This window comes from Chamaea fasciata, unplaced genomic scaffold (genome assembly GCF_029207755.1).
Source record: "Chamaea fasciata isolate MVZ Bird 193981 ecotype frontalis unplaced genomic scaffold, bChaFas1.0.hap1 SCAF_8, whole genome shotgun sequence".
In the NCBI taxonomy this organism is placed as follows: Eukaryota; Metazoa; Chordata; class Aves; order Passeriformes; family Sylviidae; genus Chamaea; species Chamaea fasciata.
This window is the reverse complement of record NW_027094093.1, coordinates 16,750,423-16,822,511: the sequence shown is the minus strand read 5'-3', so window position 1 is coordinate 16,822,511 and position 72,089 is coordinate 16,750,423. Positions and strand designations below refer to the sequence as shown.

Genomic DNA, 72,089 nt, shown 5'->3' with positions numbered 1-72,089 from the left:
ATAATACTTTTGAAAGCCACAGCAAATTGCACATTGCAATTAGTACAGGACTTAAATTCTTAGGGTTTTCCCTTCATTGCTAATAAAAGCTGCTACCATTATTTTAGTGGGGGATGCTTGGGGTAATTAATATATCTGAACCATGCCAAAAATATATATATATAATGTAGGTAATGTTGTTTTGTTGTTGCTGTTGTTGTTTTTAAATCAAGAAAACTAGGTATGGATGGGAAAAAAATTATACCATCACTTAATTTACCTGGTGCCTGCTTTGCCTCATGTGTTTCTCATGGTCCTTCACATTTTTTCTCAGCAGCAGATATGAGGCAAAACATATATGATGCTCAAAGACCAAATCAGATGTGTTTCAGCCACTAAAGCTCCTGAATGAATGAGTCAACACATGAAATAGAAAACAAATGCCAAATAGCATTAAAAGGCACACAAGGAAAACGCCATCTGCACCTGAAGCAGCTGGTGCACTCATCACACTACATCACTCAAATACTACCGGAAAAAAGCCACTAGGAATGATCATGTCACAAACAGATGTAAGCACAAGGGACTGAATGGAGCTGGATCATCAATGTATCAAGGGGAGTTCTGAATATGAGGGAGTAATCTTTTCTTGGTTTCATCAAAGCCACGGGGTGGGGTGGGTACAACAGCAACTAGTCATTGGGCAAGTCTATTCACAAATTCTCTAAGAGGAAGGTTTCTGTGCCAGTGCTAGTGTTTGCATAACAGCACATAGCATAAGACTATGGGGCTGTGTAACCCTGACTCTAATTAAGCAAAATACGAATAAATAATAACTGGCATTTTTTAACCTCCTTAAAAATGTAAGAAATACTTTCTTTTAAAATGTGCTCTTTGAAGCTCAGATTCTAAACGACATTCATGCCAAGAAAATAAAATTGCCTTAGTAAGGTGACTATGATAAACTGGAGAACATGGACACCAGACTAAATTTCCAATAGAGCAAAGACAAAAATTATTATAAACAACAAATACTTATGGTTAGATGAGAATCACATCATTAAGCTTGGCAGTTTCAGAACCCCACAATAGGATTTTTTTTTTCAGAATTAGAATTCTGAGTAATTACAGATTCAAATAATTTAAATAATCTTGAACACCACTTGCAATTTTTTAATGCATTGTTTGTAAAAATTATTTAAATCAAATTCTCGCTATATAACACAGATAGAGGTAGTAGGTTAGGTGGTCCTCATTGTAAAGGTTTTTCTTTTCTGTTTGGCAGCTTGGAACCAACAGTGGTTTCAGTACTTATTGCAAATATGATTACGCTTTTTTCCCAGATTTTTATTGTTTCATTTGTTTTATGTTTATTCTTCAACCACAAAAAAAATGGGCTATTTCTAATAAAAATATTAACTTCTCTAAAAGAAAAGGCTTTTCTTCCAACATTTTGTGCTGAAAATAAAATCAAATGATCTTTTATTATGAATAAAACAAGACTAAAAAGGTACATCTCCTCAAAATATGAGGAAAAAACCTGAGAGAAGACATTAAGTTTTTATTCTCTCTTGACAATAGTATATTATGAAATGGTAGTCATTAAGAGTGGTCAACGATAACTTGCTGGATCAACTCTGCTATGTATTGTTAACTTATTTCCCTGGAAATCTATTTCATTAAAACTGCTGTATTTCTTAAAACCTGTGACTATTATTTACTGAAGCATTATAGATTCCATAAGTATCTCACAATAATTACACATAAAAAATGTATTTTTAAAATAAAAGGTTGGGATTTTCTTTAGAAGTCCAAGTCACATCATATTTCCACACTTAAAACAAGGTCATTAACAGCAAATAGAAAATACTGAGGACATGGTGATTCCACAGATATTTTTTTAAATATCTCAACCTTAAGTAATAGATAAAATAGATAAAAAATTTTTTTACATGCTTGATATTTGAGCTCAAACTCAGAACTCCTACGGTTGATAAGAATTTCTATGTCTCTCACAGATTAAGAACTCACAGCACTTTAATTAAATTTTGCTAGATCCCTTCAAGGCAAAGTATTATTACTTCGGCCTTCACTGATGACATGGAAAATACATACACATCGATGGGGCACCTAAAATAATTCATACATACAAACTCACTCTTCCAGCTGGAGTCTCTTGGCTGGACCAGAGCTGGTTGCAGGCCCATTCACACCAAAAGAAGGGCAGCGATTTACTCTACCAAAGTGTTTGGCCATCTTGCCCTAAAACAATGACATTAGGACATTCATTAAAATATGTGAGCAGGATAAATCTCCCATTCAGGCATCAAATTTGGCTGACTGTTTCGTGGAACATCCCAATTAGCCATGCTTGTGATTTTATTAACAATTTGTTTAGAAGCGAATGTAAGCTGACACATCCAATTTGAACATAGATGAAAGCTAGGCTGGATACAGATCGACTGCAAAAGTACTGTAAAATACACTACCGCATTTGTTTTGAGCTATTTTTCTGACTCTATTTTTACTCACTGTGATTTACCACCAGTATCCTCTGGGTGATAGTTAAGGAAACAGATGCTGGGAATCTCTGTCCCTTCAGTTCCTGAGAGGAGAGGTCTGACTCAGACTTGTTCCTAGTCTCTCCTTTGTACTCACACATGCAAAGGGTGGTTGTGTGAAACTTAAATTACTGCTTGATTTCCAGTTTCTCATTGCCAGTTTCCTCAAAGTTTCCACTTACGTATTTTACAGCTTCACCAATTTCATTTGAGCAGCATTTTATTACACATTTCCCTTTCCAAAACCTAAACTGCATGTTCCCAGGATAAAGTTAAATTCTTTTATTTTGAAGTGTTCTACTTATTTGGGATTTTCCAATGAAACTGGATAGAAAGAAAATGTACAAATCCAAGACAAAATTGAAATTAATTTTTAACAGATGTTTTCATCTGAATTTTTCCTCCACCACTTTGAACAAATGCATATATAGAACATAGATAGAACTACTGAACAGAAATAAATGCATCCCATGCCTGTTTATGAAGCAATCATGGAACTTTCCATTGTCTGTGTGCAGGTATGAAAAAGCTTGCTGGCTTTCACTGATAGACTGCAGCGCTCAGAAGAGTGCAGGAAGAACTGGATCGAAGGTATGGGCAAGACAGCAGCAGTGTCCTCCCTGGCTGAGAAAAGGCACATTTCATGACATAAAATGCAGTTTTATTATTTTGGAATTTTTTATTATTATTTTGAAAATGTTGCTCTAAACACACCTTAATAGTAATGAAAGAGTTAAAAGACACACTTGATTTCATTTATATTTGACTAGAATTAAAATCATAGAACAGTCCAGAGAAGAGGTCCAGTGTCATTTAGCAATAAGTTGCCCTGGCTGTTTCTAGGAGAAACAGTCACAATATAATTAATCTGGTGGAACAGCTGGATACACAGAGTGCAATTAATTTTGCTCTGAATATTAAGAGTTCTTCAGTATTTGAAAAGAAATTGTATCGGTCAATAGATTTTTGAATTATGTAGGTTGTGGGCAATAAAGCAAATAATTTTTGCTATTGTAAAACTTGTTTAAATCAACTGAATTATTACAGTCAATCCATATACTTAATAAATCTGTACTAGTATTCATTTATATGAAAAAAAAAACAGATTCATGTTTCAACTTCTAACTAAAGAGGCAAGAAAAGTTTTAAATAAACCATCAGACCACTCTCAACAAACTGAACAAATGCGAAGCATTTACTGTTTCCTTGTTCAGCATGTTAAAAGCATATGGGAACAGCCCATTACTAATACCCATACATCAGAAACTTGTTTCTTGACTATGCAGAGATATAGGTAGTATCTCTTTAATGGTTTCTTTCAGGGAATATTTCTCCAGTAAGAGCTGGACTTTTAAGCAGATGGTCACTGCTCAAGAAACAGTTGAACAGTGGCACCCAGAGGTGAAAAGTGTACTGTTCCTGAAGAGATTCCATTTACTGTAACCTGTTTCTCATCTTTTCCTTATGTCATTCCCATCTTTTCTATACCAAGTAACAAATGCCAAAAAATAAATGCTGCAAACATCCTCCACAGTTAAAAAAAAATGCCTTGTTTTGTAACAACTAGCATAGCTGGCAACACATTTGAGAAACACATTTTTCCTACACATTTTCTCTAACAAAGAATGGGATAAAAATAACCATGGAAAAACCCATATTCTCAGATGCATCTCCTTAGATGGAATACTGAAGCCATAAAGTCCTGCATTCTCCCTAAACTGACTAGCTGAAATTAATGTGCAGGATTATAACAGGAATCCAAGCATAAAGTTTGCTGAATTTTAGGAAAAAATCTGGGCATTATAGTACAGATAGAGTAATGGCTTATACAAACTGTCCAAACAATCTCAGGTGCCTTGACTTCAGATGTTTAGTAAAACCTATTGCATCATTTTCATAAAAGCACCAGGTTGAGGGCACCACCCCTTGGTGAAAGCCGCCCTGTGCTCCTTTGCCAATATCGAGTTTTAGATAAATAAATATATTCGTTATAACCATGCCAGTTATTAATTTCATAAAAATTTAAAATAAATATAAAGGTGCCCAGCATCAGTCTTAGGAAGGCCCAACAAAATGAAGCCCACTGATTTTTAACTAGTAAGGCCATACTTCAGCAATTTGCAATGTATGCCTGCACCTTTCAGTTAGAGCAGGACTCTGTACCTAGGCTGAGCTGCAGAAAACCACATCCACACTCTCTAAGGATCCTCAAAACAACATTCCGCTTAACAGACCATAATAGGCAAGCATCTGCTCAAATGAGAAGATAGAAAGTGCACAGAATATTTCTGACGATTTCACCTACTAGCAAGACCTTTTGTCTGCTCTGCTCTTCATGCCAGTTGTTAATAGTATTGTTATTGTTATCATCATTATTACCCTCATTATTTATTATCATGTAAGGAGCAGTGGTAATGTGGTGAGCAAAATGTGAAGTTCACCCTTCTGTATTTGCATTTCCAGTCCATTCATAAGGAAGGAGTTTCCACAAACTGCAAGCAGAGACAAATGTTCCTAAAATTAGAACTATAACCACTGTGTTTGGGATTGCAGTTAGACTCCAATCCATACAAAATCCATCAACTGAATTCAACTTCTAATGGTTTATAGGGTAGGACATTTCTTCACATCTGCGTTTCAATCAGGATTCTAAACAAATATTTGAAAGCAAATATGGAAGGGAGTTAGGGCTTTACGCAAACTGATATCCTTCCTCTTCCCATCACTCCTTCATTTTCCTACCTCTTCATCAAGACCGCAACTATCTGTAGGAAATGGTAGTTGCAAAGGCTGCAAGGCAGACTCGCTGCCATGGAGCTACGTGGGGGATTGAAGAGGCAGCAGCGCAGCTCTCCGTACAGCGATCCCATAATGATAGCCAGTAAATGATCATATAATAGAAATTGCAGGGAGTGACGCTAAGTTTATGGCATGTTTTATCTGGGCTGAGCGCCGCTCGTCAATCCCGGCGCAACCTCAGCTCCCGCCCTGCAGGGCCGGGCCGGGCCGGGCCGGGCCGGGCCGGGCCGGGCCGGGTCGGACGGGGCGGCGCCCCCTGGCGGCCGCGGCACGCAGGGACGGGCCCCGGAGCGCGCAGGGAGCGCGATCCCGCCAGGAGCCGCTCCCAGGCGGACATCCAGGGCACCCATCCAGGGCACCCATCCAGGGCACCCATCCAAGGCACCCGTCCAAGGCGCCGATCCCAGGCACGGATCGCCAGGCACTTCGGGGGCCGTGTATAATTTGCTGCTTGCGAGAAGGCCTAAATAAATGCACCGCTCGAATTCCTCATGAGCATCAGCACTAGATCAGGTCAACGCTAACATTTCATACCAAATGGACTGTACTTATTATTACGTGTTGATACATTCGTTTTTGCCTCAGACGTCCAGAAAATATTTCAGTGATCCTAATTACAAACACGTTTGGCTGTTTCTTATGGTCTTTTCAGAGATACAGGCAAGTATTTGGCTACGTTGGCTTTGGATTTTTGGTTCTAGTTCCCAGAAAATGTCATCTGAGAAGAGATCTATTCCCTCTGAAACAAATGTCACCTAAACACATGGCCAGAAATGTAAAACTTAATAACAATTTTTAGAGAACAGTTTCTCTCCCAAGATTGTGCTGTGAAGAAGATGTAAAAATAAATAATACTTATCACCTGCCAATAAATAAAGGCAAAACCTTTTAATTCCATAAAAATACATTGAAAGAGGAGAAACATTTTACGAAGGGGCAGAACAGAAAATTAGTACACACTTCCTTCCACAAAAGTACAGAATTTTCTGTGCTCTATGGAAGTACAGGTGTGATTTATGGGTAGGGGGGGAAACGCAACACACAACAAAATAAAACAAAAAGAGCAAAAGAAATCAAAATATCACCAGTTTACCCCTACTGATAGCAGAAAGAGAAACACTGAAAAAGAAATTAATATTGCTGTTTCAACATCTGCATGAAGGTAAGTACAGTGCAAGAGATGGAGAGGAGGATTCATCCTTCTTTTTAGACATCTCTTTATAATAGACTGCTCTTTTAAAAACTATCAAAGAAAACGACATTGCTTCAACCATTCCTGCCTGACCTGCAGCACCCAGGCTGACATTCTCATTCATCCCACTCCCAGACCCCATAATGGTAACACCAAAGAGACCTGCTCATATTCACCTGCACATGTTATGCTCTCAGCCCAAACACACACTTTTCTGTTCAGTAAACACTGCAGCTTATTCTGCTTGGCTGTGGTGATCCAAGAAGAAAACTTATCTATAGTTTTGCATTAGGGGGTTAAACATGAAAAATTATTCTTGTGAATCTTCCTTTAATAATCTTATCTGTTGCTTACGTGTGCAGCAGAAAGGAAACGTTCTCAGTCTCTTTCACATACACCCCAAAGGCCTTACCCACAGAGCAACTGAGCAGCCCAAACTTCTGCTCTTGTCAATGAAAGACAGAAAGCATTCATAAGTTGCACAGATCAAATACATAGCACAGATTTTCATCATTTCTGGCAAACTAAACTGACAAACAATCTAACCAATGGTGTATTTATCTAATCCAATTTTCCACCACTCCGGGGGCATATATAGGAGCTTCCATGAAGTACAGTTCTAGAGTAAGGTATCCAGCTTGGCACAGCAGTTGGCAAATTTTCCCCCAAAGTATTACAGATTATACCCTCCCTTAAAATATGGAATCAAATATGCCTGTGAATGTCATTACTCCTACCGTTGGTGAATACCTTGTTTAAAAGTTAGATAAAGGAAGAAATTTAGTTTTCCATTTAAAACTAAATATTTTTTCTGAGAAAACAGTTGATAAAATGGAACTCCGCAAGAAGTTCACCCAGACAAAATATCTCACATTGTGTGTGCAGGGCACAGAACAGACCTGGCTGTGCCTAGCACATGTGAGGACAACATTTCCATTTCTAACTTCAGTGTCTCTACGATTACAAGGTTATAGAACACTTAAACAAAATTATTTGACATAGTTAAACTATAGCAGCATTGTATGACCTAATTAAATGCTATGTCTGGATATATGTGAGTTTTATAGTAAGTGAGACAATTTTACAGGTTTTGCTACTATTTACAAAAACATATTAAGAAAAGATCATTACATAAAGCCTAAAATTTTAATTTGATTCTACATTGCTAGATTCTTAGACTATGCATTATGTAAATTCATATTATTTAGTAAAATCAAATTCATATTATTTAGTAAAATCAAATGATAGCAGTCAGTGTGGTGCCCATCTGATTTCAACTAACCAATACACTTATCAAAATGACAGTATTATTTTCATAGCTGCCTGAATGTAGAAATAAGTTCTGTTTGATATATAATGTTTATATTAATCCTTTTAAACATTTGCTGCCTTTCACCCCATAGGTGATCTCTGCAAAATGTGTTGATTGATTTATTAAGGTCTGACTAAGCAAAGTGAAGGCTCACATCCCAATGACTTCAGGAACAAGCTTCTCCATGAACCTTCTTGGATTAAGTTCTGAGAATTTGGCAATTCTTTTGGGTTGTAGTTTTGTTCAGATTTTTCTGTCCTAACTAGTTTTATCATGTTTCCATTGTGTACTGAGGTCAAATAACAGCTCTATCCAAACCCCTTTTTCGGAGCAAAATTTTCAGTTAAGTCAGTGTGAGTTTGAGTAATAAAGGAACGGAGGCATGAATAAAAAAAATTGTCACAACTAAATGTTACATGGCAAAGTTTACTTAGGGATTTTATGCTACACAGATTTCATAATCTAGACCTGAAAAAACACGGCTATCATAGTTAATAGTTAATAAAGATAATACAGCCAAAATATTTTGCACTATAATGAGTAGTTTGTGCACCTAAAGCTAATAATCACCAATCCTATGTATTTCTCTTGAGAATTTTCCTCTACTATAAAGCAACATGTAAATAAATCAATGGCAAAATACTGGAAAATATAAATAAATAGTACTTATTTAACTACTAAAAAGAAAACCCATTGTTATAATTTTTCTTGTTTTCAATTTGCCCTTATAGTCCAGAATTGTCTCGTTTTTCTTGATATTTTGAAATCTGTCTGTTAAGTAACAGTAGTCATGAAAATCCAAAAGGCGTTTGAAAGGATCCAGAAGATTTATCTGCTTATGATTGAATTGATTGACTAAGTAAAATAATAATTCTTTTTGAAAAATATATACTGTGTTTTAGAACACAATGTAAGAGCATTCAGTATTATAACAGGTAGCTTAATTTGAACATGAGTAAAAAGACAGCATAGCATTCCTAAATTCTGGAAAAAAAATGTGTTGTTCTTTCAGTTGTGTCTTTGCTAACAATTTGGAAGCATCCATTGTACTACTACCGCAGTGTTATTGAGCTAGTTTTATTAAGGCAAATTTATAGCAATGTTAGAAATTAATACCACTCTTATTTCCTCCACTGCCTGGCTTTATTGAATGCCATGGGGCATATTAATCAGTAAAGCCAAGTAGTGCATGAAATAAAAGTATAAATTAACCTGTAACATGAATGTAAAAGGAGGCTTAATAAAATAGAAATAAATAACACTTAATGATAATCAACCCCGCCTGGCTTAACCAAGCAGAGAGTGCAATAATGCTATCACCAAAAAAAGTATTTAAACAAAGTTTAAATCATGATGCAAACAACATAATTTACAAAGTAATACTTACTTCACTGTATTATTTAAACACACATAAGATTGTAAAAAGACCCCCACCTTTCTACCCTGACACCTCTTCATGTAAATTCCTACCAAATTTGGTAGCAGGCCTAAGGTACATTGACCACGAATGGGAGAACAATTTCGGCACAATTTTGACATTTGGATGTAACTGAAAAAGAAGTCTGTTTGCATACACCCAGAATGCATCTCCAAAAATCAGCTATGACCAGAACAGCCTTCTCAAGCCTGTTTCACACAGGTGAACTGCACACAATGTGTATAGTGATTTACGAAGGGCCTGACCTTGCAAGTGTGAGAAGTCATTTTAACCTGTACTTAAATTTATGCTGTGGTTTTTCTAAAGGCAGTGTGCTCTGAAGTACAACGGAAGGGTTTTTTAAGGGAAGGTCTCTTCTTTTCATGGTACAAAAAAACCCAGCAGAAATAATTACTCTCAGTACACAAAATGATATATGCAAATCTTTGCAAAATCAAAGATAATTTTGTAATCAGAAAACACTCAACAGCTTAGCTTTTCCCCACAGTTACTGAACTTCCAGTGCACAGACATTTGCCCACATTCTCATATATAACGACCACATATATGAAAATACACACATTTGCAAAAACAATAGGGAAAAATGGCCAAAATCTGTCAGTACCATAAAACACCGATGTGTCTGCTCCCTCTGCTGGCTCTGCCGCAAAGCTCACTGTGGAACACCTGCTGTGATTGCTCTGGTACAACACCACTCACACAAACGTGGAACAACTTTACTAGAAATACCGAGCACCAAGAAGAGAGGTAAGCTGAGAAATTCTGCATGAGTGACAGCACACATCACAATACAGACATGATACTAAAGAAAATTATTGCAAATACAAGTGTATACTACATTGGAGCTTATCGCATCCAAGTTGTTTATATCATTATGGAGGTGTACTAATATCAGATACTGACAAATTTTACAGATACAGTGAGCTACACTTGAGACACTGTTTGGGTGGTGGAACCAGTATTAATTTAATTATTTTACATTTTCAAATTGAACAAAACAGAGTTGCAGACTGGTTACATCGAAGAGTACCCAGTCTCTAACAGAAATGGTTAAGGATCATATTTTGCAGAAAATATAATGACACTGAACAGGAGGCAAGCTTAACATTTAGTCCAAGTGAGGTCCCCAAACTCTCAGATGATGTTTGCTAGGAGTTCTGGCAGCTAATGAGTTGAACCATCTGTAGCAGTTTCCTGACAGATGTGGCCAACTCCCATACCAGGCACTCCATCTTCTGACACAGAGCTCTGTGGAGGGCTCCGGTGACAGCATTCCAAGGGGAAGGCAGAAACGGCGCCCTCAGGTACGCAAATGGGGGAGCTCTTTGTAAATAATAAAGCAGCTGTTTGCTTGGTTGTTTTTGTGGGGCTTTTGTTTGTTTCTTTGGGGTTTGCGTGGTTTTTTCTGTCTGTGGTTTTTATTGCCAAAGGGCTTTTGAAACACATTCCTCTTGATTTCAAAATTATTGTGACACTTTTTTCCCCACTTCATCAGCCATGGTATCATATTCTACTCCAACAACTCCAACACAACATCAGTGGATTTAAAGGAATTATTTGACAGCTCGATTTAGACAGGGTTTTTTTAAGTTTGCTTGTTTGTTTTTTAATTAAGCTTCATGCTTGAACTCTGGACTTTTCTAAGTCCACTGAAATTAATGTATCATACAGATTTTTAAATACAAAAATTTCAAAGAGTTTATGAGATGCACATAAATAATGTATCTCACACACGAGATGTATCCAGTTCAGAATCCACTAAATGTATATTATTTCAATGCTGTGTTAACAAGACATGTTCTAGAAAAATAATGAAAGCAAACTGCTAAGTTTATATCTTATCCAGTAATAGTGTGAAAAACCAAGTTCAAAATACTCTTAAAATTGTGTTTAAAATAATCTTTTTGTATAATTTTTGTCTTCCATATAAATTATTAGTTTAGGATAAGAAATACATTTGGTGTCTAATACCATGATAACTACACTGTCAATACAAATGGATGTATCAACATCATAAATATTGGTCCTTATGTTTATGTCACTGAACGCCACATTATTTTGCTTGGAAGTCAAATGTCTTGGCAATTTAATCTCAGTGCCGACATTTTAGACATTAGGCCGAATAAGCAACTTCTTTTTTTTAATTACAGTGGAGCTACAATAAAATCAATTTAAAATGGTGGTTTAGTTACACACTGATACTATGTTTATAGACACTTGTTTAATTTAAAGCACAAAAAGAGAAAAAAATAGCCTGTAGAATGCCATTTGTTGCTCTCATGTTCAAAGTGTGTACCTACTCTTCTATGACTGGTGCAACGGGGTAACACACAATACGTTCTTTAAAAAACTAAAACCTTATGTATTGAATCTGAAGTTATATAAATGTTAAAAGACTATCAATTTGCAGAATAAATCAAACTATTTAAGTAATTAATTAGGCAACAATATTAAACACATATTATAAAACTCACATTTAAGAATTCAGTGAAGATTCATACTTGCATTTTAATATTTTAAGGGATATAGGGTTTTTTCCACTGAAATATTCTCTGTAGTATTAAATTAAAGGAACTGTGTTGCAACAGCACAGGAGAAAAAGGAGGAAGTGCACACCTGTCGCATACACTCTGGAAAGGGGACGAGAAGGAAATGTACAATGAAACCATGACAGTACATTTCAAGTTAATATTTTAGGCACCTCTTAAATGAATTGCTTCTGTGTCTAACTCGGTTGATTCAGTCTCATACAAAAGTCATTTGGTTTTCTTCATTCCCTTGGATTAGAAACATCCCTGTATTTTTCCACCAGTGTAGTCACACGTGTTAAAACAGAAGTAAGACTGTGACAGCTCTGCTTGCTGCCAGCAGCTGTCACTAACATGAGATCTATCTTCACAAATATTAGTACAAGGGTGTTCATCTGAGGTGTCCTTATTCACAAGAGCTGACCTTCGTGGCTATGTCTGACATTTAAAAAGAAAAGTTCTGCTTTACAACCTTCAGTGTGCCTTCAGGTATAAATTACTTGAAGAGTATTAGTAATAATAATTGATTTTAACAGTAAGTAATAGAGTTATAAACAGCTCCTACTATTTAATGAAAGAAATGCTTCATCTTCTGGTTTTATTTATTAGTATTCAAGACCCTTCCACAACCTCACCGAGATTGGTTATTGCTTAATTAAACTGGAAAAGATGACCTGTCAATGACTCCTTGTTAGAAAGAAAAAATAAGTTATTTTTTACATTTCTTTACAAATGTTCTTAGAGGTTGCTTATTTTTCTTTTCTGTTGTGAGCTTACATGAACACAGACAGTACATAATGAATAATGAATTGTTTGAAATTTCCTCTCATGTTAATAAAATACAGGACTTTTTTTTCATCTTACTGGGGTATATCAGCTAAATAAATAGAGTCAACTAAGAGTTTTGCCCTGCATTGGACACACTAAAGCTCTCCTTAATTTGCACAAGTGAATCAATTGCAGAAACCTTCTAACAATCTTTCTGCTGCTCACAACTGAAGTCTACTGCATTTTTTAAGAATTTCAGATTTCCAGTGAAGTAAAAGAGCACCTAGTAGGCTTGTAATGCATAAGAAATGATGTTCACATGTAAAAGCTAAGGATTAAAAGGCTTCACTGGCAAATAGTCTGATGAATGATACAATTACTCCATCAATAATGGCAGAAAGGTTTCAAATAAACAATACCCTACTAAATCAAACTGTACAATTATAGCAGTGGCTCATTTCATTTTACATTTTTTTGGTCACAAGGTACTGACAACTGACAAATAAAACTTAATGTCACGTTATCACGATGCAAATAAAAATACACCGTACGCTTAAATAAATGTCACACTTGAGACACTGTCTATCATCTCTCACCACTAGCCGGCACCATAGCTTTAAAAATGTAGTGATGTATCTGGTTTATATCTTACTAATTAACAAGCCAGCTACCCAATTTTTAACAGAAAACAATTACTCAAAGCAAACAAGAAATATTTGAGGTTATAAACTAAAATGAGTCTGAAAGCAATATTCTCACTGATGACTGGTACGATACATCCTGCAAAGGGAAATGGATAATAGTTAACAGACTCAGGGGGTGTTTTTATTACATGAAAATAAACGGTACTGTGCACAAATGGGAGAGTCTGATATTTTTGCTGCCGGCTGGGAGACCGTAGGGGTCAATATCTTGGGTTATGAAGAGGATGAACCCAAATAAACTGCCTCCCTTACTGGGCTTTTCATCCCAAATTAACTCAGAGGCCACTTCAGGTTCACTCCCAAAGAAGCAGCTTTATTGCACCAGCTAATAAATTTCACAGAGTCTGTCTCCTTCACTGGCTTCCCTTTTCTCATTAGAGCCTGCTGCTTTCATTGTCTGCTGGCTGGATACAGATGCCCTAAGAGGCAGGGCCCTGGTTTCCATTCTCTGACTGCAGTGGTTCTGACATTGCAGTCGACTTCACTGCCATGTTCTGCTCCAATTCTTTCAGATCAGCTGCTGTGGGCTGACCTGACGCGTGCACTGCGACATGAACTCACACATCCAGGCCCACATAAAGGTCAAAGCAGGGACTACAAGCCAGTCATTCTCCACTCAGCCTCAGAAAAAGCCAAAATAATTTCAGGCAACTGTTCCAATCTGTCTATGAAATTTACATTTATTTACATGTTGGACAAAGAAACCAATAAATGGTCACCTAGTACAAATAACAGAGCACTGATAAATCATAAATATATCATCTTTATGGCAAATCTCTCTGCTGTGGTCTGAATAGAAGAAATACTTCCATAATGTAAGAAAGTCTTTCCTAAAAAGAAAACAAAGCTTTCTCTGCTATGGGACAGGTTCTGTGAAGCTGTTAATCAAATCAAAAGTCACTGTGAAAGTCAGGATACACTGGCAAGATTTCAGTATCAGTAATGGCAGTCACAGGAAGAGAACCTTGCTGCTCTGGCCGTGGCACCATTAAACAGTATAGGTCATAAAGTTACACATGTTCATTTTACAATCTTCCATAGGACCAGAGAGAAGAGAAGAGAACATACATTTTGAAGAAGAGTGCTATAGATGTTACGAATTCTGCAGCTGGTTCAGTAAAATAGCTAGCTGATATATAGCTCTTTCCTACCAACAACCCCAATAAACTGTCACACATCAACTTATGCTGTTAGCTATGTAGGGAAAGAAGCATTCTAATTCTTACTCTGAAAAAGTTGCCTCCTGGGTAATTGTATAATGACATTTTTGTCCTACCTAACAGAGAAATGCAGAACTTTGTCTACACCTTCATTATGATCTACATTGGTCAAATTCTGCCCTGAGAGTATTCCAGAAGCACTGCCAGACCAGTCTGCAGCCTGCTTTAAGCACTGCACCTCCATGCAGCTGAAGAGCAGGCAAAAGGCAGCTCCCACCCCCAGAGCCGAGCAGAGTGCAGATACAGACTGCACTCTTGTTTCCAGGGTAATCACTGACGTCATGGCAGTGCTGCTGTCTAAAATGACACAATCAGTTCTAACAGATTGACTTGGAAGACGATGCATGGATGGATTTGGGTTAATAGACACAAATATAACATATATTCAAACTGGTATGGCACAAATACTTGTCTACCAAACGAAAAGAAAAACAATCAAACAAAATACTGGAAAGAAATGGAAGGAATCCAACTAGAACAAATTCTTTCTAAATGATGTTTTAAATCTCTTCAAGTAGTTTTGTATTTGCTAGTGAATTTCATTCTTCACTGATAGAGATATTTTGTGTTTTGCAAAGACTTATTTCAAAACTAATTTTATCTTGGAAGAAAAAATAATACATTCTCACATTCCTACCTTGGCAAGTAACACTTCCAAAGTCCCTTCTGTAGCCAAACGTTTTGAGTCTTTGTTTTGTGTAACAAAAACTGTCAGTAAACAACAAACTAGTTCCCTCTATTTTTTTACAAAGCCATTGAAGTTGACACCTTTTCACCATATATGCTCCACAGGGTAAACACTGCCAACATCAACTAATCAAAATGTTAAGAATGTGATGGGTTTGCCATTTTCCAAAGTTATTTTGAGGTCATTTTGGTAGTCTTGCAAATAGTCCACAGGGCAGCCCCTTGTAACTGAGTCAATTCCACAGAATTCAGGCCAGGAGGCAATGGGGACGGAGGATCATAAATTGGAGAAAACACTGTCTTAGTGCAGCAGCAGAGAAGCCTGTAACTGCTGCAGTATAATAAAGAAGTGTTAGAATTAATCCACTGCTATCTGTCTTTATTTTGCTAACCCAGTCGAGTGGACACCACAGCATTGAGACTACATTAATCAAAATTTGGAATGACCTGCTTTTCATTGCAAACTGCAGTTATCTTTCTTTACTGATTGGCCTTGACCTGTCAGCTGCATTTGGTACTGCTGACCCTGGGGGTTCTCTCCAAGAGCCTGGAGTACTATGAAAGGTTGTCTGACTCTGTTCTTGCTCAGTTTAATTCATATTCTACTCAACATGCCCATTTTATTTCCAGTAGAAATTGTTCATTTAATTGCATTGTAAGTTTTATGGGGTATGCCCCAGGCTGCATTCTTTATGCCAAGCTTCTCAGTATTTATATGTGGAATGGTGGGGGGCAGGGGGAATGACTCACTCACAAAGCTAGACCAGGCTTCATAATACCAGTAATTTTCACTGCCTTAAATTCTCCACAAAGCTGTTTGGAGAAGAAAACAAAATGTATATGTCATCACCTGAGGTTGATTTGACAAATGCATTGTTTTAAACCGAATACTTCAAGACAGGTTCATCCTCTTTTTAGGAATTTAGCAACCTTTCTTCAATGCTAGTTTATACTATTCTGGTAAGAGACTTATCTTACAACTTTGTATCTAACCAACCCCAAAACAGGCTGTGTGAGACCCTTAGTACTACAAGCCCAAAGGGTTCTTACTCAAGAACTCAGTATTTTTTCAAGTAATACTACTATTTTAGTAATGTCAAATGTATTTAATATCTTCCTTTGCAAAAGGGGTTCAGGCTTGATATGCCCAATCCTGATTTTTCCCAAAGAAATAAAGAAATGGTGTAGTATAGCATATATCTACCTACCTTGGGGTGTTTGCCAAAACACAAGACTCTAAATCTGACACTGCTTAATCTACTCAATTACTTAATCTATGTATTAGGAAATGGTTTCAAATATTATGCAATACAAAACTCACCACTGTTACTAATAAAAGGGAAATTGTTTTCTTACAAGTAACATTAAGTTTGTCACTCCTCTTGGACACTATCAAAATTAAGAGAAATATTAGCAATGTAATATTGAACTAACCACATTGGGTAAATTAAATTTTTGTTCATATCTTGAATAAAAAGATTACTTCAACAAATAGGATTGAATTTATGCTTCAAAATGTTTTAATTTGCAATAGAAATTATAGAATAATCAGTAGTATCATTATTAAGAAATTGAAAAATTTAGATCCATCATTCAGAAATAATCTGGATACTGGTAATCTAATAATTTTTTAAAAGAATGATTCCTTCTATATCAAGGACGAACTACAAGGGGATGTTGTGCAGTTATAGTATTTAATTAAATTTACTTTGTGTTATATCGGCCATCTTATTTTAAAACAAAAAGTAGAGACTGAAGAAAAATACAAATCATAAACATAAAAATAAAATTGTCATTAATTTAAATTTTTACAACATATTTTTCAAAATAGATGATAGCAATAAAAATGGAAGAGAATCAAAAATAGAAAAACAAAAGGAAGATACAAAAAGAGCAAGGCTACAATTCACCCATGAGTAAAAGCAAAGTAAAAGACAATGTCTATCAGGAGATCAGAAAAAAAACCTGGAAACAAAACACCTCCAGACTGAAAAAATGCAGCTTGAAATTCAAATTTTGTGAACCTGGACATATCATTAGAAAAGTAAATGAAACCCTTGGTGGAAATCTTTTATCCTATAAATATAAATAGATTTGAGCAAACTCTAGATGGACTCTCCAGTTTATTCTGCTATTCTTTGATCTAAGTTTTTACTAATTCTAACTGAATTAATACCAATTACCTTATCTGTAAGGACAATCACAAAGAAGTCCATAGTCTGAAATTCACCAAGCACTTACAAAGATAGACAAAGGGATTTCTGCATTTCCATAACTTGCCCCAGTCAAGTTCATCAAGCCCCTTCTTTCTGGTATCATTTTCCTCTGCCATCTATTATTTTTAAGAACAACAGGAAAATAAAGAAACAAAATAACATATTCTTGTGCTTAACTAGGAGCCAATGACTTTCTTCCTTGCCATGCTGACACATGCCTCACCTTGACTTTCTTTCCCTGAACAAATTCTGTCTGTTGAGCAGTAATTGCTAGGGCAGTATTGCCAAACTAATAAAACAAACTGCATTAGTAATATTCAGCTTAACTACAATTGTAGCAAATACATTACAAAAAAGGAAAAACATACACACTTTCCAGTTTTGATGAATGTCACAAATTACTCATAACAACATGTGGCACCAGAATAGAAATGAGCCAACAGCTGCAGATTTAAGTCATTTGCACAATGCCTGTTGTCTGGTATGTCCCCTGCTGGAAGCCAACATCTTCAGAAAACAGTGAGGAGAGGAGAGTGCGGGCCTACACTTCATCATGGAGTGCAGGATTCAATTACAGTAGAAGTCATAACCAATCTGCCAGTAGAAACAAACAAACAAACCCACAGAAAACCAAACCAAAACAAACAAACAACACTCCCCACACCCCAAAAGCACTATGAAAGCAGCATTTTGCCAGATTTTATTAGAAACACATAGATTCCAGCCACCAGAAGTAGCAATAAGCCATTATATATTAGTTGAACTCTAAAAATACTCATAATTCTGTGTGTATTTATAAGCCAATTCTTCCCAAAACAGTTAAAACACAGGTAGTTCTCTTCCTAAGTCATCTCACCGAGACTGTGAACTCACAAGGCTGCAGTATTATGTAGCAAATTTCCTATGCAGTACTCAGTGGGAGCAGGAACATTCATGGAGCTGTCAGAAGAGAAGCTGTGACCAGGAGACTCTGAGGAAGGTTTGAGACAGTTTTGGCAAGTCTGAGGAGACCTTCAGCAGTGGTGGGTGCCATTCAGGAGTAAATAACTGGGTTCTGGCACACTAATGTAATTTCTGTAAGGCAGGCAACAAAGCAGCACGGCCCCTGCTATGAAGAACCAGAGGTTTGTGGGAGGTTATCAAGTTGAGATAATATTTAGCAGCAAAGAGTGGGGACAAGTGTGTTCCAAAAGAGACTTTATTTTATACCAAAATATTCCTTTCTCCTCATTACCTTCACAGACAATTCAACAACTGTTGAATTCAACAGTAACTCAGCAACTGTTTGGTCCAGTAATCATCTTCCACTAGAGAAAAGAGGCTTGGTACTGCATATATGTGTAGGAGTCTTTCTAAAACAGACTAAACTTTATATTTTATTTTTACTGGAATACCATTAAATTAAAACCCTAATAATGGGACGAAACTTGCACAGACATTTACACCTTACATACTGCCAATTCTCTCAGCATCCTAAGACTAAAATGCATGTAAACCACTTGGAAACATACAAACTTGGAACTTCAGATACTGATTTCAGAGGGGAACAGGACAAACAAACAAAAAAAGGAGTTGGGGTCAAACACTGGATGTAAGCAGATTTTAAAATCAATATTGACAGATTTAATCCAAAGGTCAAACCAGGAAAATCTGCCTCTTGTCATTAAAGAGAACTAAACAGAAAACAGAAGAGCTTTAGGCTGGTAGCTGATGTTTCAGTAGTGCTGCAGTCATGTATAATTTAATACTCCATGACTGGCTAATAATACTCTTCTTTGTGTTCCTATCACAAATTATGCAATAATGGTCAAGATTTGTGGTTTCCAGCAGTCAGCCTGGAATATTGCCTTCCTGCTCGAGGCCTAACATAGTAGTCCTAATTTTCCACTGGGATGTGCTATATAATTGCATCAGTCTGCTTTCTGAAACTCTTGCAAGGGTGTGAAGCTAAAAAAATAGGCAAATCAGAAACTTTATTTGGGCACCAGAATGCAGAACAGAAATAAAAATAACTAATTAATTTAATCCCATAGCTAACTTCACAAGATGGAAGCAAAAGCAACAGGTACTGGAGGGTAAGCCCATGTCCATATGAGGGAATAAAAAAGCAGCTAATTCTTGTTCAGATATCATGACAATTTTAACTTACAGCAATAGCAAGCTGTGTGTTTTCTATATTTAAATGTTATAAGTACCTTTATTTGTAAATAAAATCCTGTATACTCATAGATGTAAAAATTGAAGAAGTTCTGCAGCACAACTACAGTCAGTGTTCCAAATAGTACAGCGTTTTTGCTTGATCAGACTTAAAAAGAAACTCTGATGTCACAGAATCCCAGATCATACTTCTTCGAGGTGGCCCCACTGAAGTGAAGCAAACAGACCCATTTATCTGCATGTTTTCACTAACAAACCTCGGAAATGGCACCCAGAAAGAAAATAGAAACGGACAATATCTGCAAATTGCTCGTGTCTCCTCAGATCACAGGCCTCATCCTCAGCCAACCTAAAGTGCAAGCAGAATCAGACATCAGACAAGAATCTGACTTCACAATTCTAGAACCTTTTCCCAGAGTTTTTTGTATACATTGCAGACATTTCTAGACAATTTATTAAATCCCTTAAGAACCACAAAATCAAACTACATTTTAACTATACCTGGTACCAGATATTATAACCAAGTCCTCTGACACCTGCATAATGTCGATTGATGAAACACATGTTAAATGCATACGATAAAACTATAACAATGCTGTGGTTGCAAACATTAAAAAGGTACTGGGTTTTAGATTACACTTCACCTAATGGCAGGCTTCTGGGAAAAATGCACAAAAAATATTTTTCTGTCATTTTTCCAAAAGAAAATTACAAACATCTAAAATCTGAATTGTTCTCATCTATACAAAGTAACTTGTTTGAAAGTTAAACATTAATACGTTCTTTTGAATTAGATAGTTATCCTTACATTGGATTTCTCTTGCATAATCCATCTGCTTACATTATCATCCACTTATTAACACCTAGAAAATGATTAATAATATGGCCAATGAATTCCAACCATGTCTGTCCTGAAGGCAGAAATGTAATCAGGTTATATATTGCCATAAATTATTCCACTACTCAGCAAGTTCAAGTTGTGCTTATTGCTCATGACCTACAATATTTGGTAAACAAGCATGTACAGTCACTTCCCCAGTAAATATGACAGCATTACAGGGCATTTTTTAAACTAACAACACAATTTTCCATGGAATACATCAGCTCATACACTCGAGGTCTCTGAATGTACAAATGACTTACTACCAGCTGCAGTTTCCTCACCTTTGGCTATATTCTCTCAGCAGTTTCAATATATTTCTCTTAATTAAGAGATTTAATCAGCCATAATGATTAGATTGGTTCTTGACATTTTCTGCAGCTTTATTCTACTTGCCCAGCATCTCCATTGGTATTGGTCAGTGCAACCGTTTTAAAGGTAAGGAGAAAGAATTGTAAGAGACTTGACGATTATAATCCTTATGGGTTCAAACTACAACCCCTCATATTTTAGGGCTTAATATTTTGTATTTAGCAATACCTATTTCTAACTGAATACAAAATTTCTATCTTAGAGAAAAAAGAAAACTTGGAAGGAATCAATGATAAAGACTTGATTTTTTAAAAGAAGATATGCCCTAATTCCAAATTCCTAATTCCTGTTCCAAACACAAACATTAGCACATGTGGTAGAATCCTCAGGAATTTTAATTTTATTTTGGCAGCTTTTGAAAGACATAACCTTATGGACATGTTTCACTCTCTATATAAAGAACTGTTCATATATCCTTATATCACAGTACTCTAAAAATCTCAAATAATTTTTATAAAAAGAATAATCTGTTTTCAGCAGCAACAGATCAGAAAATAATTATGTAAAAATCAATTCAATGCATTTTGAAATATCTGACTTACAAGGGAGTGTGATACTTAAAAGTGGAAAACAATTTACAAACAGACTAAAACATACCATGTCATCAAAAAGCATGATCCCAGCAGCCTAGAGCATAGCGTGGAGAGTAAGTACAGGAAAAGGATCATCTATGTAGCTGGTTTTTAAAAAAAATTCTGTCTGTGACAGATGTTGGCAAACTAGCTGTTAGGGTAGCTACAATGTGTACCAGATAAACAGTTATAACTATGCTTGACATAAATCACAGTCTGAAGAATGTGTGCAAATTCAATTTAGGAGAGGAAAAAGGAAAAAAAAAAAAAAAAGTGTGAGGTTTTCCTGCTTAGCAGTCAAGGAGGCATTCTGAGGCACACAAACCCGGTGCCAGATGTGGCACTGGCGATTGGCTGAGCACTGCCCATGTGTCTGAGCCGTGCGGAAATGGAAACCCCTCCCCGAGCCAGATCTGCATTGCAGTCAAGGGAAGAACAAGATTTATTTCCCATGCTCTGCGCTCTTGCTTAGATACGTACACGAGCAGGAAATCCACCTGCAGTTTTCTCGCCTTAATAAAATGTACCAAATAATACTAAAAGCTTAGTTAATTGTGCAGTTACCTCTAGTTAGCGTTTTGGAAATCGTAGTAACAAAGAAGAACACTTAAGATCAAGCATAATTATATATTATTCTTTACAATTTTGATTTCAAGAATAGGAGATATTACCTGCTACATCCTCCATTTTTCTTCTTTCTTCTTCCTCTCAAGGAGTTTTTTTCTTCCTGTGCAGACAAGTGAATCCCAATTAAAAATTATTCTAGAAATCCTGCCATTCTTTCCCACTTTTTCCCCTGCTGTGATGATTTTATTACACAAATTTTAGAACAGCTAGACTCCTTGTGCACTGGCATCTCAAATATAGCATATCAAACTCCATTTTACGTGGAGTTTTCAACTGTAAATCACATTCTTTTTTCCGGTAGCAATACATAAACTCCTTTCTATTTGATCTACCATTTAAAGAAAATGTATGTTTGCTAACAAAAAAAAATTTTCAGGTATAAACAAAGAAATTTCTTTTAAGAAAGCCCTAAATTTTCCCTAGAGCCCTTTGTAAATCAAACAGCCCAGGCTGCTAGGCATATGATTCTTTATTTCAAGTAATCTCCTTTAATATGATGACATTTCAACATGACACCTTTACACTTTGTCTAGGGTATAATTTTGCCAGTAACAGAATTCCCCCTGTCCTAAGACCTAGATAGTAAATGTGGAATTCTTGGGCACAAGTTACAGAGCCAGCTATGTTATAATGGCATCTCAGCAAGCTATTTTCCCCTCACTGCTAGTGGTTTTATTGTTTGATTAGTCTGAATATCAGCGCTAATGCACACTTCTTTCTTTAATTTTTATCAGAAGGGTTAAAGAAAATAAAATTTTGAAAATTCAGATAAAACACAGACATAGCAGGTTAAGGAATAAAATAGAATCTAATGGGTTGAGATTTAATAAATATGCAGAGAAGAGGAGAACAAAAAGAGGAAAAAAATGTGTAGGAAACTATTCATATTTATAGCAATCCAAAATGCAGGATTATTTTCCATGTTACATATCTGGTACAAATATAAAATAGTATACAAAATAAACATTTTACATAGAGATACAATTTGTAGAAACACGCAATTATGTGACCCTGAATGAAACTGAAATATACAAAGGGAAATATACAAAGTTTTCAAGTATTTTTAATTGAGCTAGCCACTAAAAATTGCTTGATCTCTCTCATTTCCTGCATCACAGCTCTCAGACATAGCTCCTGAGGAATAGCAATCATGGAAAATTGATCTAAGGTTTCTGACAGATGGAGTGGAATGGACACAGTCACGAGAGTTTGGTGCTATTTCCAAAATATTTGCTGGAAATTACTAAACCTCTACCAGGCTGGTATACACGTATACATCTTTTCATTTCAAACTAGCTTATAGACAGACTGGTGTATGACTTCAAGCACTCCTTTATCAATTATTAAAATTAATATAGGAGAGCACAAATTGAAGCAGCTGATGTGTCTGCATGTATTCTGCAGCTTCCATGGGAAAAAGCAGACAGACAGCTTTCCCAAATCACTGCAACCCAGTCCTGCAGAGACTGCCGATTTCTGGGGAATAACACACTTGACTGGCCCAATCTGTAGTGGAAAAGGTTTGTAGGATTTGTTGTTTCTGTAGTGTGTGGGTATACAAATATACAGATGTATATGTCTGTGTATATCTATTAGGAGTTATAACAAATACTGAAATAAAGCAAATGCCATAGCATTATCATAATAAAAGTAATCAGTGTACTTGCTCTATGTATTTTTCAATTAATTAAGTAAAAGGTTTTCATGCACCGTGCACTGCATACAAGAATTGCCAAAATGTTACCAGACTTTAGTATATTATCCTGTCTCTGTTTCAGCAAAGCTCAGCAATTTTAATCAAATTAAGAGATGAAAACAATTGTTTCCAAATGAAGAAGACAGCAGAAGGTGCAGTTGCTCACACAATTGTCAAGTATCTCCAACACTTGCCCATGTTTAAATGTACCACATTTCTACAACACAGACAATAGATCTGCATGTTAAACAGTGGTTTGGCCTGAAGCTCACATGAATGATTTTCTATCTAGCACTCTGGATTTCTTATCAAAATTGCAGTCTGCAGTCCTTTTTAAAGTATGCAACTCAAATATGGCCAAGTCAACTCCATATTCAAAATTATGACAGTACGAACATTTAATTAATAATGTGTCCTTTTGTTTGTGCAATCTTAGAGTTTTATAGCATATATATTGAGTTAAGTGAATTGGCTCCATTAACATTACTGTTCTGGAGACTAGAGTTCAAGACCAATTTCATATTCATGACTTAAACTTTGTGTAATACTAAAAAATGCTTTGGACAGTTTTACCAACAGTATTTACCTTTTTTAAGATTCACTTCACAAACAAATGCTGGATAAGAATCAAACAATAAAAACCTCCAACAAACCCACAACAAAGGACAATGAAGTGAAACTGACATTCCAAACACATAAATATATAAAAGCTAAAAGCCTTTCCCACCATTTTTGTTTGGTTTTTTTTTTGTTTTTAAATAGACACACACTGCTGTTCCCTTTGCTTACAAAAAGGGGAGTACATGTTTGCAAACATTGCTAATAAAAAGAAAAGCATGTTAGCCATCTGCATAGATGACCAATACTGCATCTTCTACTTATGTGAAATGTGAAAGCTCATCTGACTATGAAACTGCATGAGCCAGGACAGATATGAGTGTTTTAAATGCTACACTTTTACTTAAGGAAATGGGTGACCTAGAATGGGGAGCAGTATTTTACTAGATAACCTGAAAACACTTCACTAGCAGAAAACTGTTTGCCTGAAATCAAAACTATAATTTTATCTAAGCCTGCAAACTTGTGTATCATTTTCATCTGCAACAGTGAATCTTTGTAAAATGTGCATCTCCCTCATTTACTGGTTTGTCTTTTATTTCAGTGCAGTAAGCACAGTATCATAAGATTATTACATTCTGTACTGTTGATTACACATCGGGGAGGGCGATCATGAACTGGAACTGTAGAATTCAAATGTGATCTGCCCATGGCTGTGCAACCAAATGAACTGCAAGGCAATCAGCCTCCATGAGTAACAGTTAGGTGTGAAATGAATGACAAACTAATAAAGGAATTCTTCAAATGTGGTCAGGCAGCTCCTGTGTAAACTACAAAAACCTTTGAAACGAAAAGACATATTTTGCTCCATTGTCTCTCTCAGTACTGTCACCCTGAGAGTAACAGAGACAAGAGAACAAACAACAGACCGGAAGAATTTTATTTTAGATAAAAAGTTAAATAGTGTGGTTTACTTTGTTGAGTAAAGGAAGATGAGAAATTGTTGACTTTGCCCTCAGTTCAAAGAGTAGCTGAATGGTGTTTTATGAGATTTTCACTGAGCTTTACTTTCTGTGTAGACATCTGCCTTCTCAAAGACATAGAAATGATCTAAAAAGTTGTTTCAATCCCTGTACACGACAGTGGTGAGAACATTTCTATATCTGTTGGGAATTTCTCTATGCATTAGGAAAATTATGTTTAGTTAATCAAACAGATTTGGAAACTATTGTGTAATTTTTTTTTTGAAACATCAGGGTAAAGAATAAAGAAATTAATAAAGAAATTAAATTAACAGCTAATACTAAATTTCCAGTGATTCAGTAAAACCTCATCTACTGTTTTACTCCTTTACATAGGATTAAGATTTTTTAAAGGGGTAAGTGCCAACTCTTGTTATGTCATCATATTAAAATAGGTACCCGTACTAGTGAGAGGATAACCAACACTGAAGAAACCTTGACCTTAGTAGTTAAATTTTATAACACTGCTTTTCCTGATGCCATTTTTCTGGTAAGGAAAAATTTGTAATATATGTGCTTAACTATGTTTCATTCTATACGAGATTCTCGCAGAATACCCTTTCTCCTGAACTTTCTATAATAGTTTACGACAAGCGCCATTAAAAGCTACAGGCAATGCCTCTGAACGGGGAAGCTTGCGAAACTTCCTGCTTGGACTTGTTTTGGTATTTATCTGGAAACTGACTAAGCTACGCTCAGCTCTGAGGGGGAGCGCTGTACGAGCTCTGGGGAGCCAATCTTCAGCTGCCTCCTTGCAGCATCTCCAGCGTAAAACAATACGCAGGGACAAATAACTTCTTTTAGAAGCTCCTGTGCACCTCGGGCACACCCCGATACTCCTGCAGATGTCCCCTGTAAGCAGGGCAATTCCTCCTTTTCTTCTCCCCCCTACCAAGCACCGAATGCCGCCCGCCTGTCCATGCCCTGCAGCGCTCCCTCACAGGGCCCCAGCGCTCGGACCCGGCCGGGCGGCGGGGGCGGGGCGGGGGCGGGGCGGGGGCGGGGCGGGGGCGGGGCGGGGGCGGGGCGGGGGCGGGGCGGGGGCGGGGCGGGGGCGGGGCGGGGGCGGCCCCAGGCAGGGGAGGCGGCGCCGCCCCGCGCGCCAGTCGCGGCTGCGCCGGCGTCGCCACCCCCACAGCGGGCGGCGGTTCGTGCGCGGGGCCGGCGGCCGGCGTGGGACCGACGAGGGCGGGAAGGCGCTGTCGCTGAACTCCGGCACGGTGATAGCTTCTCTTCTCTCGCCTCCCTACCCTTCTCCGCACCATCCCTCTCCCCACCTTCCCTCGCTCCCGGCCCTTTCTGCCCTCCCGGCGGGGAAAGCGCCGCGCGGACGGGAGGGGGGAGGAGGCCGGGGGGGGGATGGGCGGCGGGCCCTGAGAAGAAAAGCGGTAACGGCCGCAGCGCGCGCGCCGCCCCGAGCCCGCCTTGCCGCCACGTGACCCCCCCGCGCCGCCCCCTCCTCTCCCGCCCGGCTCCATATTGGCGCTGCGCTGGCCGAGCCCGGGCACAAAATGGAGGTAACTGCGCGCGGGGCTCGCCACCATCGGCCAGGGCGGGGGCAGAAGCGAGCGGCTCGCGCCGCGCGGAGCTGGAGCGGCTTGGATTCCGCTCGAGCCTGCGGGCGGGAAAGCGCGGCGAGAAGGGGGTGGTTGGCGGCGGCACGTCATGCAGCCCCTTGCAGTTCCCGCGGCCGCCGCTTCGTCGTAGCGTTCCTGCCGCGCTCCGTGCCCACTTTCGCCTGCTACACGCTGCGTTATTCCGCAATGGCGGCGCGGGCAGGAAGAGAGAGGGAGCGGGAGAGGCGGCGCTTCCGCCCCGCGGGCTGCGGCCGCCATTTCGCAGCGCTCCGGCGCGTGGGTGAGAGCGGCCCGGCCCTCGGGCCGGGACAGGGCTGTGGGCAGCGGAGCCCTTTACTGCAATCCTGGGGACACCGAAAGACCTGGGCGGGTATTCGGGCAGCAGTAGGGCAAGACGAGCCCTACACGTGCGTGCGTCATTGTTCTGCCCTCCCGGTGTTCCTTTCCCCACTTCCCGGCCCACCCCCCCCCCCCCCCACTCCAGCGTAAGCTACCCGGAGTAGTGCAGCAGGGATATTCTTTAATACTCTTTATACACGCTTAGTTTTCTCGAAACAGACTTTAGAAGCATTCAAATCGTTTAGTGCAATATGCTGCATCTCGCAGAGGAATGCTGCTACACGTTGTAGTACCTCCGTAATATCTCTCGCCCCTGCTCAGAGGGAGTTAAAGCGTCTCCTTTGCTGCCCGAAGAGGTGGAGGAAGGAAGGGTTATCTTCCTTTTCTCCACTCCCACAACGGGACATGCAAAACAGCCAGGACATTCGGTGGCGTTGTGCCATGATCCTGGTGGGCAGCATGAAGCAGTCTGCACAAACCTAGAGGAATCATCCTCATCCTACCTGGAGAGAAATAGTTATAATATTCTGCCTTTCCTCAAAACCTAAGGTTTTCTGGCTCAAGTCTTTCAGAGTATGGCAAGCGAAAATAGTGCGGGTTTTGGTGGGTGGGGTTTTCTTTGGTGGGGTTTTTGGGGGGGGGGAGGGGGATGGTATTTTTCATCTTTACTCCTTTCACTGAAGGCTGAAACCTTAAAAAACGGAGTTGAGAGAAACCAGCAGCTCACACTAGTTTCTGTCCCACATTAAAAATAGAAGAAACTAGATCTCTTAACAATGCAGCTAAAAAAACTTTTTTCGTGTAAGCGATTGATTTAGCTGCTTTGAGATTTTATAACTGGGAGAGGTGATGTGTTCAAAGCATTCGTTTAGTAAAGCTTGGAAACCTATCACATCAGGTATTAAGCTAATACCTTGGATTTTTTTCCCAGGTACAAATTCCTAATTGTGTTGGGAATACACTACCAACACACTTAAAACTGAGAATCACTTTTTTCCTGCTTTAACTTCTGGTTTTGGTAAAACGCCCTACTGTAGGCACTTTAGGTCCAACTTGAGTTGCTTACAGAAAAGACCAGTGCATTTCCATAGTATTCTCTCATTGGATGGCTGAACTTCCATCTTGGTAATGTCTGGTTTGTCTCTGTAAGCTTCTTTTCTCCTGTGAAAGATGGAGCGGAATTGTGAGTAATGAGACATATCCTGGTGACTTCTTAATCGTTATAATTTAAAGATTTCCTTGGAGACTGTTTAGGTTCTGTACTTAAATTGCAGTATATAATTGTTCACCGTTAGTTTAACTAGCATTTAATAACAAAAGTATTCTGAATATTTTTATTCAGAGTTGAATAGAGTATTTTGTTGGTGATAAGAATTTAAAAGTTTAGTACTGTCAGCCTTAACAACTTTCTGTAAGGCGAAACAGGAATAAGAGTGAGCAGGGCTGTGTTCTGTGTGAGCTGATGGTATGCATTAGCGAGAAGACAACTCCCTTTTTAACCCTCAAGGCCTTCGGAGGCCATTGGGGCAGAGACCGTGCCCAGGAGCTTTATGTTGGAGCTCCAGTGTGGAGCCTTGCTGGGGAAGGCACAGGTGACACCTTCAGAAAGGGATTCATACGTCCCATTACTTTAAAGAGGTACTTAAATGAGCTTATCTGTTTCCTCCCTAACAATTCCTAAAGCTTTAGTTTGCCAAACAGCTAGTTTATAGAAAACCCCTGAAATGTTAGTGTTCTGTTCCATACCTCGCTTACATGATTTAAAAAACTGAACAGGTCTGTTGAAGTACTTAATATCCTAATACCTCTTGAATCAAACTGACATTTGATTGAAAAGATTTCAAGAGCAGGTTTAACATTGTATAGAGAGGAACTGAAGATAAACACTTGGAAGTTACTTAATAAAACCTTTAAAAATTTTCATGTATTAAATTGTGATACTCATGATTTCACAACTGAGTTTAATTTAAAGCTGGATTTTAACATGAAGTTATGTTCAAGAATTTCTGCTTTGAGTAACAGCATATATTGCTCATTAGTAGAGACCTGCCTCTCTTTCCATTAGCAGGAACAAAATTTGCAGGAAGGAAACTTTAAAAACAAGACCACACTACACAAACAAACAAACTCCTCACAGAAATACACCTAGTCTTGTAAATATCTATGCTTTTAAATGCAGCACAAATACAGTTCTACTGAAGTATGTTATGTAGTGAAGAGTATTGCTTTTTGGCTAATGTAGTAAAGCTTCAAGAAACATCCAAAATAGTAATTATTACTGACCAAACATACAAATACCTTAATACTAGGACAAATTGAAGTATCCTAGGAAATTTTATAGAAAAAAAGGTGAAAGGGAACATGATTTTTTTGTTTGTTTGTTTAAATGTATAGGTGTGGGTTCATTCACTGAGCTTATCTTGTAAAAGAGTTCCTATTTGTAATGGGACATACATTACATAGTACAGGGCAGTAATCAAATATATAATATGGAAGCAGAAGTAATACAGATGCCTAGTGCTACAGAGTGCTAAGGATCAGCAGTTCTTGATGTTGCAAGGTAGCTTCAATAAGGGGTTCTTGCGCTACTCTAAGTGGAAAGTATTTTTTAAATACAGGAACTGTGCAAGACATGCTCTAGTGTTCCACACTGCTGGATTCCTGACTACAAGAGGTTACACATCAGGAAGTTCTAGTAAGCAGTATTCGCAAAATGTTACATGTTTCAGGGGTTAAAAATCCAGAGAAGCAGAATTTACGTAGTGGGTTTGGGTATTGAAGGTGGAATTTGCTTGCTGTGTATCAGTTGCATTCACAATAGTTTTGTCAGACAGTAATAGATACAGGTTTGCTACAGATCTTAGTATTAGTTTGTAAAGTGAACTTGACTGGGATAATAGGTGTTTCTTCTACTCCACTTTTAATTGTTAGCTAAGTAGGCTGAGGCTTTTTATTCTACCCTTTTAAATACTTCTGGGATTTTTTTTCTACTTTCACCCATTTCTTCTGTAAAGCCACACCTGTGAATTGCAGCGAGAGAAGGCCCAGTGTCACAGGAGCTGGGGTAAGTACTGACTTATCCAACCTGTTTTCTAGGTTTCCTAGATCTAAAAGAAAGGCCGAATTTGAGTACCCTTCCAAAATGGCTGCGATTAAGGAAGAGAGAGAAGTGGAGGACTACAAGAGGAAAGGAAGACGATCCTCACAGGTGAGAGGATGGGTTTTTTAGTCAAAATAAAGTATTTTTAAGGGGGAAAGATGAAAACCTGCAAGTTAACCGTTTCTATCTGATATATTAATATCTTTTTTTTTCTACCTTCTTCATCCCCCTATTAGCGGAGTAACGTTAAACTGCAGTGTATTACCTACAGTTTTATGGGGTGGGGTGTTAAGCATAATGGGGAAATTTTGCTTGTCTAGCTTTCTGTTATAACAAAACCGATTAAATAAATGTTTCTGATTAAAGCGAGGTGTAATTATTAAGAAATTCATGCATCCTCAGAGTATCAGCAGGAACTTGATTACTTCCTACCTTCAAAGTCCTGTTTTTAGTGGGCATGAAGACAGGTTCCTATTTTATATTCTTTTTTTTCTTTTTTTTAAGTAAAAATGGTTGCCTGATAGTCACTGCAAATGAAAGTGAGCTGTACTAAGTAAAAATAACTGTTTTCTTTTGCTTCTAGCAGAAATACCGTAGACTGAATAAGGTGCGTAGTATAGAGAAGATGTTGGGGCTGTTTTTGGGAGGATGGGAGCTAGTTACTTTTGGGGCAGGGTGTGGAAGTGGGAGGGGGGGAAAGTTCTTAATACCCTTCAGAAATTAATTTTAAGATCAGCAAAAAGGGTATTAAACATGCTTATATAGCTTGTAACAGAGGCATTTTCACTTTGTTTATTTGGATATGTTTGCTTTCTAACATTACTTTTTCAGGTTGCCTGAATATTTTAGCTAGTTCAAACCAACTTTTTTCTGGAATGATACACTACTGCAATGTGGGCCTATACACTTGAATTACAAACAAACCTTGTCGGAGTTGCGTGTGTCTGGTAGTGTATGGTTATTTTGTATTGAAGTACGGTGTGTAAAGTCCTTCTGGAAGGAATGTTGAAACTCACTCTCATTCGGACTTTGAATCGAGTGTAACTGGGGTCGATCAGCCGCAAACTAAATAAGCTCTTGTAGTTCACAAAAGTAGATAGCCCTGCGATGACCTTTAAACTGCTGAGTTTCTGGAGAACAAGTTTCTCGGGGAAAGTTGCTGCGGCCCCAGTTGCCTGTAAGCTTTCCCGTTTCAGAAGACAGTCTAGGATTCTGCTGCCTGGGGTTAGGGTTGTCTCAGGTTCCACCGCAGCTGAGTGTAGATCTGGTGACAGGCATTTTGTGGACACTTGGTGCTGCTCAGAGGTAGATTGCATGGGAGAGCTCCACCCAAAAACCGCCTGATAATTCAAAACTGCTGCCACATGAAAATTTCAGTTGATGGCAACCTCAGGATCGAAGTAGTATGTATCTGCAGCAGCGTTGTCTCAAAAGGTACCGGGATTTCTGCGAAAACGAGGATTTTTGCAGGAATCCCAGGGGCTTCCAGCTGCCGTCTTCCCTCCCCGTCTTAGGCGAGGGTACAGTTAGGCTGCGCCGAGCGTTGGGGGATTGGGCAGGGCGGGGGAGGGGGCGGTGTGGTTTTGCCGGCGGCAGGGGGTGCGCAGAGCGCCCGCGGCTCCCGCAGCGCCGCCTCTCCTGGGCCCCAGCGGGCCGGCCCCGCCCATGGCGCCACTGCGGCGCCGGCCGCCGCCCCGCCCTCGCCTCCATATTGGCGGCGCGGCCGCCGCGGCTCAGCACAAAATGGAGGCGGCGCGGCCCGCGCAGCCTTCGGGCTTTTGTGGGGAGCGGCAGAGTCGGGGCAGAAGGAACATTCTCCGCCCCCGTAGAGACTTGTAATGTGTCTGGAGGCCCCTCTGACAGCTTAGGGAGAGAAACAGTGTCTTGCCGACTGAAGACAGGCTGGGTGGTCTTGCAGCTGTTCTCCCCACTCCTACCAGAGGAGTGCTGCAAAATGGCGTGCTCTCCTAGCGTGTCAGCTGAGCAGGAGGCAGCCGGTTTCTCATAGAGCAGGGAGGTTACACTGAGGGAGAGATGTGCTCTGCAGGATTTTCTGTGCAGCAGAGACTGCTGTTAAAAATAACTCGTAGCAGAACAACTGAGAAACAGCATCTTGTGTGATAGAGGACAGCACTCTGAAAACCCCGGTGAGAACAAACTGCCTAAAAACCCAATTCCCTAATTCTCTAAGAAAACACTGCCTTCTATTTTTGCACAGAGTTCCTATAACATTTATGAGTCCTAAGGATAATTTCTGTTCAGTAGAACAGAGAAGCTGTAACAGCAGGTGTTCTTCCTGCTGTATGAGAACAGCAGTTCTCATAACATAATAACAATAAGCAGAAAAGATCTTTACTTTCCCTTACCTGAAAAATTCTGTGGTCATTCTTTTAAGGTAAAAGTACTCTGAGTTGTTAGATGGAAACCCTCATAGCCTTGAGTAGTATCAGAGAACTGTAAATAATCTGTGCAGTTTTTCCTTACATAGGTTTCTGATTTCGGAGGAGTCTAAACTTCACAGTTTTACATAATAAATTTCTTTTAATATCTTTGGAAGAGTTTGAAACACTTGGCGTTCCCAGCTTTAATGTAATTCAACTAAAAATAGTCAGTAGATTTTAAAAACTGCAATTAGCAACAGATAACAGTTGACCTAGAGCAGTTTTTATATGCAGTAGGTGTGTAATCGTATAAAATTCAAGTTAAAATGTAGTGAGAAGGGAGATTTTTTTTTAATACCTTTGTAGTCTGGAGCACTTGGAAGATACTAGGAGCTTTACTTTGTAGTCATGGGACCATGATGATCCTAAGGTAACAAAGCCTTAAATAGAAGGCTGTTATCAAGAATGCTGGGGTTCTTTCTAACTAAATTCAGCGGGTGTAAGGGCAGGGATTTACTTCCCAGACACCTTTTCCTAATCTTAGTTACTGTTTGCTGTAGTACAACCTGAGTATTACAAACCAATGGTTTGCTAAAGCACTGTATAATATAAAAACTGTCACTCCAAGGGGCTTAAGCCTTCCTGGCCAACCCTAGCAGTGTGACAGAGGTTAAAACACTTCAGATTTGAAGCAAAATGTCTACAGATAGAAGTCTGTGGATGTTTCTTTGTAGTTCACCTCAGGATAATGCTGCATCTGGTCTGGTTTAATGCACTGCAGCAGAAACAATGAAGCCTGTTGAACACTGATGCTGCAGAACTGAAGTCATACACAGCATAGCTGGCCAGCGCCTTGTGAAGTGTTTCCTATGCACAAAAGTACCCACTTGCTAAATGAGATGTTAATCTGGTTGCTTTTTGTAAGACTTCCCTGACAGCGGCAGTTGTGAAATAATTTTTTGTGAACTCCTTGTCAAGTGTACAGGGAAATTCCCTGTCCGCTAAAAAGGTGCAGCACTGAAACACAACAGAAACACAATTGTACTCTTAAGGCCATTTCAGTCGTGTGATAGAAAACTGGGATCTGCTAATTGGCACCTTTTAAAATGTGACTCGTCTTATAATAGACGCTGTTACCAAGAGCTATTAAGCTTGCTTGTTCTGTGATGCTTGCTAAGTTCCCAGTGTTATTCCAGTAGTTGTACCCACTACTGCTCATTGATGAGTTGTTTCTCATGGCATTTCTTTTATCTGTAAGACATAGGTCTATGTTATGTTACATTTAAAAGATATTTCCCATAACACTGAAATCCACATATATATTTGCACTTTCTTGCTTGCATGTATTCAAATAATAAAATTACTAAAGTACAGAATTCATGCTGTCAAGGAATTTAGCATTGATATGTTTCATAGAAATGCATAAAAGTTGCCTTTCAAAATGGACGTCCCCAAAGAGTAGACATTCAGCCCACCAGGAACTTTTTTTTCTTGTATACTGCGTTCTTAATTTTTTTGTAGTTCTGCATATTTATGCTTCATAAAGTGTTAGAACTTCCCTTTATCTAGCAGTGCTTCATCCCCAGTCCTTACAGCGCGATCTGCAGCTCATATATAGGTACAGAATGAATGCACTTCTGGGTGTGGGGAGCAACGAAGTTACCTAGTATATTGAAATCTCTTTACTGTTTGCTCTTTAAGTTGTTAGTGTTTTAATTAAATTCACATCTCATTAAGTGTTTACTATTCTGCCGTCTAAAGCCATTAGAAGTCATTGTTTTTATGTAAATGTATTTCACCTATTTGTAGTATAATGTGCACAGATAATTTCTAGTAATTCGGTGAAATTTTAATTTTGTGATTTGTGTTCAAAATGTGTTTATGTTTTTTTGATTTTGTAGGGCCATGAGCCAAAGGAGCCAGAGCAGTTGAGAAAGCTGTTCATTGGAGGTCTGAGCTTTGAAACAACAGATGATAGCTTGAGAGAGCACTTTGAGAAATGGGGCACACTCACGGACTGTGTGGTAAGGTCTCTATTATTAATTTGCTTTAGAAAGGGTTAGGTACTTAAAGTAGCATGGAAATAGTGTGCCTCATTGTGTATTTGCAGGTGATGAGAGACCCACAAACAAAACGTTCCAGAGGCTTTGGCTTTGTGACTTACTCCTGTGTGGAGGAGGTGGATGCTGCTATGAGTGCTCGACCACATAAGGTTGATGGACGCGTGGTTGAACCAAAGAGAGCAGTTTCAAGGGAGGTGAGTTAGTGTTCCAGTTCACCACATACCCTAATCTTTACCTACTGCTTTAAGCACTGAACGTCATTTTTGGCATTGCAGGATTCTGTAAAGCCTGGCGCACACCTCACAGTAAAGAAAATATTTGTTGGTGGAATTAAAGAAGATACAGAAGAATATAATTTAAGGGAGTACTTTGAAAAATATGGCAAGATTGAAACCATAGAGGTCATGGAAGACAGACAGAGTGGAAAGAAGAGAGGCTTCGCTTTTGTAACTTTTGATGATCATGATACAGTTGATAAAATTGTTGGTATGTAAGCTCTTTAGTGAATAATGACTTAGAGGATAAAAGTGTTAAGATTTCAGAAGGGCAATGTGTGGAATGAGATGATTCCATAATCAGCTGCTTTACTATTGTGAGGGATGGGGTTGATTTAATGTTACTTTTCAAAGTGTGCACATGCCTTACAGTAACTTTCTGTGAGAGTTTTACTGCTGTGATTTGATTTTCTAACTTGCCTTTTTCACTATTTTCTGTAGTTCAGAAATACCATACTATAAATGGACACAACTGTGAAGTGAAAAAAGCACTCTCAAAACAAGAGATGCAGACTGCTAGCTCTCAGAGAGGTGAGTTGTAGTTGTGCATAGCTATTTTGTGTAACAGGTTTTCAATTAATGTAATTCAAGTGAAATATTTTGTAGGTCGTGGGGGTGGCTCAGGCAACTTCATGGGCCGTGGAAACTTCGGAGGCGGTGGAGGGAATTTTGGCCGAGGAGGAAACTTTGGTGGGAGAGGTAAATGGCTGGAATATTAATATAGAATGTGATTTACATTTTGGTTTGTGTCTTTTTTTTTTTTTTTTTTTTTTTTTTTTTTTAATTTCCTGTGTCAATTGGCTTAAACACTTAACATGTTTGTTCAGGAAAACATTCTCATCTGTTTTGTGTTCTAGGAGGCTATGGGGGTGGTGGTGGCGGTGGTGGGAGCAGAGGAAGCTTTGGGGGTGGTGACGGATACAATGGATTTGGTGATGGTAAGTGTATTGTTCACTTCCTTTTCCCCCAATGTTAGAACCAGCTGTAAGTTTTGCCTTCACGTTGGAAGGAAAGTCTATTTTGGTGATAGTGTGATAATAGCAATAATAAAAATGAAATGTCTACATCGTAGAGCTGTGAAGAATTGGCTTTTTTTGTTCTTTCCACAAAATGATGGATGGAAAAAAAACTCGTCTGTATTTGCCCTTTAAAAAGCCTCACATCACAAGGTCATGAGGGAGCTGTTTATTATTGAGAACTAAGTGAAGATTCTATTATCAGTTGAGATGACTAAAACGGAATAAAGCAGTAAACAACTGTTTTCAGTCAACTCTTAAGACTTCTTGTGGTTCAGTAGTATCTTTTTCGTGATGCAGTTAGGATGGGTATCCAAAGTGCATCTGAGGAGAAATGCAGCAATTTTCAAAAGGCTAAAAGATGCAATTACCAGAAGGCAAAAAGGGATGAGGGAAGTAGCATGTAATTAGTTACTTAGGTCCTGATATTATAAGCATGGGGTTTTTTCTCAATTAAATAGTTTAGATAAATTGTGCAACCACAATGAATATTTACAATACAGGGAAAGTGCTATGGGACATTTTTATTGTGCAAGTATGTTGGTTTGGGGTTTGTTGTTAAATGTATCTTTCCTTTACCAGTATGTAGCTTTGGTGTGTTAAGTTTGACTCTTCCTTTATTCAAAGGTGGCAACTATGGAGGTGGTCCTGGCTATGGCAGCAGGGGAGGTTATGGTGGTGGTGGAGGACCAGGATATGGAAACCCAGGTGGTGGATACGGAGGTGGAGGAGGAGGATATGATGGCTACAATGAAGGAGGAAATTTTGGTGGTGGTAAGATTCCATCTTTAGTTCAACATCCACTGTTCTTAGGTTTCATTTCACAGTGCCTGAAATACGGTAATTCATAAAATGAGTTGCATGTCTAGGTTTTAACACAGAAGGCCATGTTGCTTAAGGAAAATTCTTTTTCATGTGGATCAGCATTGATGCCAGAGATGTAATTTTCTAAAAGCTGTGTATGCAGCACGTCCATTACAGTTCCATCTTTTTTTTGGAGCAAATAAATTGTAATTTACGTTATTGTCACACATGCAAAATTGTGCAGTAGAACAATGGTGAAACTCACGGTTTTCTGGTTTGGGGGGCCTTAATCTGGCCTGTTGGGTTAATATCAAATTGCCTACTCAAATGTGCTTAATAATGTGATGTGTTTCATCTTTGCTAAAATACCAATTTCAGATCATAAAAATATCAATACCATATGCAATACCATTCTTTTGCATAGAGGTAGCATAAAATATACATGAACTTAAATTGTTCTGAACTACTACAATTTATTTTTATACTGGGTATTGGAATATGGTGAGTTTTGTGTCCTAAGGCCTGTTTGAACTAACGTGGCTTTATCAATTACTTGTTTCAGGTAATTATGGTGGAAGTGGAAACTACAATGATTTTGGCAATTACAGTGGACAACAGCAGTCTAACTATGGTCCCATGAAAGGTGGTGGCAGCTTTGGTGGCAGAAGTTCAGGCAGTCCATATGGTGGTAAGTATGATTTTGTACAGAAAATATTTTTGAGTTAAAATCCCTTGTTGTTCATGTATTTCAATATACACATTATTTTTTTGTAGGTGGCTATGGATCTGGAAGTGGAAGTGGGGGCTATGGTGGTAGAAGATTCTAAAAATGCTACAGAAAAAGGGTAGGTGTAATGCATATTTATAATGATGATTAATAATGTACAACTGTTCACTGAGAGTAATAATTTTCTTATCCTGTATTCAACAGGCTACAGTTCTTAGCAGGAGAGAGAGCGAGGAGTTGTCAGGAAAGCTGCAGGTTACTTTGAGACAGTCGTCCCAAATGAATTAGAGGAACTGTAAAATCTGCCACAGAAGGAACGATGATCCATAGTCAGAAAAGTTACTGCAGCTTAAACAGGAAACCCTTCTTGATCAGGACTGTCATAGCCACAGTTTGCAAAAAGTGCAGCTATTGATTCATGCAATGTAGTGTCGATTAGATGTACATTCCTGAGGTCTTTCTCTGTTGTAGCTTTGTCTTTCTTTTTTCTTTTTATTTTCCCATTACATCAGGTATATTGCCCTGTAAATTGTGGTAGTGGTACCAGGAATAAACAAATCAATGAATTTTTAACTTTTCAATATTTGTGTAGTTCAGTTTTTCCACATTTAGTACAGAGAACTCTATAACAGAAATGAAATGTAGTTTAGGGTGTTTCCTTGTTAGTTAATAGAGAAGATAAATGCATTTCTCAATTACTATTTTGTATTAATTTAAAGTTAACAATAGAAACACCTATTGATTTGCAGTCTTAAAGGGTCTAGTCTCAGTGTATATACGTAACTGTCATTGACATGAGTTACATAGGCATACAGAGGGAAAACATCTGTATGTTGCATTATAGTTTGTTTAGATGTATAACTAGGATTGAGTTACTCAAATTAGTGTTTGTGAATCATAGAGCTAAGCTTTATCTTAATGAAAATTTCAAATTACTTTTTGCTTTGTGCATATTTTTCTAATTTGTAGTTCTGTATTAGTACTAGCGCTTCAAGAAAATAAGGCATGATAAATATTTTAACAAGACCAACTTTAGACACATGAAAGCTGTCTCCCGTCTCATTTGAGATGTATAAGGGATAACTGAAGTTGTTTAAGTCTTGGGTGGAGAGAAAAAGAAATTTGCTTTTTACCTTTATATTTATTGTAATTCCCGAGAAGTTAAGGTGGGGGGAATCAAGTGCCTGTTTCCTTGGGATATACAATGATTCTGTTTCAATAAAACTATACTTTGGGGAGGGTGGCTTGGAATTTTCATCCCCTTTGTCCCCATTTCCTTCTCCCTTGCACCAGACTGCACTGTTTCAATTAAATGAGGTGTCATAGTGAGAGTAATAGGTATGTTCCTCAATAATTTAATGGCTATATACTTTCTTGCATGCACCCTAGGCAATTTTCTGGACACGTGCTTCTGACTGAGAGCCAAGGGTAGCACAGGTGTAATCACTGACAGTCCCAGGTAATGCGTTCCAAAAGCCCATTTCCCATGGGCTCCTAAATAGTAGAGTTCTTGAGCTGTTTCCCTGGCAGACGTCTGTGCTCAGCTGAGAGCTCAAAGATAAAACACAATCTATTTTACTGACTAGAAGCATTCTCACAATGTAGAGGGGTACAGTCCTGAGTTCCCACAGGTAGAACGATAGTGTGCTACAACTGGATTTGGTGCAGTGGAGTAGAAAATCTGACCAGTACACATGGCTAGAAATTGTACTTAATTCTCACTTCTGACCTCCAAATTAAGGCACTGCAGTCTGTCCTGCCCTCATCTGATGTGAATTCTCTTGACTATTGCCAGGCCAGTGCTTGCTGTCAATTCAGACTCAGAAGAGTAGGGACCCAGTCAATAAAAGAAATACTCAGACACTTGGCAGTATGTATTGGAATTACTCACACCTGTTTCACTTCTGGGTCAATGTGCAGTATAAGGTAAATGCAATTCCAGTGTAGGAATGAATCTGCAAAGATGTATGAAATGGCTTAAGGCATAATCAGTCATATTAATAATGGATTATAATTTTTAAGAAGTGGTAGAAAAATAAGTGTGTTGTTTGAAAAAAATTAAACATGTTATTTAAACACTGTTATTGGAGTGTATTTAGACTGCAGTACGCTAAAACAAGGAACCAGTGTCAAGATGGTAGCCTCCAAAATGGATTTCAAAGTCTGCTTATTGTCTGTGGAGTTCTGAAAGATCTCAGAAGTTAAAGCAAGAATTGGTGGTTTAGTGAACGCTTCTCTTGTTGTATGTGTGCATTTGGGCTTGGGGTGGGGGGGAGGCTGTACTTCAATAAAGGCATTTTTTAAACAACCCATTTGGAGTTTGAAAACATGGGAAACTAAACCACAACTCACTAGGGAGTGAGACACCTAACTACTGACTTGCTTTGTACGTTACTATGCTAGAAGATGTGTAGACATGCACCTGGGGCCTGCATCTGATTGCAGGGACAACTGGAGGATGGGGTTGATGTCCCTTCTGACAATTGATCTGGTATTTCTAAATTTTTTTAGAATGTATTGACAGTGTTCTTTTTAACAGGGCCTCTTGTAGCTGTACTGTGACTACAATGTTAACTTTGAAAAATAGTGTCATAATAAACTTTATGAACAAGATCTGTATGCAACCTTTTAAGAGATGGATGTAAGTGACCGCTTTGTAGGTGGGTGGGGTAGCTTAGCTGTTGTTTGTGACGTGGAAAAGTGTAAGCCATGAGGACAGTGATCCGCCAGCTTTACAGAACCTAGGATGTACTTCCTTGATCCATACATTGCTAAGGAGACTCGTAAGACAGGACTTCAGCAGCCTATTGAGTATGGAGAAGTCAGCCTAATTAAAGAATGACAAGGCAGCAGGAGCAACAGCTTCAACTTCCAGAAAAGTGAAGGAATAAGATACTGTGCTGATAGTGAGCAGCTTTCCCAAGGCTAGTTAAATCTGCTTATCACAGCTGAAATATCGAAGAAAGTCTAGCAAGAGTTCTTCACCTTTTGGAACCTCCTTGAGTGATAGCTACTTGAGTTGACTCAAAATCAATAGGTCTAGCATTTAGACCTGAAAGGAAGGGCAATGAGCATAGGTAAGGTTTGCCTTTAAAATTTTTCACGAATTATAAAGAGTGTTGGGAGGTTTTAAAACAAGGTAAGAGTAATTTTTTTAATTTTCAGGTTGAATGTGAAGCTGCTGCTTGACAAAATGGGCAATGTCTTGCACATCCTCTTCAAATGAAGGTTTCTGACTGGGTAAGATTTGTAGTGTATAGTAAAATGTGTTTAACCCTTATTTCTTTCTAGGCTTTCCTTAGACAGTCTTTCAATACCAAGGGAAATCACATGTACTAAGCAGCAAATATTCCAGCATGTGTCATCCAGTGTTTCCTGTTCTGGATGAGGGCTGCTTGATGGCACAATTTCTATTCAAGACTCTTTTGTTCCTGGCAGATATAAAATTGCTTTGTGTCTGAGATCGACAAGACAAATTGATGTTTTGAAATAATGTGTTTTGGTTACTGGGGAGTGTGCTGGAGTGGGGGGTGGGGGGGAAATTGTTCTGTGCCTTGTCATGGAAAGAGGTGGCCCTCAGAAGCCCAGAAAGGCAGTGACACTGAAGTGGTTCTTCAGTTCTCAGCAGTGTGTGACCTGCTGCCGCTCCCATTCTAGGAGGGAGCTTGGTGTTTGGTGCAAGCTGAGATTTCCCTCCTAGGTAGTGGAGCTTGGCTTACCAGGTGAGGTTGTATTTATGCGTACAAATGGAAGAGCTCCTTTTCAGGTTCTGGGTGCTTTCAGGCCAGGGTAGTTGATGCTGATACTGTCACATGATAGCCAGCTGAAATCACAATGGCATTTGTACAGGCAAATTGAATGGCAATAAAAAACTTCTCATGGAATCTTGATTTTGTGCAGACTGGAACATGTATTAAGTCTTGGAACATGTATTATTTCCTTTCTGCATCTTTCGTTGTTACGGGTCCTTTTATAAAGTACTTCAGCATCTATTTAAACTTCCCAATACATTTCTGAGCCTATGCATTCTTACAAAGTCAATTTCTATTTTAGTGTTGGTTATGCTTTAGTTGCTCTGGAAGTCAAATGGAACCTGACCAACCAGAGGCAGAGGCATGTTCACAAACTGTTTCAAGTACTTAAGCTTTTTTACCTGCTGCCTGAAGACTCGCAGAAAGTAATTCCTGACCTTGTAATACACAGTTAAATGTAATATGGAAGTAACGTATAGAGACTTCCATAAAACCAGAAGCTATTTAATTGAAAATCTCATGATAAGTGCATCTATTTTTTAAAAAACATTAGGTTTGTGCATAGCCAAGGTTGAGCCTAAATATCAAACTGCAGCAGTACAGTCACATTGCCTTAGTGTAACGTGCCAGCTTGTTGCTGAGGTGACAAGCTTGCTTTCTTAGACGTAAAAGTGGGAAAGCTGTGCTTTTGCTCTGCTTGGCAGAGCTCCCACAGGCATCTGTGCAGCAACAGGTAATGGGAAGCAGCATTGCCCCTCAGGTGCAGACAAATGCTCTTTCACTTGGAGTGGTCTTTGGACTTTTTTAGCAGTAAAATTTTGAACATGTTGTAACAAAATTAATTTTAAAACAAAAACTTTGTAGCTTGCCTTGGTACTAGGCCTGTGTCTAGAGTGAAGCTCTACCTTTCCTTAACATGAGAGGATTCCATGTTGCTGCAGACTCGTTCTGTGCTCTGGATGGGTCTTTTTGCACCACATACAGAAATAGATAATCACTGTTAGAATTATTTTCACAGTTTGATTTTTAACACTTGTTAAGACTAATTTACTTAAGTTCAGTTATTTATAGCCAAATCTGTTCAGAAATAACTTTGATCAAAATAAGCACATTCTTAAGGGAGTACTTGGTTAATTGTATCTCTGTCCAAGAGGCACTTCAAGGAGTTAAGAGCATTGTTTCATGGACATGTTTTTGTTTACTGGCTTCCATTGAAAATAGAAGCTTTAAATGGGAATGGGGATGTAAAGATGCAAAGCATTGGTCCCTAAGCTGCAGTTGTACGGAAATTTACTTGATAACAAAAATGATACTTCCAGGTAGAGAAGGGGGTTTCCCCAAAAGCAGCCCAGATTGATGGAGGCAACTCTGCTATTACAGAAAACTGAAATTAAACACAGCTTCTTAACTTTGATATCCTTTCAATATTTAAAGTTCCTAATCTTTTCAAGAATTGATTGTGTGATGTACTGATGTGCTGTCTTTGGTTCCTGTGTTTAAGACATTAACGTGTTTTCATGTACTGTCTACACTAAGGTGGAATATTCACAAATCAGTGTGTGGTCTCTGACAAGTGTGTGTATCCTAAGTTGTGTGGAGCATGTAAGATCTTGAGTATCACTGAAATTCTCATATCTGATGGATGATTCTTTTTCTGCTGTGGGTGCTACAGGTTGACATCTCTCTCTATTAGCTTTTTCCTGAACTAAAGTAATCCAAGTACCTTCATAGAAGAAAAAATGGCCTCCATGTAGAAGATAATATCGCAAGATTGGAAACAGAATAAAATTGTGTAACTGGCAAAGACTTCAAGAGCAATGGTGCTAGTGTGCTCACATCCTGAAACTTGTGGTTAAACAAGTTAAAATAGTGTGGAAATTTAAAATTTCAGTATAGTCCATAATGGATTAAAATTTGTTAAAATATTTCAATTTTGTATCAGAATAAAGTGTATATTGTTAAATGACTTACAATCTAAAATGCGTTGGCATCACCTTTTTTTGGTGCTGTGAAGAACACAGGGTGGTCTAGAATTACTGGAACACATTTTCTTACAGGATCATCTTTCCAACTTGGGACTGCAAGCCAAAAACGCTTGGTTCAGGCCAGCTTTTCAGCTTTATTCTTAATAGTTTTAAATCCACGTGGCAGCTTAGCTTGTCAGTGTGAGGTCAGCATTGTGATACTTTTGACTTGGCAATGTCACTAGTTCCTCAGGTTTGGGAACATATTCTGTACCTCAGTAGTTATAATAATAAAATGAAGGTTATAGTTTGCAATCTGATGTTTTTATATGTATGAGTAATGTGGATTTTTTTTTCCTTAATGATGTTGGGGGGTTCGATGTGAGAGCAGCATGCACTGTGTTGATGATGTGAAGAACACTTGTTTAAAGTTGTCACATACCAAGTTACTTCAGACTGATTCTTCACCTGATGAAATTCAAACAAGGCTGCTGTGTGAACTGCAGGGTTTTTGTTGTTGCACTTTTGTTTTGGTAATGGAAGTATTATGTATTGTTTTAAATACGGATGGTACAAATACAGCAGTCCCTGCAAAGGCTATAAGGATGCTGTTTGCCTTTGGCTTTCACATTAGTGAACAAATTAAGGAACAAATGGCAGTGCAGGGCAGGAGTTTACTGAGATGTCTGTTTTATAGCCAATTTGCAATTAAAAGTATTTATATTGCAGCTGTAGAGAGATTTTTCTCTGACAGACATTTGATAGCATAGTTAATGGCAAGGGGAACTCAGGAGCTTTTAAGGTGCTCTGCGCTTTGCCATTGGCCCCTGCCTGTGTTTAAGAGTTACTGGGTATCAGTGTTGAAAGGCTGTCCAGGGCCATGGCTGGGTGTGCTTTCTTCTGGATGCCTACGCTCTAAAATTGCCATCTTCAAGTGCGGATTAGTCCTCTTGCTTTAAGTGGCAGTAGTGTCTTGCATTCCCTCAGTGCCTGCCCAGGCTTGGTGCCTGTTGGGGGTTTTCCTTCCTGAGCAGTGCTGGTGGCAAAGCTTGGAGGCACATTTTAACAGCATCATAAGGAAATAGTCCCTGCTGCTGCAGTAGCTTTGATTTAGGACAGCCAGGCACCAGCTGAATTATCTAGAGCTAGTATAGTAAAGTTCATTAAATCAAGCCTCCAGGTTTTCAACCATTGTTGCTGACCATTTGCTCCAAGCAGAGCAGAGTTTCTGCATTCAGTGTGTGTCAAGGACCGGGCAGGGGGATGGCCTGGCATGCAGCTAACAAGGAAGGTCAGTATCACAAAGGTAAGCAGCCTCAGGGTGCAAGCTGGATCACCTAAATCTGCATTTCCCAGTGTCTTCTGCAAAAGCACAGATGTAACAGGCATGGTTCCTAGCACTCATGAGATGCTGGAAATCTGAGCAAAATTTTTTTCCTGACTCCACTGTATTTGCAGTGTCAAACACAGACATTTTGCAGGGCATAGTCTCGCTTGAATGTTTGCAGCTAGTAAGTATGAGAAGCCTCATGGAATTTTTTGAGGTAGGTAGGGCTGGAACAGCTGCTAGTCCCAGGTTTAAGTACCAAAGACTTCCTTCTGGTCCTGGCACTTGGCAGTACCCCTGCCTTGTAAAGAGGATGTAGTCAGTCAGATCGTGATTCCTGGTGTTACGCTGCCCTGGAACAAACCCACCTTTGCAGTGATGCTGTTACTGCTCTGCTTTTCCTCCCCCAGCTCTCCCAAGGCTACATTGCAGCGGGGCAGGGAGAGTGTGTGGGTGAGTGTCTGCACCAAGTGCCAGGGATGCCTCTGCTCTTCAGAACTGATACATGAGTTCACAGGAAGATGGGGGCAAGGAGACAAAGGCTGTGGGTAATAAAACCAAAAGCTGATTGTGAAGTTACACTGACTGATGCTACTGTGGCCAGCCAATTCGGTGTGTCTGGGGAAAACCAGAACTGGTACTCACATTACTATAGGCTCCAAACTAATATTGCTGTTCAGGTGAGAAGGCTTGCAGTCACTGGAGTGTTGTATGAAAGCAGCAAGCAGCACAGAACAGCTGGAAATGGGAGTCCTTGCACAGCATTCTGTGACACAACAGTACTTTCCCCGCTTCATAAATGCACAGGGGTTTTGAGGACACTCAAAAGGTTCATAAAAAGTGATATGATGCGGAATTGGGATCATATAAAATTGTTCTTTTGGCTTTCAGAGCCAGCTGAGATACTTTCTGATGGACATGCAACTCTAGCACAGTCAAGAAGTTGGGGAGTAAAAATATCAAGACTGAATTCAGCAGCAACCTGTATCATTTTAGTCAATATTACTCTAACTTTGTGAATAATGAGCTAATGGAAGGTTGGATTCCTAGTCTGATATTCCTCTTTAAACCCCTTCTCCTACTGTAATACTACACCATTTTTGTGGGTCCTATTCTACCCTTTCTCAGCATCTCCATTTCCTTATTTTAGAAATATGTACCATAAGATTTTGCAAAACAACTTTAATACATACTTAAATGACATTACGCATAATATTGCAATAGATAAATTCCTAAAATTATATGGACCATCAGTGGCAAGAAAAAAAATCAGATCAAGCATGCCTTTTGGAACTTTCACAGGGATGAAGATAGTTTTTAATGTTCATGTCTTACAAATTATGGATTTTCTGTATTGAAAAAATCCAGAATGATCAACTGCAATGAGTGCTTTTGAGTAGTAAACAAAACAATGCTATTTAGTTGCCCGTTTTTTATTCTTTTATAAATCATAACTTAAACTCCACAAAGCTTTTCAATTCACTGAGCAGAGATTCCAAACAGCAGGTGGCTGGCTGCTAGTATGCGGCTTTCCATAAGCACCAAAGTAACAGCAGGGACACGTGATGCTCGTTGATTGAAGTCAGAGGCACAGTAGTGTATTTCTAGGAGAATTGCTCAAAAACCTACGTAAATTTTAGCTGGAAAAAGGCATAATGCTGACAATGCTTTAACAGATTTTAAATGCCTTTGGGGAAAAGGTCTTGAGAATTTACATAGTGTTCAAGGAGGAAAACAAAAATGTGAGCTTAGCATAGACTTGAAACTTGGTGTTAGATGGTCTTTCCAAAGGTTATTAAAATGAAGCTGAACGAAGTAATGCTGACACTGCTGTGTGATTGATTATTATGCTACAAGAAGACTCAGCCTTGGAAAACTAGCAAGGATTTCTCTTCTTTAGGGAAATAAATGTGTATGAATTAGAGTTAAAAAAGTTTATTGAGCTGATAAAGCATAATCAAACACCAAGTGTCAACTTTTATACTAAATTAATATATTAAATATAAAGTAAGTATAAATGTTTAAGAAAAATGGGGAACACTATTGCATATTTATAAAAAATATCAGAAGCCATCCTGGTTGTCTTGCAAGAAATTATATTTAGAAGGCTAAAATCATTTTTATATATATCTCAAATAAATCTATGAATATAACAATAGATAGGAACAGTATATAAATATGGCATATTTAAATATTTACATATATATGGAAACTAGTCAAAGTGGTGCTATAAGAAGGAAATGTCTGTTATAAAGTCAGATTAAAAATTTTGTATATGCCCATCTGCATTATGTGATTAATTTTCAACTTGCATCTTCCATAAACTAGTTAACAACTTTAAAATTATCATTGCATAGACTTACTTGACAAACATTACTTAATTCTGCATTCCACCTCACAGTAAAAACTATCATGATAATGATAGAAAAATAGTAACTCAGAGAACAGGAGCCAGCTGTACTGCCCTTCAAAGTTTAGTCCCTGACTTCCTGCTCTTAGGAACAAGGAAGACATTGCCATCTCGAGTTTGCTGCAGTGAATATTCACTAGGAGAGTAAGGCTTTCCGTCTTCATCACGCAGCATGCTGAAGACCTCGAGGTACAAGGTGGTGAATTGCTTTTTCATTTGATGAAGGCTCCTGTCATGCTCTCCTTTCTCCTTAAGCAATTTCTCTTTCTCATCTTTTAGGTTACTCAAATCATGCTCCAGTTCTACTATATTTTCCAGTTTTCTTTTACGGCAATTTTGAGCAGCCACTTTGTTCTTGCCTCTCCTGCGTATATCTCGAATAAGCGTCAGCTGGGCTTCATTGAACTGCTCCTTTGACATCATTTCACTGAAGTCCGCCACAGGGAGATTGATGATTTTTTCAACAGGAAAAGGAATCTGCAGAGCTCTGGCTCTTTGCTCATCTCTTGTGAGATGAGCTTCAAGGCGGCCTGGAGGTTTATCTTTTGTGAAGGGAGCTTTGGTTTGGCTGGGAGCAGGAGGGGGTTCTTCCTTTGGCGTGCTTGTACATGACAAGCTTGTTGTTTGAGTGCTTGGCCCTAAGGAAGAAAACACTCCATCCTGGAGGTGCAAAGAGTACACACCAGCACTGCTCTGCAGCACACTCCCTGGAGAACTATCCGTGTCTTCCATTTCAGAATCGCTGCAACCCAAAGTCTTATCTGCATAGACGGAGGATTCTACAGAGTGTTCCGGCGATGCTACGCTGGAACTTGCATTCAGTGAAATACCAGAGTCAGAATCGTTACATTCTGCTCTGGTCCCTGAGTGGTTGCTATTAAAAGCTTTACACAGTGCAAAGTCAGAAAGATCAATAGGTTCACTTAGAATCTCTGCCAGGGATTGACTGATAGTGTTCGTTGCTGCTGCATCACCGTTCACCTTTGTATCAATAAACGTGGTGTAGAAATCCTCACAGAAATCAGGGTTTGAAGGGGATGTGTCATTTAAAGAGTTCACACTCAGCTGGCTGGTGTCTTCTGGTGGCAAAATGCCTGAGAAGGGGCCCTCCATACCATCCAGGAAATCCGGACTGCAGTTAACGTCTTTTTTCAGCATGGGTACTGAGCTGCAGTAATTGTAGCTGTCGTGCATCTCTGCTGGCTTGGCTTCAGGGCTCGTGATTGTGCTCACCTCAGCCAGGTTATCATTTTCGATGTTCAGGCACTAAATGGGGAATGCAAGGGAGAAGTCGAGCAACACATCTCCAATTGATAAAACCCTCTTCTACAACCCAAAAGCATTAAATAGCAATCAACATGGACATAAACGGGTTTTATAACAGCGTTGTCTAGATGACCACAGCACCCTTGTGCTATGAAGAGGAAGATGACAGAGACCAGAGCAAGAGCACAACACAACTTGTTCCAGACAAAGCTGTTTAGAGTAAGAGAGCAGAGCCTCTCAGGCTCAGGGCAAGATGCTGAAGACACCCATTCCAATGCGTTACAGAAGGGGCATGGAGCCCTCCTGTTCTGGTAATTGCTAGTGGGGATCCTGGTGCTGCCAGGTCTGAACTCACGAGCACCACTGCTAGGAATGGTGTGAGTACAGAAATGTAAAATTTTTAAATGAGACCTAATGAGCATGTACACCAAAGAATTACTTCTAGCACTACTCTTTCATGTCATCGTTCCTCAAAACCAAGATTCTTCTAGGATTTACTGAATGAAGGAGCTGTTCAGCACAGATCAATGTAATTCTTGGTGAAGTAAGAAGAGTGCTAACATGGAGCCTGGCAAACACATGTTAGTTCAGCTGGCTAACACCAGCATGAGCAGACTGCTCCACTGATGGGCTTTCACTGGCTACAAGAACAACTTTCCAATGGGGTGGCAGTTTTTTAAGTGAATGTAAAGAAACAGGCCTGCTGTCCCCCAGGAATTACTTAATTAGAGGTTGTTCATGGCTTAAAACAAGATTTTCAAATGTGAGAGCTCTATTTTTCCATTTCTCTAAACATGATTTGTAAAAGGCAGTGTCCTCATTTTAATTATCCTTTTTTTTTTTTCAGAAAATGATTCAATTACTATTCAGAATTACTGCAATAGATAATTTTGGTTTCTTAATGTATTTTCACCATCACTGCTGCCTCTTCGCAGCCAATTGCCCTTGTTACTTACATGAAGCCTTTGAGCCTAACACAGCAATCAGGTTAGAAAACTAGAAGAATATAAAAAGTATAAAAAGACAAAGGGGAAAGAGAGAGTGGCAGGAAAAAATCAGGTCCTGCAAATTTTCACTTTAGTTTTTTGAAATATGATTCAGATTTATGGGCACTCCACCAAGCAATCATCTCTTCTATTAATAGCATAAAGAAGAGCAGCAGCATGCTGAAAAGCATGATGACATTCTACAGTAATATATTTGAAAATAAATTGATTCAATTTTATAGTAAAATATAAGGAAAATAGAAATAGAAGCATAGGTTAAAAATCCCTACATGTTCTCTGTATTAGCAAAGTGATTTTTTGTTCCTTTGAAATATCCAGTTCACGTACATTACACAAGTTGTTCTTACTGAATATATATAAACAGCATTCAGCATAAATATACCTGACTCTTTTGTGTACCAAAATATATACTCTATTATCAGCCTTAAAAACCCTTTTCCTTAGATAAAAGTTTAATGCCAAAGTAATCATATTTGCACAATCAGACACTGCCAAAAAGCCCCCCAACATTTACAGTAACACTTGTGAAAACAATTCCTGTTGTAAATCCATGACTCAGAAGTGTCCATTTTTAAGCAGCTGAGTTTTAACAATGATCATGCTGTATCAAGTTGCACACAGAGGCAAACAGTGACTTGCTAAACATGAGGAAGTTCTGACTGAGAAGTGTTTCGTTAAGGCTTATCCATAAACAACTCATTTCATTCTTTCTACATGTTTTTCAAGACACTCTTTTTTGAAAAAAAAAAAATCAAAGCTTATATTGAGTTATAAGCACCCTACAGCTGTAGAAACCAAGACATAATCACCATCTGTTCAGATGCTATTGTACTGCCTTCTCCAAAATACTGGAGTCCTCCAAAAATATCATGCTTTGTTTTTCAGGTGCTTATCATACTAACCTGTAACTCTGGAAGGGACAGTAATTCTTCCCAAACTTGCTCTATGTTCTGCATATTCTCTGCATCAGTGGGTTGTACTAAATCAGGGGATTCAGGTGGCTGAGTTTGATCAGAGGAAACAAAGGCTGGGTTGCTATTGACCTGAGCAGGAACCAGTGACTGAAATGCAGCTGAAGAAGCCTGAAGGGTTTAAACAAATTAAATTAAAAAGCCGAACAAAACAACTATAACTAAAAAACCCATTCAAAAAACCACATGTGCATTTTCCAAAGCAAAAATCTAGTTTTTGGAGTTCTACCATTTCTGTGGAACAAAGAGGTGTTTCTTACGAAAAACTTTTTTTTTTTTAATATAATGGAAAAATATAAAAATAGGCTCGAGCATACCCACTGCTTTATGCCAGCTGGAGCCAGCTTGAGGAGAAAACTCAGATCACAGATTAGTCTTATGCTGAAGACAAATCTTAGTCAGAGAAGATATGAGACTGACCCCACGGAAGACCACCCATGAAATCACTGAACTGTGCATTTTTACCTCATGCTCATCGACAAATGGGAATGCTTCTGCCAAGAGCTGCATGCAGTCATCAAAGGACAAGGCCTCTGCTTCTGGTTTTGAAGGCTCTGTGGTCTAAATAGGAAGGTTACAAAGAAGGGTTACTGCATCTTTGAGTAACGGAAGATCTTCCATTACAGCAGCACATGCAAATTCATTTTAGGCAGCCACTAGTATTATGCCTTCCTGTGAATGGAAAAGGGGTTGAACACACTCAAAACACTGGAGTTTACCTGTGAGAAAACAACGGGTGGCTCAGTATTTTCTGACTGAATGCACTGAGCTGGCTGCACAGGAATGAATTCACCTGTCTCTTCGTCTAACTCCAGCTGAGCCAGCAAGGCTTCCTCCTGCTCTTTTTGGAGCTGCTCTTGTCTTTCCTTTTCAAGTTTCTTCTGTTTCTCAAGTTCATACTCCTTCTGCCGCTGACTAGAATCAAAAACTTCACGTCTTGCCCCAAGGTCTATATCTTGCCTCCAAAGGATGTCAATCAAGTTCATGTCCTGCAACAGAAATACTTTTTTTAAACAAGTTCCTCCCCAGCAGAACTGCTTTACAACAGCAAAGCTTTTAATCTGTGTGTCAAATGAGTAGACTCATGTAACTGAAGCTTGTTCTCTCAATCCTACAAAATTACCAAAATAAAACATGGCTCTAGAGTATTTTCTTCTATGAAGAAAACCTAAGACTCAAAATTTATCAATTTGTATGCCTGCTGATACAGAATTGTACTACCTGCTAGCCACATTTCTCAGACAGGTAAATGCCAACCATTTAGCTGGTGCCTGAAGTTTTTGATTTTACATCATGTTTCGTTACGCTTAAAATTTCCCTTTAGGGCAGCATGTGAAAATAATGTTCAGTGTTGGGCATCCTCATCAGATTAACACACTACAAGGCATACACCAAACACTGCATTTCATTTAAACAGAACCTTCCTGATTCACTCTGCAGCTCTACACCCAAGACACAATGTTTTGCCATCATATCAACTTAAAACATTCCTTTCTCTCTGAAGGTTATTTTCAAATAGAGAAGCAAAGTAACCCGAATGCCAGCTCATGCTGCCATTCAAAATGATCACGTCTGTACAACAGCTATGGCAAAAAGCTTTAGGCCAAGTCCACATCTGAACAAACCAATCCGGGGTCCTCATTCCATGTGGCATGAATGACTTCTACTAATAACTAAAAAAATGTATTTTTACTAAAATTGGGTAGTTATGTAAAATACCTTTGTGTAACACAATGCGGGCACTCCCAACTCTAAAACATATTTAATATACCTTGCTGGGAGAGACCGAACTCAGCTTTAATGGCCAGCAATGAAGAAGCTGAAATTATTATAGTGGCTGCCCAAGACAATGTTTGGTCTTTCCAGATTGGCAGGGTAAAACGAACTAATTAAGTTCTGCAGTAATTGGAGATACTGCAATATGGTATTGCTTCATTAAGGGCCAGTAGTTTACCAGCTGCTCAGTGTCTCCTTCTGCAGCAGATCCAAAAGTGTTTCCTAGTCTCTGAGCATTTGCAATATGTTCTGGATAAAACTGCAGGATCTGGATTTTAGGACTCCTGAATTATTCATTTACAAAGCACCATTAAAAATGTGACTCAAAGGAATTTTTTTTTTTTTTTGTGCATGTGTGTGTATAATTCACAAAACTATCAGAACTGGTGCTCAGTTTCAGGTTAAATCATGAGAACCAAAAATTTTTCTTTCTTTAGCTACAGAGCTGCAGAAGGCAAAACACATTTTCCTTAAGAAGAAAATCCATGTAGCCTTAGTACAAAAACTCAAGACCCAGCTATGACATCTTTGAGCCATTCTAATGGCAATATTCATTATCAAAGTAAGTAGCTTTGGGTGCTGCCTCCTTTGTGGGATGAGATGTCTCCAAGGACACCAGCTGACCAAAGAAAACGCTGTGGCTGTACACCACTGCCTCTTTGTGTGTGCAGCAGTCAGTTCAGGATTCTTGTTTGAATGAATATGCTTGCATACTTATCAAGATTGTCAGGATCTTGAATTGGTGTTTGACAAATAAGACAGCACTGATTGGCTCCTGTCACCATCTTTCAAGGGACCATATTTAGGTCAGTGTCTTATCTCTAGCAAAGAGTTGAGCTTTGCCAAACAGTGTCATGCTCTACCCTGGAGAGCAATGCTTGTCAGGAGTACTTTTAAATTTTATTTAGTTGTGCTAGTGACGCTTAAAACCAAAAGGATGAGTTGTTTTGTTTTTGTTACCACCATGTAACTGGAAAAGAGCCCTCCTACTTTCAGTTTGAAAAGCTGTACATAAATACAGCAGTATTAGTCTTAACTCTGAATAACAATTCAGCTAATTACTCTTAACATAAATGGGCTACATGGAGGAAGTGTTCTTCTGGTCAATAAGCAAATATGCAGTATCTAACAGCACACTGATTTAAATATTAACCTGCCACTTTACACTTATCTGTAATTTTAGCCAATGCTTGTACTTCCCTTCTCAAAAAAAAAAAAAAAAAAAAAAAAAAAAGTAAAAAAAAAAAAAGTATTCTGGTCATTAGTCCAAAACCTCAGGTCAAAGTTAAGGCAGGCAACATTGACCAGTGATTCACTAAGGAATGAATCACAACCACAAGCACGAGGTAATGGCAAAGAACTCTTAAAAAAACCTTTACAGCCTAAAGCAAACATTTTGCAATTTTCTTCCTTTAGCCTCCCCACAGTCTTCCTCTTTATTTCCCTGCCTTGTTGAACACCAGCACACACATACACAGAGGTCCCCACACAGGCAAGCATTCTACTTTAGGTTCATCACTGAAGCAATTTTCCCCTTCGACTGTGAAAGTATCCCAGAAGCAAACACTCCAGACTACCCAGAGTAACTGCGTAGTCGATGCCTGGAGCGTTAAAACTAAAGCTATTAAGACGTGTTCCCCTCTCCTGTGCAAGAACGCCGGTTTTAGATGCCTCAACATGATGTGCTGAAAGCCTCATTTGGAGGGACAAGTGAGCCCAGACTGGCATCTAAACTGGAACACGTGCACCAGAGTCCTGTGAAAGATTCATCTGACCCGGAGCTAGCTGCTGCCCTTCAGAGCCAGGCTGACCACTTCCCTGAATATCAGACACATTTACTGCAAAGGCACAGCCTCATGTGACAGCCTCCACAAGCGCCCACTTGTTCTTTCCTTCGTTGTGCAACTCCTTGGATTGCATCAGAGGAAACGATGGGTTTGGCAGAGCCGAGCGGCCGCGGGAAGAGCCCGGCCGGTGCCCAGGAGGGATTGCAGCCACGGTGCTTCCCCTCGCCTGCGGCTCGGCTCCTTCCCGCTGAGCGCCAGCGCCCAGGCCAAGGGCACACACGCTATAGGATTCAACCTGTGTGTCACTGTCATCCAACATTTTTAGCTTTGGAGAAAAAGCAGAAAAAACTGTTTGTCCCAAGCAGACAAACAGTGATTTGATTTTCGTTTGATTTTCTTTGCAAGTTTGAAGACAGAGAAACAACTTCTCTCAACAGAAGACATCTTTGCTTTCCCATGATCCATGGAAGCAGGAGGTGCCTTGTATTGATGATTTGATTTTTCTGTTCGTTTAGTGATATGCTCTTCCAACCACATTGATAGCTTAGTTTGGACATATAAAGGCACTTTTAATAAGATAAACATAAATGTTAAACAATTCACATTAAGCCACCATCTGGCCCCCAATGGAAATTTTCATGTTTTAGATTTACATATCAGCATTTGCCATCTGGGCAGAGTCTGTTATACATTTTATGAGAAAATCTCTGACTATGTTGTTAAGTTTGACAATTAACTCTTATTGCTCCTAAGCAAACATTTGCAGAAGGGTAAACAAAGAGACCCCGTTTTCATGTTACTTTCACAGACTGAATTCCATGCTTTAGACAAAATGCTAATCGTTTGCTTCATCCCTGTCTGGTTCATCTGACTGGTTTTGGTGTTTGGAATATAAACCATCTACAGGTAGCCTTGCTAGAATGGAAACATCCAGCAGCCCAGGTGTCAGCAGAGAAACAATCTCGGCACCTTCAATGCATTGTAAGCCAACCCCTGGATACAGAGCACATTTGAGGTTCGTGCATTTATTTCTAAAGTCATGCTTTTTGCACCGTAAATTGAGACATGAGCAGCATCTCTCACCAGACAAGGATTTGTTTTCCTTCCCCATGATCTGTTAGCACCTAACCCCACAAAGACAGATGATTTCCCATGCCAGCATGAGTCAATAGAAGAACAACAGAACCAGTGGCTTTGCATCCAAGCAGGGAGCTCAGACCAGCACCACACAAGGAGCAGGAAAGCATACCTACAGCTTACTCACAGAAAGAGACAGGGCAAACTATCCATCAATTCTTACCTGTTTTCCAGAAAGTGAAGGGAACGAAGAAAAAAGCACCTTACATTTCTGCTTTAATAAAAAGTGCTGGAAGTGAGACAGGCTCAAGGACCTGAGACACTTCAAGGCAAGAATGAAAAGGAGGCCAACAAGTAATAAGGTAAGTACAAGAGGAGCTGGAAGCATCTTACCACTTAAGAAAAGCATACTGGAAGCAGCAGCTGAAGGTTTTCACCTCATTATCCTCTGGAGGAACTGATTTTGTTCAAGTAGTTTTTAAGAATTCTTTATAACTAATGTTTTGAGATGATCTCTGGCATCTCCATAACTACTGTTTGGTTTTCTAAATCTTCTTCAAGGTAGGTTACTTAATTGCAGCTTACAATTACAGAACAAAATTCTGGACATATAAGCTTTTTGCTTCAGAGAAGGCACAGAAAGCAGATAAAGTTAGCCCAACATCCTAACTTTTTAAAAACAATTAAGAAGAATGGGGAAAAGGGAATGACAGAAGTTATTTACACTGGTGGGCAGAGGGGTACAGCAATTTCAGATGTCTGAGTTCAGGGTTTGGAAGTGTGACAGATCAGACAGCTGTCAAACAAAGCCACATGACAGCAACCTGTGATTTGTGAATACACAAGGTCAAATCCCTCACTGCCTTGCAGAGCTGTCTACTGTCCCATATTTTTCACCAAGACCTTCTAAGAAATCTGGAAGGCAACAAGGTGCTTGGATGGATGCAAGGGGATGTCTTTTTCTGTCTTTCATACCTGTGCCACCTAACACTGGTGTGACTGTACTGACACTAAACCAGTATGTTTTGACACGACACCAGCCTGCTTCTCTTTCTTTATGCCCATTTGCTCTTCCTGCTCCTAAAGTCTTTAGATGCCTGAGCCACAAAACACTCTTAAAGCCCTGGCAGGCTAACTTACCTAGGAAAGGACTCAAAAAGGGTTGAAAGGCCCTAGCTTTAAAGAAATGATATTGCTGGAGAATTTTCACTCCCTGTCTGTATAAATAAACCTGTTAAATGCTGTCCATGCTGAAGGTGCATCTTGGGACATTCTTCTGCCCCAACAGAGCCAGACAAGATCCGTTCCTGAAATGTTACATCTATGTGTGCAAATTTCTATTTTCTCCTGACACACATCTCATATTTCAGACTGTACCTCCCACTGCATTACAGCAAGATCTCTTAACAAATGACAAGTTGTCAGGATCTACACTTATAAATTAGATTAGTTGAAAAATTCCTTGGCTGGATTGTCCAGCATTCTTAAGAAAGCTTCACTGCAAGCCTTGTCTAAGGGCATTACTCTGACAAAGTCTGGGAGAGGTTCTGCCTGGCTGAAAGTACAATTCTGGATACTGCTCACACATTCTCCCAACCTCCACTCCAGAAACAACTCCTCTCAGAGGTGGATTATTTATGTATTTTACCTGAAATGCCACCTTCCAGGAATGGTATCAACAAAGGTTAAGTTTGTAAGTTATGTACAGCTCTCAACATGACGGTTTTCTTGAACACATCCCGTGGCAAGCAAGCTTTCCAAACTGCCAGGGAAAAAATATACCTTGCATATATACCTTGTAAAAAACACACCCTGTATAGTGAAAAGACAAGTTTCTTTATGCCTGAAGGACATAAAATGAGCAAGAATGTAACTGCAATAAAAAATAACGGTTGAAGACTGTTTGTGGTCATTAATGTGGTAACTTTATTTCAATTCCAAAACCTGCAAAATCCCAATGCTAATAGTAGAGCAAGACCAAAGCAGGTAAAGAAAAACACCTTCATCAGAAACACAGCAAAGAAGAGGAAAAGGAAGGACACAGAACAGTTCACTTCTTCACTCTGGCAAGTCTTCTCTTTTTCGGCAAAATCAATCAGTCCCCACCTCTCAGACACGCCTTAAAACACTGGACATGTGCAAGTGCTTTACAGCACACCCTGCCTGGGGCACAGCAGCAAGAGCAACCCTCTCCGCTCTGGCTCAAACTCATCATCAACAGTCAGAAACACATATCCATGTTCTTTTCCCACCATATCTGGTCTGCTTTGAGGTGACCATTTATGGTACAACAGATCAGGGGATTCTTGCTCAGTGCTGCAGATCTTTCTGCAGAAGGCAGTTTCATGATCTATCTCAGACACTCCAGAAGCAGCTGTGCTTTTCTAAATTGTTTAATCAATACATATTTTAGATGGCAGGTTTAAAATAGTAAGAGTTTAATACAGAGCATTGGTTTCCAGGGGCTGAGTGGGGTCTAGACTGATCCTGCCTCAACATACTTAAAAAAAAAAAAATCCACTGTCTCGTTTGCATGGCTTACAGAAAGCAAAATCTTAAGCCTGACATTGGTACATACTTTCTCTGTCCAGTACCTGATTTTTCCAGTTATCCTCTAGTACTGAGAACCAGACCTATCATGCATTGTATCTGCTCCAAATTCCCTTATTTCTGCCTTAGTCATAAGGAAAAGACAGAGTAAGGTCTAACACGGTGAACTGACGACAAATGATTTTTTATTGAATAAACTGAATTATGCTCGTATTTACAAATGCTACCATGGCTGCTCAGAACAAGCTAAAAATGGCCATGGTTCTGATCCCACTTCTTCAAACTTAGTCCTAGAACTTTTGACATCCCAGAGTGCTTTCTGAAGCATCTGTACGTAAAGCAATGAGCCGTATATGTTTTCAGAGCTTTGCTGTTTTAGTTAAATGGGTTCTGTTTTTCAGAATTCACTCTTAATTATATCATGTTAATCCAATTTTCACTTTTCCACAGGATATTTTGGCTAGTAGTGTTGCAGTCCCTTACACTCCAATTCTGAATCCCTCTTTCAGCCTAACAGAGTTACTGACTTGCTATTTCTTTATCTTGCATCAGCAGCATTACAAAAGTAAGTCAATAAGCACAAAAAGTTAATATGTATTCAAGTTACAATCTGTTACACAAGTTGCATAATGAACTTGGGAGGCTGGCAAAAATACAGGATTGTTTTCTAAGAGTGGGTTAGTCTGTCTATTTGTTTTTACTTGATACATCAACAAAGTTCTGCTGTGCTGCCCCAACAAGTCAAGTGAGCGATTCTGCTGTGGCTGACTTTCTAGCTGTTGTCTAATCACCATGTATACACCATAAAACCCCATTTTGACAGGTATTCAAACAGCAGCCATCCCAGACCAGCTCTTCCTGAAATGAAATACAGCTTTAACGGCTTTATTTGTGTTTGGGGTTTTTTTCTCCCCAAGTTAAAACAGCATCAAAATGAAACGGACATTTATTGAATTTTTGTCATTTATACAACAACAACAACAACAACCCCTATATGTAAACAAATAATATTAAAAAAATCAAAAACCTGCTGATCTTTTAACCACAGGAATACAAAAGCCTTTGCATCCCACTTTGTTTTCTATATTGAACCTACAGTATTTGTAAAACAATTAGCTGTTAAATTATTATCTTCAAGCTATTCTGCTGTACCCAGCCAAACATGTACTCTGCAGACATTGCCACAAGATACTCACTAGTTTATACACAAGAGGATTTGTTTATAATAATGGCTCAGTCATCTGGGAAACATGATCCAGTCAAATTATAGCCCATTCTTTTGTCCAATCAAACAAATCAGGAAGCAAAATGAACATAGGGACAGAGAAAAGAACCTAAAAAACTGCAAATAACATTAAGTTGTATAAATCTTGAGTTATAACCTATTAGACACTATTTCCATTTCACACCTTTTGGGAAAGCATGTTTCAAACCAAACATGAAAACTGTGTTTGAGGGTCCATATATTCTCCAGGATTATATCTTTCTTGTACTTCACGTTTTCACTGCATTGGCATCTTAGTTTAAAATGCCCGTTTCCAGCTGTGGTTTTGCTGATGGCTGGGCAAGTTCCAGGGACAGCACCCTGGAGCTGGGTCACTACAGCTGCAGCAGGGCCTGGATGTGGACACTGCACGCTCTAACACTGCCAGAGGCACGTCCTGGCCACTTCCACCTCGCTCATCTCACAAGCAACTCACTTTGTTACTGTTGTTTATGGACCAAGCTACAGCGGCAAGCAACTGAGTGCCTGGGTGATTTAGAGAGCAGTGAGGCTCACCCAGTGTCCTGCCAGCACATATCCAGCAGCCCTCTTCCAGAAACACAGGCAGCTACTGTGGCTGCATCAAGGACATTCCACACGAGCACCCCATCAGCCAGGAATACTACCTTAAGACGAAAAGCTTAAGAAGGTTCTATTGCAGGGAACAGTGTTTGCTCCAGATGTGCCCACATCTGGCAGAGCACATAGGTACACAGTTCCCACTGCAGTCCGTGGGGCACAGGTGTTAAATACCTTTGTGAGTCAGCCCTGCAATTAACATGCCCTTTTCACATACATAATCCATACAGACAGTGCTGGGAATTCAGTCAGAGCACAGTTCTCACTAAACAAGCAGGGGCAGGTTTTTTGGGGTTTTTTTGTGTGTTCAACCTCTAATACACGTATTATTTAGTTTCTGCAAGGAGAAAAGAAACCAAACCCAGAAAAGAGGCCAAAAATGCATTGCTATTCAACTGCTCACTGCTGGGCAGTACAGAATCATAACATATTTGAGAAAGGGATACCCAGAGGGGCAGGTTTTAGCTGTGCTGGCAATATCTTTCCAAAAGAGTAATTAATGGTTAAATGGCACGGTGAACTGAATTTGACACTGTGAACAGCCTTCATTAGTGACATACTTCAGTCAATAATAATACCATTCAACTGTGCACTGTTGACCAAGAACACTGCCTAAATTTACACAAAACATCATAGAAATCATTATTTAATTTGCATGAAAGGAGTTTCTATAGCTTTTCCCTTTTCTCTAGCTACACCAAGATACATGAATTATCTATCCTTCCATAGAATGAAGCAAGGAGAGATTTTACTCATTTTCTTAAGCACTTGTAATCCACGCATTTATCTGCAAAAACCAAGCCTCTAGAAATCATCAGCCCCCACAAAAGCTTCAGGAATCTTTCATATGAAGGTCCTTGCAAAGTTAAACAACTAAATCAGAAAGCTCAATAAGGGCCAACAAGTCAGGCATCTACATGTCAATTTATCATTTCTGTCCCCAGTGACAGCTTTTGCTTAAAAAAGGTAAACCCACTGAGGAAGTGAAGAATAACTGGGTAGAAAACTAAAGCTTTGTCTGTGTGGTGCATTCCAGCCCTCACTTTTCAATTTCTAAATTCTGAAAGCAAAACGATCTAACTCATCTTCCAAGGCCTAAACCAGAGCAGGTAAATGGTTCTGTACTTCTTGCCAAAGTAATGCTTATTATCTTCAAAAGAGCAACAACACTGCAAACCTCAACCTCAACCATCAGCACTTCATTAACAGTTTTATTATTTAAATGGCTTCTAATCTTCACTTTGGGAACAAAAAGAAACTTTGAGAGATGAAAGACGTCTAGAGGTGTACGCACTAGCTGTCAGCTGAGCAAAGATTCCCAGGAGTGGTCAGCCCAGACTAGATTCCTGAAGTGGTCAATGATAACGGATTAAAAATCAAGCCAGAAAACATTCCATGGCACTACAACATTTCACTGAGTCACAACAATTCATACTAGTTGAAGAATTAACCTGATAACATTCTAGTTCAAACACTAAAACCAAAATAGAAAAGCACAGTATCAGAAGTCACTGTGCTGTAATTCTCTGTTACAACCTGTCATAGCTGTTACACGGATATAAGGCACATTAATGTGGTGTGCATTTCCATAGCCAAATAAATAAATTTAAGTAATTAGGAAGACCAGCTGTCAGAAATCACAATTTAAATTCAAATATAAGTTCTGGTTTTCATATTATGCTATTTTTCTAGCACCATTTTTGTTACTGACTTACTTCTATTTTCATCCTTTGGCATCTTAAATCCTACTTGTTTCAAAAGTTTACTCAAGTTTGTTTATTTTACAAATATCAGTGAGACAATCTTCCAGAAATTCCTCAGCTGACACAGATCTGCTCAAGACCCATCTACAGTAGAAACAAAGCCAAGTGTGAATATAATTCTGTGTCATAAAACAGAAAACATGTCCATGCATCTCATGTCAAGTGATTCACAGCAGATTGCACCATGGTCTACTGTACACTTGTACCAAGGACACTTCATAACTATATTATCTGCACTGATGCAGATGTATCAGTGACTCCTCCTGTGATAGTGGTGAGGTCAAGCATTAGTGTCACAAACTGGAGTGGAATACCTCCACTGACAGGTCTTGGATGACCTCTGCTGCTAGAGTCTCCATGTTCTCCTTCCAGCCATGAAGTATCTGAAAATCTTACCCTTCTGAGCTGAGCTACACCAGCCTTCAGAGCCACCCACTCATCCCTGCCATCCTCTCTTGTCCATTGTTCTGCTACCCAGCTGATTGTGGAACACGTCATCTGGTCACATAACTGCACGCAATCCAACTGGAAATACCCCGATTTAGAACAAAATTCAGTCTTCCTACTCAACAGCATGTAACTCAAGCAAACAGCTCCTGAAGGCAGAAAGAAGAACTGATGAAGTGCCCCTGCCCAGGTGGCCAGCTGCAGAGCAGACATTAAAACTGGCCCTCTTACACAGGAGCAGGCAGCATTCCCAGCGGCAGAACTGCACCAAACATGTGCTGCCTGGGAATTCTGAATGGGGATCCCCCAATGGGGAGCCCAAGCAGCACAGGAATTTTTCCACTCTAATTACAGCAGTAAGTAGGAAGATACTCATTTTACCACAAGGTTTCAAACAAACAAAACCCCTCCAATCTTTTTATTATTTTATATTTTGCGGCAAAACGATGGTGATGACCTGAGCAGGAAGCAAATCAAAGTCATAGCAACTTTTCACGCAACTCAGCTGTTGAGAAGTCACTGCTTTAACATTTTGTAGGTATTAATTTTCAAACACAGCAAATAGACACACCCTCAATCATAAAACAAACCTCCTCTTACAGGCACACTATCAACCAAGCTCCTTCTGAGTCAATTTCCCAAGTATGCAAACTTTGTTTCGCAAGCTGTCTCCAGGAGTGGAATTTTTGTTATACTTACAAGAGACAGCATGCAAAATCAATACAGCAAACAGCAATAAAACTTTGAAAGTACAAGGCAGAAGTGGGGGCATGGAGGGAAAAGTTCATATCTTTACATTTCATGGCAATACAGAAGATACTTCCTTAAAAGGTTTTAAAGAGATGGTTTCAAACTGATCTTACATAACTTTGTTGCTGCAACTTCAATCTTAAAGGAACTTTCTTTCCCTTTCTCTTCTCTTTTTTTTAACTAGATTGCTAATAATAATACTGCAGAAGTTAGGCCAAAAGTCTAACTGTAAGGCATGTACAAGGCTGAGTGGTTTCAACTCCCTCAGTACTGCAACGGCATCCAAAACTAAGACATTTGAAATGGTGTAGTTTACATTAAAAGATAGAAAACATTATTAGTCATTTACAGTACCTTCCAAATAACATTGCTAAACAAACACTGTTTATTATTCCTTCTTCCCAGTATAAAAACTGTAGCCAATCAGGCCAAAATTGGAAATCTGAACTGAAATAATAAAAAAAAACTTGAACTGCGTCTCTAGTGCACAAATTGCAGCCATGTAAGTATTATTTCTATGCTATACCCATTCTACTAGAGCTGTTCCAATTAGTACTTAGGCTAGGGTTTAATAATATGCTACTGAACAGCAGTTATATTCTGCTGGTAGGACAATGCTAACTTTGAGTTATTAGCACTCTTATTATCTCCTAATAGCTTTCCAAGATCTCCAGAACAACATGTCAAAACATCTAAGTATTCTAAAGTTAATTTTAAAGTGAATATTAACATATAAATTAAGAGGCAAATACAAAGCCAATGTATTGACACATGACATTGAAAAATCAATGTGACACTTAAAGAAAATAGAGAAAATATTCACCAAGAATTCAAAATGGCAAAAGACAGAAAACAGAAGAGCCTTCATAAGATAAAGACAAATGCTCCTCTTCAAAGCAGTCCAACAATTAAACACTTATCTGTACTAGTTGTTGTTACAGACTGCTTGGTTACCCAAATTAATATTTAATTTAAATGTATGGTGCCAAATTAATACTTAAATGTATGGTTCTGAGAGACCTTGCTTCATTTGAAATGACCACTGTTGGCATACACATGTCAAAGTAAAACTAAAGTAATATTAAAACAAGATAATACAATGGGGAATATATTTTTATTTCCTTATTTTAAAGAATAGTGAAGAAAAATTAAGAAATCTGTATCTAGAAATCACAGAAACAGCAAAATAGGTGTCCCTCTGATTGTTCCACTACTGTGTTGCACAGAGCAGCAACGCTGCTCTTTTACTTTAGAAAAACTTAAGTGCTACATGATTATTAAATTCTTGCTACTGCCAATTAATACGTGACTGTCACTAGCTTTGCTTTTCCCATACAGAAAGCAGTTACTGGGTAGGAAAGCTAAAAGTACACAATGCCTATCTTTAATTGAATGCATTTGCCAGTATCTGTTCCAGATAAGCCTTCCAGGGTTTTCAGCAGTTTTATCCACCACAAACAGCAGTGCTGCCCTCAGTTCTTACCGCTGGTTTAATTGTTTACCTTAATGAAGCAAATATGCCATAAAAGAAATGCAGTTGAGCAACCCTGAGCGGCATTGCGGTTCACTGTATATCAGTCATCCCTGGGGAACACAAATCCAGCTGCTCCTCCACGACTTCTCATTGGTCACACTGAAAGACTTGCCGAGGTAGCAAATGAAGTGTTTTCAAAACCAATTAAATCAGTTTATTGCTGAAAAAGGACTAAGCCGACCAATGTGTCATATTCTTTCCCCTTCACCTAAAGTGGCATTCTGTGGCACAAAGTCCAACTTTGGTAAAATATACTGGATCAGAAAACTGAACAGACTTCAAACCCTTTCAAGTTTTCTAGGAATGTGCTACATGAAAATAATAGGTTACTTAGGGCTGGAATGAGATGGAGGCCAAAGCAAACTTTAACCAGGTGATTAACCTAGAGACTTTGCAGGACGTCTTGCTGGCTGCAATTCAATCAGCAGGGGATTAATATTTAATTCATGCCAATGGGTTACTGCCTGAACTTGTACTGCACTGGCCTCAGCCAAGACAATCATTGGAAATACATCACACTTGCACAAATTGGCCTAAATTTAGTGAATGGTTTAGTAATTTTAAAGCTAATCTTTATAATTGCGAAGAGAAAAAAAAAAAAAAAGAAAGCAGCAGTGCTCAAGATACAAAAATCAAACTAATTTCTTCTTCACAATGAGTCACACACCCAGTGTTACAGGCATGGGTACACATGGCATTATTTACTGCCATCTTCATCTGTACTTTCTATATTTTCTTTCTCCTTCAGGTTCACCCTTTTCTGAGCCTACAATTGACTATTTTCATTCTCTTTGTAAAGTCTACTGCATTCCAAAAACTTTCAGTGACAAACTCCAACAGGTTTCGCTGTTTTGAGTTTTCTTAGTTCTGCTGAAGGAACAAATACAACAAAATTTTACAACTATGTATGAAAATCTCTAGTAAGGAATAGTATGAATTGATTTTACTCAGAACAAATACTTCACTCGGGTCCTTGCACTTCTAGTGTTCCTCAACAACACCTCACAAAGCCCAGCATACTCCACAAAGGTATCTGACATCTTTTTAACAGAATAGATATGTTTAAGATGCTATTGCTACATTCATTTCAGTCAGGATCACGGAATTAGTAGTACCTATCACACAGGTATTTTTCTACTTTGCAAATTTAGGAGGTAAAGAAATCAAAAGCAATCAAAACAGTATTCAGGTGCAACAATAGATACAATAATAATTTTCAACCATTTCCTTGTCCATTTCCTTTCAGGGTTATACATAACCTACAGCATTCTTATTCAGGATGAGTATTATAACAGTTCTATTTTTTCAATTAAAAAAGAAAAAGAATAAAGTAAGAAACAGAAAGCCAAAATTTATTCTTGCCCATGAACATTAGTGGGAAGTGAACACAAACCTTCCTAGCCACCCACACAGTCCTATAAAAACATCTCAACTTCTTTAAAGCACACAAGAACATCCAGCTGCCTTCTGCTTACAATGAATGTTCTTTTTTATTCCAGTTTGGTCTCTTTCAAACATTTCCCAATAAACCTTCAAAGCCAATCTCTTCTCCAATTTTGAGAGCTAAAAATTAATTTCTTCAAGTCAGGTAGTCAGATTTTCTGAGACAATGAACTTGCACTTTCCCCAGTTTCCAATACAGCTGGAAGTTCTTCGCACATTTAAAAGACATGGTACAGAACAGGATTCATGTGAGGGATATTTACTTCACTAATAACAATATCCAACTAGCTGTTCTCCCGAATGGTTTGACAAGATCAGCTCCTGCTAGACTACATTCATTTCAGCCAAACATGCTACAATGCATTATATCTAATACTGGCTTAACTGAAAAGTACTCTTTAGTGAATTCTGAAGGAAAGAAAGCTCTACCAATACAGCTCAATATCAAGGTGAGCACAGAACTACTGGGAATGTCAAAATAAATGTATTTTTACTTAAGGAAGTGCTTGTGATACTCTCTCACCCACTTCCTCCAAACTTGTCCTCCATTTTAGTAGGTAACAATACATTCAGAAATATGGGCATTTCTGAATTTTATCCACATAGATACATGAATAGATATATCAACAGATATAGTGATCAGATATTCCTATTCAATAAGGTTATTACATCTCATTGTCAAGAAACAAACAAACAAAAAGAACCCCAAAAAACCACAAACAAAAAGAACCCCAAAAAACCACCACAAAAAACCCAAACAAAACCCCCAAACAAACAAAAACAAACACCCCCAAGAACAAACAAACAAACAAAAACCACAAAAAAGCAAAGACTTGCTGCCAGCCCTGAGTGTTTGACTTCCCTCCAGAATCTACCTTACTTGTTTGACTTTCCCCCAGAATCTACCCTCATGTGGAAATGAGATGCTATTAGAGAATAAAAATAAGCCCACTCGATGATTAAATGCAGCAGGTCAAGAAAAAGAAAAGTATGTGTAATTGCTCATTATTCTATACCAAAGAGATCACACTAACTGAGCTGGACACTTTTCAGGACAGCTCTCTAGGCAGAAAACCCCTAAAAGATACATTTGCATGCACACTCAATTATTTGTCTACTTGGTTTTGCCAGTTGTTGCAATTATTCTTATTTCCAATCTAGTGCAACCCACGGCTTCATTATTTGCCTTGGAAAGGGAATTCTTTTTGCTCTCTTGTTGTGAGGCTCAAAATTTAGTAACTAAGTGGCTTGTTGAGCTTTTTTACAAGGTTACAGGAAACCATTTCCATAACTTCACATTTATTGAAGAGAAAAGCTGCTAAGTCCTGCCTTCTCAAGTGTGATTTGAAACTTCCAGACCACTTTTTCCACTGCAATCTTTTTTCTTGGATGGTTTGAGCTCCATGTAGGCAACATTCCATTTCACCTCTGTGCACAGAGGTGCATCCTCTTCCCAGGTACAAGGAAATACTTTTTACAGGAATATTGCAGGCAGTAGCTCTGCTAACTCCCCCAAAAGGTAGCTGAAAGTGGAGGTTTAACATTCTGGTTAAGGAGTTTGATCAATCCCTACCACTCACTTTTACTGCTATGACTATTGCTACCAGGCACATAGACAGTAAGAAAACCCTTCCCATCTGCTGGATTGCAAAATCTGAGGGACTAAATGCAGACTGTGTAGCCCCTTGCTCATTTTGAATTAACATCTTATGGTACAGGGTATGTGAATTTTCCATTTAATAAATACATTTAGGACTATATGTAAAAGATGATGATAAGTCACTATCTAAAAAACACACTGCCTTCTCAGGCTAGGTCTGCAGGAGAAGAAAGCAGCAGCTGCCGAGCTCAGATAGGAAAAATGCAACAGGTGGCTTAGTAGAGAGGGTCTGACAAAGCAGGCAAACGAGTAACAAAAGCGAGGTTTCTGGAAGAGAAGTCACAGTGGATTGGGAAAGAAGATAGGAAATCACATACACAGGAATTCGTCTGTTAGGAGTCCCTCAGGAATGAGACCAGAAGTGCCTGGATTATATAGGCAAAGCCAAATTCACAGGGTGCTTATGTAGCACAGGCCATGACAGTGATTTCTGTTGCAGTATTTGCCAACAAACTGAGGAGGCAAGGTGGAGGTCATGGCTGTGCTACCCAGGGCTGGAAAAACGGATGGGCCAAGCAGTGCTATGAGCAGCCCAAGACTATCCAATAAAAGGTACATCCAATGCTGCTGAAGTGATAGTACCTGCAGGAAGTACTTACTTCTATAGCCTAAAGCATGGACAACGTTAGAAGAAACTCTACTGCATAGCATATATTATACCAACACACACTAGAAGAGCATCAGAACGCTTGGGTCTTAATTTTGCAGTATGAAAAGAATTAAAGCAGCTCCAGAACAAGTTTTAAGTATTAACTCTTTAAACCTAGCATTCTGGTGCTAAGGATACATTTCTATTTAAAAGCCCATGAAAAGCACAATTATATAAATTTATAATAGAGTTCAACTACGTTTTCAGTTATTCACGCAGCTCTTGTACAACCAGTTTGCAACACAACAGCACTGAACTTCCCCAGGCTTCGAGAGAAGAGGCTGCACAGCCCATGAGTACAAACCACCACCTCGGAGCCTGCAGGACACGGGCCCTGGCAGGGCCACCCGGGCCCCGTCCGCCCCGTGCCCCGGGCGCTGCCGGGGGTTTCCAGCGGGCGGAGGTGCCGGGGCGCACCCGGCCGGCCCCCGGGCTCCGCGGGCCGCGTGTGCGAGGCTGATCCGGACCCGAACCGAACCCGGAGCCGCCCCGGGACAGCGCGCGGAGCGGGCCCGGGCTGCAGCAGCGGGAAGCGGCAGTAACTCACCCGAGTGCGAAGCGGGAGAGCTCGGGCCCGCCGGGGGCAGCGACTCGAGGCTGCAAGCAGCTCGGGCGGCCCCTCCGGCGCCTCCCCGGCCGCTCCCTCGGGGGCGGCTCCGGCCCCTGGCCCTGCCCGCGCTCCCCGGGCTGCGGGCGGCGGCTGCGGGCGGCCCCGGCTGACCCCGGCCCGGCCCCCCGCGGGCAGCGCGGCCCCGCCCCTACCGTGACTCAGCACCTTCCGGGGGGCGGGCCGGCGCCACGTGCTCCGCGGGCTCGTGACGGCCGCCCCGCCCCTCGCGCGCGCCGGCCCGCCCGCGGCCGCGGCTCCGCTCTCACCTGCGCGCCGGCGGCCGCCTCCGGCTCCATGGCACGGCGGGGCCGCCTCAGCGACGGCGGGAACGGCGGGGCCGGCACGGCGCGGCGGCGGCTGGCCCGGCGCCGCCCGCCGCTTCTCTCAGCGCTGTTTGGGGACGGGGCCGCGCCGGGACGGCGGCCGCCCCCGCGCTCCGCCCCGGCCCGGCGGCGCAGCCACTCAGCGCCCGCGGGACCCGCGGAGGCGGCGGCTTTCCGGGCAGCGGCGGCGGCCGTGCCGGCCGCTTGGTCCGCGCTCACCGCCCCGCGGCCCCCGCCGTGGGCAGCCTCTGCTCCGGGTGAGGCCGTCGGTGAGTGGAGGAGCGGCCCTGCTCCGGGTGAGGCCGGTGAGTTCGGCGCTGGAGCGGCGAGCGCTGCCGGCAACCCGGCGGGCCGCGCGGAGGGACGGCAGAGCCCCGGGAACAGTCCCGAACGAGCCATCAAACCAGCCGAAACAGACGTCGGGAGATTCTAGGGGTTGGAACGCACAAAGTGTTTGGAATTGGTTGCTCCGGGCGAGGTTCCCCTCGGAGCGGCAATGGTACCAGTCCTGATACCGTTGCATCAACCTTTCCCGGCTATTTAATATACAACACACATTAAAACAACACATCGCAGTCCCCAACACATCTACTCCTCAGGAGTAACAAAGCGCGTGCCAGAGTGTGCCTAAAAGTAAGAGGGATGCTTTACAGGCCACAGGCTGGCATCCTTATTGCAGTGTCTTATCTTTAAGCACCTGTCGTTGTATGGTAAATTACATTACTCAGAGAGCAAGCTGAACTCCCCTTGAAAGTCAAACAGTTAAACGATTCAGTACACTGAATACCACTTTGAAAAGGGTCTGCTGCCATTGTGTGTGTAGCCTGGCTGACAGTACATGACAATACGTACCTTTCAGACGACTCTTTGGTCAGGCCTTGAGCCCGTTCCTGAGGCTACTTTCAATGGCTAATTGAACCAAATAGTGGGAATTCGGACTAATTAGGACTCTTACTAAACCTGATAAATTTCCCTGTTCCTTTGAGGGTGTTTTGTTTCTGTGCTTTGCCGGAGTGCTGCACTGAGCTTCTCTCAGACCCTGCTTTGGGTATGCACAGCTGCTGGGTGTTGGTGCCATTTAAACAGAGCTACAGTGAAGATATCATTTTCAGGTTTGCCCTTCAAGGTACAAGACTGTGACTTTACAACTTGAAAAATAGCGCAGGTGTATAAATTCAATACATCTCTAATAATTAAAAAGTTCTTTGCACCTCCATGTTGCAGCTGAAACATCAAAATTTAAAGTATATCCCTGCATATTATTTTTGTTGTACCACTTTATGGAAGTGAACCCAAGTGAATCCAACAAGAAGGACTCTTGTTGAGGATTCTGGAGAAACTGAAGCAGGCTGTTGCAAGTTAAAAAAACCTTTTGAGTGCAGCTGCTGCCATGTCCTTGCAAATTATGTTTTTATTAAGTAGCAGCTTTTGACTTTTTCAGTATTATAAAAGAAACAGTAAGCAGACCAGGTTAGCATAAAAGGAGTAATACACAATGCCAGTTCATGAAAAAATGCTGTGAAGCTGTAAAAGTGCTTTTTCTACATTCTTTGATAGAAAAAAAAGTAAAAGAAAGCGTGAATCTTAGGCATTGGCATAGGTTGTATCATAGTGCAGAAATAGAAAGCAGAACCAAGAGGCTTGCATGGAGCCTGGGGTGAAAAAAATGGCAAGGACACTTTCTGGTCAGGCAGATAAAAGAGCATTGACTGTATATTTCATTTGTGTTCCTTACTTAATTTCTTTTCTACTTTCCTTATCTTCACACCTTGTGCTCAGGCAGACCAGCACTTCATTTCTAATGAGAAGGCAGTCATCCAAAAACCAGCTTAATGAAAATGCTGCACAGCACTGGATTAACCCTGCTGCACACTGCTGAGGAATGAGGTGCATGGCATTGGGAACTTCTGAAACAAAGTACCCGAAGTGCTTTTGTGATATTGTTATTTTGTGTCATCAGACAATCTGGAATATCTGGAAACACAGATTTGTTTGTGAGTTGCCCTTTACAGATTTTTATATAGCAAGTTATGAAGAAAATGTTTTCAATTAACATTGCATCTTTTTAATCCTGGCATTTATTTGGGATATAGTAACATCCCCAAATAGAATACATGGAGGAATCTGGGCCTACATGTAGTGCTCTAGTCTTTGCTTGTTAAGTATAAACTCTTGACCACAAGAGAAAAATCCTAATGCTTTTTCCATTTGCCATATTCCTATTTGTATACATTAATCTACCTTATAAAAAGCACATAACTTATTCTAGATGTATTAACACTCATTATTGCAGTATTACATTTTATATGCAAATGAGATACCTATAATTTCTGGGAAATTCAAAGTAGCTGAAATAGTATATTCAAGAACAACTCAGAGTGGTACTTTACAAAGAGGATTGAGAACTTTTTATGACACATATTTTAAATGTTACGTGTTGCCTACTTTGATATTAGACAATCTCATTCCTATTCTTGCATTAGACTTTTTGTCAATTGGAATATTTATAAAAATATTTATTTTATCATCAGAATTTATTCTGATATATTTTCATGTTCTCTTTAAAATAATTTATGTGCATAGAATTTTATATTAATTTCTATTACAATATTTGTGAAACTTGATAGTGCCACCTACTGCTGAAAAACAAACTTTTAAAAAACTTGCTAGTTTGGGTACCTCCAGATTAAAGGGCAATGTAAGAAAATACCCATTGAAATAACAACTTTCAAACCTCTGAAAAATGTTGGAGACAAGCCCTGACTTGTCCAAGTCACTGAATTTCTGACCTTTCAACCACTAATTCTTTTGACCGAAACTGTAATGAGAAGTGACTCTGAGGATCTGGGATTTTGACTTTTTTTGATGTTACATTTTTAATAAATAATTTTATTTTAGAATCAGTCCCTGTGATATCCCTAGGAAAACACTGATAAAAGGAATCAGTGAAGAAATATTTATTTTTCACTTAGTGATAGGAAGATGTCCTCTGTTTTACAGAGATCTCTGGATGAAATGTAAACCAAACAGCCTGGAATTAGTGTCACATGTGACACAAGTTCTGTTCTCTTCTTACATCACAGGGTCATGAGATGGACCACAGCTCCCTGCTTCCTAATTGGTATAATAGGGCATGTTTTCACCCACCATGGCTGGAATTCATCTTCCCTAACCCCTGCCATCTAGAAGTTAGATGAGGCTAACACACAATCTGAAGTACAGTACTGGTTCTTTAACGTCTTCATGGAGACGACCCTGTCACTAGGACTAGGGAAGTAGTCGCCATATGCCTACAACCTTTGCCCACATCCCAAACATTAAGTATTGGTTATGGGAACCGTGGAAGTACAGGAAGTGGTAAGACTTTGTACATGAATATGAGTAAGTAGAATATACACCCTTAATCTTTCGGAGGAAAGTTCAGCTTTAAATTTGACTCAGGGTAGTCAGGAGCAGTTGATGTTCTGCTGGTACTTGTCTCATCCTGTAGGATAATCTGGCATTGATATGATTTGAATGCGTGATTGTCAGAGTTTGTGTCTTGTTACAGCTTGATGACTTAACTTTAGAAATCAACTTCCTTTTAAGTTGAAAAATTCTTGAGAACAGT

General features: G+C 39.5%; 2 protein-coding genes across 11 annotated transcripts; one reads left to right on the top strand and one right to left on the bottom strand.

Moving 5' to 3' along the window:
• The first annotated feature begins 26,416 nt into the window (after positions 1-26,416).
• HNRNPA3 (heterogeneous nuclear ribonucleoprotein A3) lies at positions 26,417-43,302 on the top strand. Of its 9 annotated transcripts, none has more exons than XR_010722118.1 (14): positions 26,422-26,508; positions 30,301-30,412; positions 30,888-30,911; positions 34,587-34,709; positions 34,796-34,942; positions 35,024-35,234; positions 35,465-35,554; positions 35,615-35,722; positions 35,881-35,961; positions 36,667-36,813; positions 37,406-37,531; positions 37,618-37,688; positions 40,736-40,810; positions 42,995-43,302. XR_010722118.1 is itself a non-coding variant. In XM_066189872.1 (13 exons), exons 2-12 carry the CDS (start codon positions 30,347-30,349, stop codon positions 37,668-37,670), a joined length of 1,176 nt encoding a protein of 391 aa, XP_066045969.1. In that variant the 5' UTR covers positions 26,417-26,503; positions 30,301-30,346; the 3' UTR covers positions 37,671-37,688; positions 37,775-38,151. The 9 variants fall into 9 exon arrangements, 7 of the variants coding, with proteins under 7 accessions (XP_066045969.1, XP_066045966.1, XP_066045967.1 ...); XR_010722119.1 differs by having other exon boundaries at positions 42,642-43,302; XM_066189872.1 differs by lacking the exons at positions 40,736-40,810; positions 42,995-43,302 and adding an exon at positions 37,775-38,151 and having other exon boundaries at positions 26,417-26,503.
• A 2,596-nt stretch (positions 43,303-45,898) lies between these two features.
• NFE2L2 (NFE2 like bZIP transcription factor 2) lies at positions 45,899-68,464 on the bottom strand. 2 transcript variants are annotated; one of them, XM_066189863.1, is made up of 5 exons: positions 68,423-68,464; positions 50,987-51,256; positions 50,733-50,828; positions 50,199-50,378; positions 45,899-48,289 (listed from the first exon to the last, which is right to left on the bottom strand). In XM_066189863.1, the coding sequence occupies exons 1-5, from the start codon at positions 68,450-68,452 to the stop codon at positions 47,081-47,083; spliced, it is 1,785 nt and encodes a 594-aa protein (XP_066045960.1). In that variant the 5' UTR covers positions 68,453-68,464; the 3' UTR covers positions 45,899-47,080. The 2 variants fall into 2 exon arrangements, with proteins under 2 accessions (XP_066045960.1, XP_066045962.1); XM_066189865.1 differs by lacking the exon at positions 68,423-68,464 and adding an exon at positions 68,094-68,268.
• Between the last annotated feature and the right edge of the window lie 3,625 nt (positions 68,465-72,089).

Bases quoted from the DNA above. Each gene is read 5' to 3' on its own strand.
- HNRNPA3 (XM_066189872.1), top strand. From the start codon at position 30,347: ATGGCTGCGATTAAGGAAGAGAGAGAAGTGGAGGACTACAAGAGGAAA. The intron at 35,723-35,880 runs GTAAATGGCTGG...TTTGTGTTCTAG, and splicing joins AGGAAACTTTGGTGGGAGAG to GAGGCTATGGGGGTGGTGGT. The intron at 35,962-36,666 runs GTAAGTGTATTG...CTTTATTCAAAG, and splicing joins ATACAATGGATTTGGTGATG to GTGGCAACTATGGAGGTGGT.
- NFE2L2 (XM_066189863.1), bottom strand. From the start codon at position 68,452: ATGGAGCCGGAGGCGGCCGCCGGCGCGCAG. The intron at 51,257-68,422 runs GTGAGAGCGGAG...TTTCTGTTGCAG, and splicing joins AGGCGGCCGCCGGCGCGCAG to GACATGAACTTGATTGACAT. The intron at 50,379-50,732 runs GTAAAAATGCAC...TAAACCCTTCAG, and splicing joins CATTTGTCGATGAGCATGAG to GCTTCTTCAGCTGCATTTCA.